Source organism: Corythoichthys intestinalis, chromosome 11 (assembly GCF_030265065.1).
Source record: "Corythoichthys intestinalis isolate RoL2023-P3 chromosome 11, ASM3026506v1, whole genome shotgun sequence".
In the NCBI taxonomy this organism is placed as follows: Eukaryota; Metazoa; Chordata; class Actinopteri; order Syngnathiformes; family Syngnathidae; genus Corythoichthys; species Corythoichthys intestinalis.
This window is the reverse complement of record NC_080405.1, coordinates 7,408,746-7,480,834: the sequence shown is the minus strand read 5'-3', so window position 1 is coordinate 7,480,834 and position 72,089 is coordinate 7,408,746. Positions and strand designations below refer to the sequence as shown.

General features: G+C 41.0%; 1 protein-coding gene across 3 annotated transcripts; it reads left to right on the top strand.

Annotated features, from left to right (window-relative positions):
* Positions 1 to 28,062: 28,062 nt before the first annotated feature.
* On the top strand, positions 28,063 to 55,522 carry pcdh18b (protocadherin 18b). Of its 3 annotated transcripts, none has more exons than XM_057851116.1 (4): positions 28,063 to 30,746; positions 33,729 to 33,784; positions 36,695 to 36,864; positions 50,165 to 55,522. In XM_057851116.1, the coding sequence occupies exons 1-4, from the start codon at positions 28,278 to 28,280 to the stop codon at positions 51,115 to 51,117; spliced, it is 3,648 nt and encodes a 1,215-aa protein (XP_057707099.1). In that variant the 5' UTR covers positions 28,063 to 28,277; the 3' UTR covers positions 51,118 to 55,522. The 3 variants fall into 3 exon arrangements, with proteins under 3 accessions (XP_057707099.1, XP_057707101.1, XP_057707098.1); XM_057851118.1 differs by having other exon boundaries at positions 33,696 to 33,784; positions 36,695 to 36,810; XM_057851115.1 differs by having other exon boundaries at positions 33,696 to 33,784.
* The last annotated feature ends 16,567 nt before the right edge of the window (positions 55,523 to 72,089 follow it).

The following is a 72,089-nucleotide window of genomic DNA, read 5'->3' as shown; positions in this document are numbered from 1 at the left end:
TAACACCACATATGTTCCTGTAGTTAATAATATTAGAATTTAAATATATACAACTATGAACCATAGACTTCATAATGTATTGACGGGACGCAGGGCCGATTCATAGGGGGCCTATCTCCGTCAAAGACGACCGAGTGGAAACACAGATAAAGAGCTTTCTCAGTTGAAAATTCTTGTGAATAAATACTTAAATCCCTGAATTATTTATAGATATGGACGTAAAACAGTCTCGATTTTTGGTTAAAAGCAAAAAACAAACATGCAGGTAGCATTTATTTTACGTAAATATAGCGAACTATGAGGCTAGTCAGTAAGGAAATAAGCGGCCGCCATATGTAAACAAAGAGTTTTTTCCGTTGAAAATTCTTGTGAATAAATGCTTAAATCACTGAATTCTTTATAGATATGGACGTAAAAGAGTCTTGATTCTTGGTTAAAAGCAAAAAGAACAGGCAGTTTGCATTCACTTTACGTAAATATTGTGATTTATAATGCCAATAGGTAGCGGCTAAATTCTCCCATTGATTTTTTTCACATTTCAAAATGCATGCATGGTACGAAAAATATAATAATTACCTTGAATCCTCGAACAATCACTCCGGAGACAATCCTTCCTGTGTGTATGCAGTACAGCTTTTCGTACTTTTTCAACCTAAATCCGCTTAAAGGGTTTATTCAGATTTACGCTGAAATTCAGGTTACCTTGCCAGCGTGGGAACGGAATTCGTTTGTAACCTGGGGATTGCCTGTATTCTTATATTTGCAGTAATTTTTTTAAAGCCCTCCTACGTGTGCACAAGTTTTCTACTTCAAAGCAGGGTTGGAAATCTATGGCATGAAGTAGATTCGATATGTATCTAGACACACGGGCTATGATTCGATTTAAAAAAAAAAGATACAATAATAAGGCCGACCGATTCGATACGATTCGATACAGTTTAAGAACGATACGGTTCGATACAATGTGAAAACTATACGATAGTAAACATTTGTTGCTTTTGTTCTTACAGTATTTTAAACATATAAAAAAAGACCACATGTCTAATAGCAAAATGAAACAACAAAATGTCATACCAATGTGTGTTTTATTATTTTATGGAAAAAAACAAGGCTTACTAAATGACCACTATTTTGCTGGATGGAATTTCTTATAAAATAAAACTCCAGTGACAGACAACAATAATGTGCAGTATTTCAGTTACTGTATTTCCTAGTGTTTTGAACACAAGAGGTAAGTAATTTAAGTGCAAACTTTCAATGGAAACATCTTACAAACTAAATATAATAATTATATGCAGCAGCTCTAGAAAAAAATAATTAAACTTGCTCGTGTTATCATCATAAATAAATAATAAATTATGCTTTATCATTGGTATAATTGGGAATAAAAACATGTCACTTTAGACAGACTGGTCAATAATCATTACTTTAACCTTATACACAGCAAAGTCATTCACTATGCCCGTGCATCCAAATTTTTTATTCCTCATAACTGTCCATATCTTTTTTGAAGGGCAGATTTTTCTTGAGGAAGATCAACTGATCCACATGTTCATGTTTAAGTAGACTGCGTTTCGTGGAAACAATATCTCCAGTTGGTCGTGCTGCGCTTTCCACTTTTGTAGTGGGTTATTTTTCAGGCTTAAAAACGCACTCTGTACCACTTCACACTAGCTCTGTCCCATACAAATCTGGCTGCCTTCGTCACTTCAAAGTCCGACTTTTGTTTTCCTGGTGCGTTGAAAATCAATTGCTGCACGTCGCTGGCGTCGGTGCTCAAACTGTCCATTGTTTTAGCATGATGCTTCCTTGCCACCAGTAGATTAGCTTTGGGCAGTGAAGAAAACGCTACGGAGCGTGCGTTACAGTGGTTTCGTTAGCTCTCGCATTGTTATGACACTCCCTTGACGATCGGGTAATGACGGCGACTACTAGCTGTTCTGCCGAAATGCATGATGGGAAGTTGAGGCAACCACGACCGTGAGTGGTTTTTGTCCATATTATATCATGTGTGCGGTCTAGTGACGGGATCTGTCGTTCACTTGAGTAAACGAATCCATTCCGATTCGTTCAGTAAAACGAATCGTTCGCCCCCCCTCATCTCCCTCCCCGCCCAAATGAATCGTTCGGTTAGTGAGCGGGAAGTGATGTTGCCGAACGAATCACCAAAGACCGCTTCGCAGTGCAACTGAACGGGAAGTGACATTGCTTGGTCCCTCCCTCTCTTGCACACAGGCTCCTCATTGACCGCTCGTCGTAGTTTCAGAAATGAGTGACAGGCGATGTCATTCTGCTTTCACAGACAGCCTCGTCTCCCTCCCTCCCGCTGCTGCAAAAGCGAGGGAGAACTTCCGCGTCGTCTGTCCTAGTTCTATGGGCTCAAAGTCATGGCTCGTGCTTGCATTTCGATTTAGGACACGGTTAAACATTTTCCTTTTGTGGGGGGAGTGGGGGTTTGGGGTCGGGGGCGCACGGACTTTCTTTAGCATATTCTTGATCACATATACAATGCTGCTGCTACCAGCCAACGCAGCATGCTGCTGTCACGAAAATAAATAATAAATCGAAAGTTTAGTTTCTAAATATGGAACGACCAACACATCATATTTACCTCTCGCTCTGTTGTATTTTTGTTTTTATGCTCATCACTATTAGTTTTTAGTCACTGTTGTTAAAACTATAAGTGTAAATAGCTAGTTGTCAAATGTGCTGCTCTGAAATAAAAACAATACTACATTTTGATATTTGCCAGTTTAATTGCAAATCATTATTAAGATGATCGTATTGAATTTTTGCACTGGTATTAATAAATAAAATAATCCGGTCAGCTCCCCTGTCGTCCCCGCATCTCAGATCGTAAAATGCTGACGAGAAATAATTGTTTGCTCTTTACGATGTCGCCTTTTTACCCTCATTAGTCTGTTAAGAAAAATTTAGACATATTGCGACATCTGCCGTGTCCGCGTGCGTTGTTTTTGGCCGCTTGAGTAGCACATGATGGACGGATTGACATAATTTGTCAAACCAACCAACACCCAACACGCTCTGACACGAAAAAATAAAACACTCGGAAAAAATTGACATGTATATACAGTTTCATTGCAAATCAGTATTATGGTGATCGTATTGAATTTTTGCACTGGTATTAATAAATAAAATAATCCGGTCAGCTCCCCTGTCGTCCCCGCATCTCAGATCGTCAAATGCTGACGAGAAATAATTGTTTGCTCTTTACGATGTCGCCTTTCTACTCTCATTAGTCTGTTAAGAAAAATGTAGACATATTGCGACATCTCCCGAGTCCATGTGCGTTGTTTTTGGGCGCTTGTGTAGCACATGATGGACGGATTGACATAATTTGTCAAACCAACCAACACCTGACACGCTCTGACACGAAAAAAAAAAATTAAAACACTTGGAAAAAAATTGACATGTATATACAGTTTCATTGCAAATCAGTATTATGGTGATCATACTAAAAAAAAAATTTTTTCTGTGCACATATGAGGTAAATATCGCTGCCATGAAGCCTCCATATAGTGACAGTTCTCTGCCCCCTTCATTGCCGTCACGCGACCGCAGCTCAGCTTTTGCTTGTCTCGTAGCTACCCGTGTTTTAAATTACTGTAAATTTGATAGTATGTCGTCATAGGTAGTCCCGTGTCTGTTGAGAAAAGTAGTACACTAAACCATGCTCGCTAGATTTGTGTGGTGTTTTTGTCTGTTTGAGCAGCATTTGTTAGGCTCCACGTTAACAAATATGTGACAAAGTCCTTTCCTTTCATTTTTTTGATTCGTTCACCACATAGTCATTACTGGAGAGTCAAGTTAGCAGCAAGCTAGGTCAGGAACCGGAGGACCGAGTCACTGAACGGGAAGTGACAAAACTCAGTCTTGCCCCCCTGCCTGCACGCTGGCTGCTTATTGGCCACACGTGGAAGTGAGTGACAGACGCCCTGATTCTGTTTCCACTCCCTCCCCTGCCCGCGATGAGGCTGGCGTCTGATTGGTCGTGTGCGATGTCAGAAGACGCTGCCGCTTGCTCAACGCCCTCCCACGCAGCGGACAAGCACCAACTTCATAGAACGAATCAGTGCAGATGGTGATTAGTTCGGTCTCGTTCACCCAAACAATTCGTTCAAAAAGAACGAATCGTTCGCGACCGATACAACACTAGTGTGGTCACACTCTCAGTGCGCTGTGCGGAGTGTGACACAAGCGCATCATGTGAAGTAAAACTAAATTATTACCATACTTAGCAATGCATTGTAGAAAGCACTAGTAGCCGATTCTTGTGCTCACGATATCATATCGAATCTTTGAATATTTACTGGCTAATTACTGCCGAATGGTTATGTTGCTATCCGTACAGTCGTATCTCTCACCTGTAAAACCGGATATCCGGTCGTATCGGTTTATCGTTCTCAAGCTTACTTCAAAGTAGATCAACTCAGAGTTCGGAATTAGACTCTGAGTTCATTGAAAGTCCTTTGTGAAATGAACCCCTCGTGTCAATTCTAAACCTTCCCTTGTGAGCCACAATGTTCATGTTTACTACCTACTTGTCATCATCCTGTACTAGATTTATGACCAGCACTTCATCATGTTTTTCTTCCTTCACCGACCTAACTCTCACCAAGCTTATTTATGCCTTGACTCGGACATACTGCTGCCCAGTGGTTTGGTTTGTGGCAGTGAGGGTTTTTTATATTTCCCTACTCTGTTCACCGATCCACTTTCTGAGCCACCCCGCTCATTGTTTACTTTCTAACTCGGTTAGGGGGTTATCAAAGACGAAAGCCGTGCAATTGTGAAATTTATAAAGTGCTTTCCGCAGTGTTCTATCAATATTTGGTTGCCCAAATCCAGTAGGATTGCCCATGGCAGCGTGCCTTGTGTCGTTGACAGACTTCTGACACCATATTAAACACCCATTCAGCATAGTAAATGATGGGAGACAAACGCTTATGTTATTGCTGACTGATGTTATATTTATTCAACACTTCTGGAACATGCTCAATACAGCTAAAGAGAGGAACTTCAAAATTAAAAGCAAACTCACAATTCATGACACAGTAATTTTACATTTCTTGCTAGAAGTTGTCGTTGCCAAACCTTACCCACAGCGCGGCAGTTCGTCGGGTTCATTGCATTGTTCATGATACCGTGGGTGAGAGAAGGTTCATAAATTTACACGTGATGACAGCAATTGGGTGGTTTCTTTTTCTTTCTTGTGGTATGAAAAGATGGTGGAAGCCGGGACATGCTATTGTGTACTGGCTTCAAAAACAAGTGATCAGGTATCAGAGCAGCAGATGCCAGACGTGTGTTCATTGAAGAGGAGGGCGTTATACAGCTATAGCTTAAATGAATTCAAAAGACCTCTTCTGTTATTTTATAGAATGCACGAAAAAGATTAGTTTTGAGGAAAGAAAGAAACAAGTAGAATGAGTAGGGGTTTTCCTGCATATTAACTGTGCACAACTCACTAGACCTTATACAATACTTGGGCACAATGGGAAATGGCGAGCGCGCAATTTTCTTTTTTTTTTTTCTTTTTTTCTTTTTTTTAAAGCTCTTATCTACAACCACTAGCAAAAACTATGGAATCACCAGTCTCGGACAAGCACTCACTCACACATTTTATCATGTAAAACTAACTCAGATTAAAAGCTTGAAAAAAAAATGAATTAGTTCAAAAGTGCAACTCTTTAGCATTTAGAAATACTAAAACAAATGAATAAAAAACTTTGTGGTGGCCAGTAAATGTTACTTTTATAGAGCAAGTGCTGGGAAATATATATGGAATCACTCCATTCTGAGGAAAAATACGGAATCATGAGAAACAAACAAAGAAATAAAAATCAAAGCACATCTGTAGTATTTAGTAGCACCACATGTGGCTTTTAAGACAGCTTGCAGTCTCTGAGGCATGGACTTGATGAGTAGTCTTCATAATTTGGTGCCAACTCACTTTGATTGCAGTTGCCAGATGATTCTTGCAGGTCGGAGCCTTGCTGTGGACCTTTTTTTTTTTTCAATTTCCACCACAGGTTTTCAATAGTGTTGAGATCTGGGCTATTTGCAGGCCATGACATTGACTGGATGAGTCTTTCTCCGGTGAGAGAATTTTATTCATGCTTAAAAGACAACCATTATACGTCATATTTTCTATGATTTTTGTTATGCTTGCATGAGAACATTATAGCATTAATCTGTTGAGTGTGTCTTCTCATGGCCTTGACTGTATCACCATATGAGCAAATATGGACTGTTATGTTCCGTTGTTTTTCAATATGCCCTGAACGAATACAAGGGAGGACTGTTTTCTTTTCTTTTTTTTTTTTTTTTTTTTTAATCTGTCCTGTTCAGCTGTTTGACACGGAGAATGGAAGTCTAAGTGCCCGGGTAGTCTGAACGGTTTTAATGTATCACGTTGAGAGTCTGACATACTCCCTTTTTGATCATTCAACATACCTCATTTATTATGACAAAACAGCGAACAGGAAGGGGTTATAAGGGAACAGAAGAAAAGAAACACAAGAGAAGAAAGAGAAGAAACAGAAAACAACAACAAGAAATACATTGAACGCCTAACTACACTAACTACTAATATGTTGGTGCTATCGTCAGCTTAATGTATTTCTGGTTGACACAATGTGGGGGGCCTGTTGACCAGGGAAAGAGGGGGAAGAAGGTGGGGGAGTCAATAAGCTAAGTGATAGAAAGGGGTAGAGTGTATGGTGTTTGATAAACCTCTTCTTCTGTCAGCTTTACAGGTGGAGTTTGTTGGCGTCCTGCCCTGGGCCGTCCCGTCGCCGGTCTTGGCCCCCGGGGTTTTCGGCCGGGGCTTGTCTGGTTGCATCTGGCTGTGCGGGGGTCCCGCCGGGCGCGCGCTGGTGTCGTGGGCGGGTGGGGATGCCGCGCGGGTGCCGGTCTGGGGCCGCGGCCCTTCCCCGGCCGGCCGGGGTGGGGTGGGGTGGAGTTGGGGTGGAGGCCCGGGGTGAATGCGGCGGCCATGGTTCCCTCCCGGGTCCGCCCGGCCGGAGCCGCGTCTCCCTGTACTGGGTGCCGGGGAGGTGCCCTCTGGTGTCATACCGCGCGGCCCTCCTGGCCCGGGGGTGGGTCGTGGGGGGTACACTTCCGTCCCCTTGGTCTGTCCCCGGCCCCGTCCGCCTCTCTGGGCCGCCGCGGCTGCCGCTGCGCCCCTGCCGGCGGGGCCGTCGACGGGGCCTCTTGGGGCCCGCGGGGCCTTGGGTGGGACTTGTTGTCCCTTGCTGGTGGGGTGGACATCCCCTGGTCGCCGGCGCTCAGCGTGGCGCTTGCTCGGAGTGCGGGGTGAGTGCTCGGTGGGTGGGAGGGCGGTCGCGGAGGCGCCGTGGGTGGTCTGGGGCGGGGATTGATCGGGGCCCTGACGCTTCTCCCGCCCTGCGGCCGGTGGTTCTGGTGGACGGGGCCACGCCCGCGGGAGCCTGCCTCTTAACTCACGCACTTCTCACTGTAAATATCTTTCACTCTGGCACCTACATGCTCATACATTTCTCCGGGGAGAGTTGGGACGGGGCTTTACAGTCCTGGCCCGGCTCCCCCCTGTTTTTAATGCACCACACACCAAGGTTGTGGGATGGTTGGGACCTGTTGGGGGGGGGTACCTCCCGGTTGCCCCCTCACGACAGGCCCCGCCATCCCTGCACCTTTTTTAAATGCACCACACACATCATACTCCACAGGAGAGCGCCGGCAAAGGGCGGTGGGACGGGTGGTTGGGCAGAAATCCATGCTGCGGTCCCACTGCCCCAAGCCAAGCTCTCCTATTTTAATGCATACATTGCACTACCCTCCCCTCACAATCCCATCACGGTGCTGGGTGATGGCTGCCAGCCAGGAACCTGGCAGCCACAGTAATAGGGTGGTAGGTGGGTCCCACACTTTTTCCTCATGGCGTGGCTCCTGGGGTGTGGCCTCCCCTCTGCCTGGGCTGTCGGCCGCGGGAGTGGGGTGGGGGGTCGGGGCTCCGATCTTGCATCGCCCCGTGGCGGTTCCTCGGCGTTCTCCTGCCTCCGCCTTCCCCTCTTCTCTGACTGGGCATCCACCCTGCGCTCCGTCGCGGGTCGCTGGCTGGGCGCCGGTGTATCAGTGGGGTGTTGCCTGCACCGGCGGGGGGCCCTGCCCTGCCTTGGGCTTAGTGGGCCGCTGGGGTTCGCGTGGCGTGCCGTGCCGGTTGGGGGGCTGCGGCTGTGGCTCGTGGCCCGGGTGGGCGGGCGGGGGTGGGGATAGACGTGGGGATGGTGGTGCGTCCCCTCCTGCCATCCCTGAAGGCCGGTTGATGGGTGCGCGGGTGGAGGGGGGGGGGGCGATGGCTCCTTTGCTGGGCTGCGGGAGGAGGGATGGGCTGCGCTTGACCCCCCCGACCCCCCCGGGCTGGCTGGGTGGGGGCCGTGGCCCTGGGTCGGCTCCCGCGCGGCTTTTCCGCCCGTCTGCGTGGCTGTCGCGCGTCCGGTGGGGCTCGCGTGCTGCGGTACTACATGCTCGGGTTGGGGGTCTGGGTGCCGGGATTGGCGATGGGGCGGCGTAGGGTTGATCGCCAACGGGCTTACATTCATAAGAGATTCACATGATTACTGGGCTCTAGATCACAGAACTGATTTGTGTAGACTCTACCTCTTTCAATCACTTAGCTTATAGACACCCCCACCCCATCCCCCTCTTTCACTGGCCAATAGGCCCCCACATGGTGTAAACCGGAAATACATCTCGCTGACGATGGCACCAGCATATAAATAATTAGTCTAGATGTTCTATGTATTTCTTGTTGTTGTTTGTGTATGTGTTTCTTTTCTTTCTTCTCTTGTGTTGCTTTTCTTCTGTCCCCCCATAATCCCTTCCTGTTCGCTGCTTTGTCATAATAAAAAGGTATTTTGAATGATCACAATGGGAATATATCAGATTCTCAATGTGAAACATTAAAACTGTTCAGACAACCCGGGCACTTAGACTTCCATTCTCTGTGTCAAACAGCTGAACAGGACAGGTATAAAAAAAAAAAAGAAAGAAAGGGGTAGAGTGTGCCCAAATCATCTCTGAGATCTAGAACCCAGTAATCGTGTGAATGCCTTGTGAGTGTAAGCCCGTTGGCCCCCATCGCCAATCCCGGCACCGGGACCCCCCGCCCGAGCACACCCAATAACATCCAGCCGCACACCTGTCCCGCCGGGCGTGCAGCAGCCACGCAGATGAGCGGAGACGCCACGCGGGTGCCGACACAGGGCCACGGCCCCCACCCAGCCAGCCCGGGGAGGGAGGGCGGTCCCGGGGGGGGGGGGGGGGGTGCGGGGGGGTCAGCGTAGCTCATCCCTCCTCCCGCAGCCCAGCAAAGGAGCCCCCCCCCACCCACCCCCGGAATCCAGCGTGGTGCCCCGGGCCACCCGCGCGCCCATCTACCAGCCTTCGGGGAGCACTGGGCGGATACCCAGTTAGAGAAGAGAGGGGAAGGCGGAGGCAGGAGAACGCCGAGGAGCCACCGTGGGGCAACACGAGACCGGAGCCCTGACCTCCCCCCAATCCTGCGGCTGGCAGCCCAGGCAGAGACGAGGCCACGCCTCGGGAGCCATGCCATAGAAAAACGTGTGGGACCCACCTACCACCCTATTACTGTGGCTGCCAGGTTCTCGGCTGGCAGCCATAACCCAGCACCGTGATGGGATTGTGAGGGGAAGGTAGTGCAATGTATGCATTAAAATTGGAGATCATGGCTAGGGGCAGTGGGACCGCAGCATGGAAATTCAGCCCAGCTGCCCGTCCCACCGCCCTTTGCCAGAGCTCTCCTGTGGCGTATGGTGTGTGTGGTGCGTTAAAAAAAGGTGCAGGGATGGTAGGGCCTGCTGTGAGGAGGTAACTGTGAGGCACCCCCCCACCAGGTCCCAACCATCCCACAACCTTGGTGTGTGATGCATTAAAAACAGGGGGAGCCATGCCAGGACTGTATGGCCCCGTCCCAACTCTCCCCGGAGAAATGATTGAGTATATAAGTGCCAGGGTGAAATATATTTACAGTGCTGAAGTGAGGAGTACGTGAGTTAATAGGCAGGCTCCCGCGGGCGTGGCCCTGTCCACCGGAGCAACCAGAAGCGCCAGGGCCACGATCAACCCCCGCACCAGACCACCCACGGTGCACCCGCATCCGCCCACCCCTCCCCCCGCCGCCCGAGCACCCACCCCGCACCCCGAGCAGACGCTACGCCAAACGCCAGAGACCAGGGGATGTCCACCTCACCAGCAAGGAACAGCAAGCCCCACCCTGGGTCCCGCAGGCCCCACGAGGCCCCGCCGACGACCCCGCTGGCCTGAGGGCAGTGGCAGCCGCCGCGGCCCAGGGAGGCGGACAGGGCCGGAGACAGACTAAGGGGACGTTCTAATGTTACATATTCAATGATTAGATTTAGCCATTGGTTCATGCTAACGTTTTGTTTGTTTTTCCAATTCAGCAATATTGTTTTTTTGGCTATCGTTAAACTTGCTAGTAGTGGACGGGCTTGATGGTTTGAGATATTAACTGTATTCAGATCGCCAAGCAGACAAAGAACTGGAGACAATGGAATCCTGCAGTTCAATAGGAAAGAAAGTTTCTTGGTTACCTGTGCCCAGAAATCTTGTATTGGTTTACATTGCCAAAGAGCATGAAAGTATGTATCTGAAGTATCTTCGTTGCAGCTTGTACATTTATCGGATTGGGAGAACCCCATTTTGTGCATTTTAGATTGAGTAATATGCCATCTGTGCAGTATTTTGAACTGTATAAGTTGAAGGTTCTTATTATTTGTCATTATAAATGTATTTTTACAGATGTCGGAACAATATTTATTATCTAATGTTACCAGAAGATCGTTACTCCATTTTTCGATTGGTAGACAAGTAGAGTTGCTACATGAGAAAGCTTTATATACTTTTGGAAGTATTTTTGTTGTTGTTGAGGATGGATATTTACTATTCTATTTACGAAAGGACTGTTTTCTTATCGTTGTTCCAGCCAGGACCGGTGCTCAAGGTCTCAGCTCAAAGATGTTTTTGTATGGAAAAATACCCAGGCTAGTGAGATAATGAGTTTCGTTTCTTGGTAAAGTTTCATTTCACGGTGGGCTTCGGCACCGCCCTTTTCAACAGCATAAAAGTCCAGCTTGTACTTCTTGATCACAGCTTCTGGCTGGGTCGTATTATTTTGTACCCAAGAGCTCTTGTTTATAAAGCCTTCGAAGAAAAGCAAACCAATGTTGGGGTCGTATTCATTTCTGTAAATGAGCTATCGAGGTAACACTTGTCTTGGAGTTCAAATTTGAGCTTCTATGACATCTCCAAGAAATGCTTTAACAGTTTTAGCTCTGTGGCATGATGCATTGTCATCTTGGAAAATGACAAACATATTTTCAATTGAAGGGATAAGAAAGCTGTCTAAAATTTCAATGTAAACTTGTGCATTTATTATTGATTTAACAACAGGCATCTCCCCAGTGCCTTTGCCTGACATTCAGCCCCATATCATCAAGGACTGAGGGAATTTTTATGTTTTCTTCAGGCAGTCACCTTTTTAAATCTCACTGGAACAGCACCAAACCAAAGTTCCAGCATCATCACCTTGTCCAATGCAGATTCTTGACTCTCGACACCTTGTTCAATGCAGATTCTTGACTCTTGACAAGGGGAACTGTCAGTTTTGGTCAATTTTAGTGGCGCAGGTCGACAAAAGCGGTAGTGTTTTGCCTTAAGGAAGACTGCATTTCCCATGAGGACCAGCGCACGGTATCATAAAATCCTGATCTCCCGGTCCCCTGCAGTTGGATTGAACAATATTTCTGTTTCCAGCGGCTGTGTGAAGGATGAATATGACGATGTTGAAATCAAGAAACGTTTTATTTTGTGCCCCATTCGCCCACCGCCTCCACCCGAACATGTCAGGTTCGGGTGAGGGGGATGGTCATGCCAGCGAGTGAAAGCCGCGCCAATTTTTATTCTTGGGTGTCCTTTAATCCTGGTAGCCTCCCTTTTTCTTTTTTACCTCCTCAGACAAAAGTTTTCGTCTCTTTTGTTGTTCTGCTTTTGCAGAATTCGTGCAAAAGCATTCACATCGACTTCCGTCTTTAGAACGAATGAAGAAAGGGAGAAGTGACGTATGTTGTAAAGCAGCAGCACATTTGTAGTTTTTTGTGTGGCAGGATTCCTGCCACCCTCCTCAAAGTTAAGTAGTGCCGGTGAAAGCGATTCAGACCTGTCATGTTCAGCTGTTTGATACGGAGAATGGGAGTCTAAGGCTAGGTTCATACTACAGGTCTTAATGCACAAATCCGATTTTTTTGTCATATCCGTTTTTTTGGTGTGCCCGTTCAGACTGCCTTTGTCCATTGAGACCATTCAAGTATTACGCATGCGCTCTAATTCGCAGTCCGATACGCGCTGAGCAAGAAGACCCACAATCCCGCATGCGCAGAAGCATCAAAACAAATGACACACGTCATCTGTCATTCCAGGGATATGATATTTTGCTTTTCAAAAAGAGGACACAAATAACAGACATAAATAATCCCCGTTTAGGCTTATAGTCACTGTCCGTGCATGTCACACACACACATACGGGCAGTTTGCCTCGACTCTCGGCCGTGTAGGCAATGTTGAAATATTGCTCACATAGAGCAGAGAGAACACCGATCATTCTCAGGCTTATCCTCAACCCATTTTTATTTTTTTATGACTGTTGTCAAGCCCGACCCGTCCCCAAAAGCTGTGTTCAAGGCTAGGCGCTAAGAACGCACAGCTGCACCGCTACCGTAGCGTCTCCCTCGCTATTTGATGACGTAATTGCTGCATGAATTCTGAAATGGGAGACTGGACAGTACAGACCGCCACGACAATCTGGTAAAATGTGGCCCAGATCGGATTTGAAACACATACGAAAGTGACCCAGATCGGATTTGAAATGGTCCACTTCTATTCGACTTGTCACGTTCAGACCGTCAAGTTAATGCCTGACTCGAGTCGGAAAAACGCGAAAAAATCGGATTCGTGCACTAGGACCTGTAGTATGAATCTAGCCTAAGTGTCCGGTTGGTCTGAACAGCTTTAATGTTTCACATTGAGAGTATGACTTACTCCACTAGGACCTGTAGTATGAATCTAGCCTAAGTGTCCGGTTGGTCTGAACAGTTTTGATGTTTCACATTGAGAGTATGACTTACTCCCATTGTGATCATTCCAACATATCTAGTTTATTATGACAAAGCAGCAAACAGGAAAAGGTTATTAGGGAACAAAAGAAAACAAGAGAAGAAAGAAAAGAAACACAAACAACAGCAAGAAATACATTGAACGCCTACACTAACTATTAATATGTTGGTGTTATTATCAGCTAGATGTATTTCTGGTTGACACCATGTGGGGTGCCTGTTGACCAGGAAAAGAAGGGGAAGGGGGTGGGGAAGTCTATAAGCTAAGTGATTGGGATGGATAGAGTGTCTAATCAGCTCTGTGATCTAGAACCCAGTAATCGTGTGAATCCCTTGTGAGTGTAAGCCCGTTGGCAACCGACCCTACGCCGCCCCACCGCCAGTCCCGGGACCCCCAACCTGAGCGCACCCTACACATCCAGCTGCACGCAAGCCCCACCAAACACGCAACAGCCCCGCAGATGAGCAGAGACACCGTGTACGCGCCAACCCAGGGCCACGGCCCCCACCCAGCCAGCCAGGGGAGGGCAGCACAGCCCATCCCTCCTCCTGCAGCCAAGCAATGGAGCCATTTTCACCCCCCCCGGGGGGGACCACCCGCACTAAACAAACCGGCCCTCAGGGATGGAAGGAGGGGAAGCACCGTCAACCTAAACACCTTCGCTTGTGAATGCAAGCGGAACAGGGTGCGCTTTTGCTACTTATTGTGCAGTGTCACAGCCTGGAGTTTTGATACTCCAGGCTGTGACACGACACGCAGGGCATCCATGGAAGCAAAAGTACAGTACGCACGCTGTTCAAAATATTGCTAACCATCCATCCATCCATTATCTTCCGCTTAGTCCGGGGTCGGGTCGCGGGGGCAGCAGCTTTAGCAGGGAAGCCCAGACTTCCCTCTCCCCAGCCACTTCAGCCAGCTCCTCCGGCGGGATTCCAAGGCGTTCCCAGGCCAGCCGAGCGACATAGTCTCTCCAGCGTGTCCTGGGTCGACCCCGGGGCCTCCTGCCGGTGGGACATGCCCGGAACACCTCTCCAGGGAGGCGTCCAGGAGGCATCCGAACCAAATGCCCGAGCCACCTCAACTGGCTCCTCGGTGAGTCATCACCTTATCGTGGTGGAGGGGTTTGCGTGTCCCAATGATCCTAGGAGCTATGTTGTCTGGGGCTTTAAGCCCCTGGCAGGGTCACCCATGGCAAACAGGTCCTGGGTGAGGGGCCAGACTAAGCATGGCTCAAACTGACCCCTTATGATGAGAAAAAGAAATGAACTCCAGTTTCCCTTGCCCGGACGCGGGTTACCGGGGCCCCCCTCTGGAGCCAGGCCTGGAGGTGGGGCTCGAAGGCAAGCGTCTGGTGGCCGGGCCTGTCCCCATGGGGCCCGGCCGGGCACAGCCCGAAAAGGCAACATGGGTTCCCCTTCCCATGGGCTCACCACCTGTGGGAGGGGACAAAGGGGTCGGGTGCGTAGAGAGTTGGGCGGCAGCCAAAGGCGGGGGCCTTGGCGGTCCAACCCCCAGCTGCAGAAGCTAACTCTTGGGACAATATTGCTAACATTTCTTTGAAATATATGGGCAACATCAAAGGCATGCGAATTCGGCCAAAGTAGGCTTAGGTATTAGAGGGTTAATTTAGGGTTCCCTTAAAATGTGTCATTATCAAGTAAAGAAGCTATCAACGCTTTTAAATGCAAATGGAGTCATGAATGTGGTAAAGCTTGAGCCCAATTACCTTTCCCACCCTTGTGCTCCACTGGCCCGCATTCACACTTGTAGGACTTCCATTCATTCATTCCCTTCATGATGAAATACTGCCTTATCACAATTTACAGGACAGAGATGATTTTAATTTCATGTATTTATTTCTATACGTGAGTGACGGATATCACAATAACTGTACAATAACACTAACACATTATTCATATGATTTAATGATTACATTCAACTCGAACCAACATATACGGCAATGTTTTGCGTACGTCATGCCACGATTAATCATAGTGTGAAAATATTAATTTTGCAAAATGTCTGACTGTGAAAATATTTCCTAAAGTATTTTACGACAGTTTGACTTCTGCACAGTTATGTGTGAATGAGCACAAAGACAGACTCACACACGCACATGCACAAACACACATTCCAAACAGTGTAGCAAGTATTTTGAATGTCTTCCAAGAAGAGCGAATGCTCTTAATAGCTCCAAGAACGGCCACCGACTCTACATTCTTTTCCATTTCTAGTTTCTAAAGTTGAAATACAATGGTTTAGTTGTAGCATCGAATAACATTTTATTACTGACCTCCTGATGCTGATGAGCAGTTTTCTTTCAGCAAAGAACTGTTTTTGACTTTGGGAATGGCAGCATATCTACAATGTGGAAAATGTGCGAATCATGAGTTGAGTCAACAGAGCAGAAAAAGAAAGAAAGGAAGAAAAGCATTCCCCAATTTCAGCAATACCCATGAAAATTTCAATTTGTGGCTTGTGTTGCTAAGGGGCTGTTAGTTTTTTTGTCGGCTCTTCTTTTTAATAATTGCACCACCGCCACTCACATCTCCAAGGTTTCAATACAAAGTGACCTCTCAAATGCTGAAAAATGTTCTGTACTGGTGCTTTTGACAGACACAAGAAAGGCACTATATTACAGTTTGTGGGAAGGGAATTGTGTTTCTTTGGATATAAATGGATTGAGTAAAGTTTACTTTTCACAACTTGATTTCGCTTATGAAGCAACCAACTACATTCTAAACAGTGGCGGATGAAGTACTCCCTTTTTTTCAAAATGAAAATAACTTTTTTTTTGTAAAAATAACTTATTTACATGTTTTAAATGTTTTCTCATTTTCTTTTGTATATTCCATGATTTATGTTAATTAAGTATGTTCTTTTTTCCTATTCAGATCGACTTTTTTATTTAAAATTTGAAATTTTATTTTTCATAATTTTCCTGAAAATAACATAAAATATTTACCGGCATGTTGGACAACAACAGTATTGACAGAAGGTGGCAGCAGAGGTTGAATGTCTCCCCCAAGGGAGCAGTTATGGCCAAATGAAGCTTCTTGAAGCAGTGAAGTCTTCCACTTGGTTCAAAGTTTCATGTTGGTTAATTTGGTCATATGACAGACACCTATAATACTGGCATTTGTTAACTATGAACAAATGCCGTTTTCGTTTTTTGGTGGATGCCGAAAATTACGATACACACAAAAAAAAAGAAATTGAGGGAACCTGTGGCTACATTAACTGGTTCACCATTCTTTGTCTGCAATTACCCCAACCAAACATTTCCTGTCATTACCGAACAAATACAATGATTAAGTGAGATTTTAGGCCATTTCTCTGAACTAATGAAATTCACAAAATTTGCGTGATATCCGGTGTGAATAGTTTCTAAAGGTCATCTTGAGGCACTAACAACTCAATTGGGTCGAGGTCAGGACTTCATATTCTGGAGGAACTTGTACAGGCAAGTTTCCTGAGTTAAACATGGGCAGTGCCATCTTTGACAACTTCTACTCCGAACTTCCGGTTTAGACAGAACAAATTGAAGTGCGGTTGAAGTAAGCAGTGTGTTGACAAAGTAAAACTGCAAAATCAAAACAGAGGAACCCACAGAATCTCCAAAAATGCACCAGCACGACGCAGATGAGACTCCGAGACTTTCTGTGCTGTGCGTGAACTCCTAGAAGTGCCTATATATACGGTTGGACGTAGAATGTTTTGATCAGCGACCAGCTGGTAGCTACAATGCGGCAATGTGGATCTACCTCGCCATTCACCTTAAATTGAAACCAGCTGCAGACAATAAGTTAAGGATGTGCTTTAAACCTAAGGATCTACCTAAAAGATTGTATGTTTGTCCTTATCACTTCGTTGATCATTTGTGGACAAAATCATAACAACCTTTGGAGCCTGTGTTAACGTGAGGTGTAGGATGATACGCCGGCCACTTGAGTGACCAAAATGAGGTGAAATTACAAATAATATTACCTTGCCGAATGCAGAAGGGCTGACATGGATTTTTTTTTTTTTTTTGTAATAAGGAAATACTACAAGGTATGTACTGTACATCAGGGGTCGCGTTAACCGGAAATTTTCCGTCGTTGACCGGTTTTTTAAAACGGTGACGGAAAAAACTGAAGTCCGTCAGTCATTTTGACAGGTTGCAATTCACACCCCAGACCACAGGGTGGCACATTAATTAGCTATTGTCTCTCTTAATGCATGACGTTGTTGGCTATTCTGTCAATATTGTAGCGTAACCGGGGTCTGGCGGCGGCACCGTGATTGACACATCAACGCGAGGTTCTTATTGGTGCACCCGGTGTGCCAGCGCGTGATCCTTATGTCTTCCTTCCCCTTCCGTTTCCGCCTGTTTACCATTGAAGTCAATGGCGGTGGAATCGAAGTTGGAAGGTCTTTATACAAGATCTCGGGAATGTTATTTTGATGTAGGCGGGTGGAGAACCAAGCCAAGGCCTCCATGCTTCGTACCATGTCGATTTCCAAACCATGGGTGCTCGTACTCGTCATAAGGAGATGGACAAAACTGACAGCTCCTGCAGTCATGCCCCCGCTGTTATGGAAGGTAATGTGCTCTAAAAATACGAAACCTAAAATCTGGCGCATGAAACGACTTGTTGCCTTTGCTATTGATATTACGATGATGATTGTAATTACGAAGTTTAATCATTTTTACAACAACTAGCTTCTGCTACTGCTGCTAGCCGCCTGTTGCTAATCGTGTTTGAATGCACCGCATATATCCAAGTGTTACAAGTTTTTATTCGTTTGTTTACAGCTGGGAAATGCTGTTATAAAAGAGAAGACAACTTGACTTGTACGTTGATGGACATATATCGAACATATATAGTTTGCGTTCCACAATGATGATGACAGCTCGACTCCCGGGAGAGGCCGAGAGAGGCAGGAATTGTGACAGACGGTGGTTCGCCGAGATCGCCGTGATCCAACTACGAACTTGTGAACGGTAGCATTTTTAAATATATGCTATTGGAGCTGGAATTACCGAAGAGGAGAGCGAGATGGACTGCTGTAATTCGACAAGAAATCGGGGCACCAAACGATCACCACAGACTATGTAGTAGTCATTTTATATCTGGTAAGATGCATTTAATATATATTTAGAAGATTTTGGGCTGACAACCACAATTAAGATCATTGTGTGACGTTGGTGATTAGGGTCTATATGGTTGCCTCTTTTTCTTTGGGAGTGGAGTTGTTTTGTTGGTGTTGTTGGCGGTAAGCAGAGTAAAAAGAGGGAGAAAAATACAACTTCAGTGTCTAATTTTTCGCCGCCAAGCAAGCGTTACAAAATTAAAAATGAATGAAAACTAAATACTATTGAATATGTCATCATTATCATTTTAAAAATTTCAGTGACTGGTAAAAATAGATTATGACCGGATTTTTATGACCCTGTCAGTCAAAATGACAGACAACGAAAATGTCTAGCGCAACCTCTGCTGTACATATAAACAAATATAGTATGTCATTCTTTAGTACTGCAGATATTGATCGCAATATTTCTTGTTTGATTGAAAACGATTGCTGCATGTGCAAAACAGATTGTTTATTCTATATTATTATTTATTCATTCATTCATTTTCCATGCCGCTTTTCCTCACGAGGGTCGCGGAGGTGCTGGAGCCTATCCCAGCTAACTCGGGGCAGTAGGCAGGGGACACCCTGAACTGGTTGCCAGCCAATTGCAGGGCACAAGGAGACATACAACCATTCACGCACACACTCATACCTACGGACAATTTAGAGTGTTCAATCAGCCTACCAAGCATGTTTTTGGGATGTGGGAGGAAACCGGAGTTCCCGGAGGAAACCCACGCAGGAACGGGGAGAACATGCAAACCCCACACAGGAAGGCCGAAGCCCGGGATTGAAACCTTGATCTTAGAACTGTGAGGCAGACGTGCTAACCACTCAGCCACCGTGCCGCTATTATTCTAAATTATTAGAATTTATTTATTATAATAAATTATTAGAAAAATATTAACTAAGGTGGAACATAAGTCGAACCTTCCATCATCAAAGTAGAACGCACGTCGCCTGGATACATACAAAATGGGATTTTTGTGTACCGTTACACCCCTAGTACTTACATATACTTGTACTACGAAATGTTCTACTTACATATACTGGTACTCAATTTGTTTTTGTTTATAACTAAAACAAATACGTGTACTTGCGTAGAAGTGGGTGTACTTGTACTTCAAGCACGTACTGTATACTTACGTGAACTTGTACTACATGTATGTGTACTTGTACTACAAGCACATGTACTTGCCTGTACAGTGGTACCTCGACATGCGATTGCGTCGACACACGATCTTTTGGATATCCGACGTAATATTTGACTTGCCATTTGTTTCTACATCCGACGACATGCTCGAAGTACGACGAGTTATGACAGTGCCGCAGTTTCTTTGTTTTCCCGCAAGACGGACACACAGCGGATTTGCTTGTTTTTATTTTATTAACCTGTTCAGCTGCTTGACACAGAGAATGGAGATATGAGTGTCCGATTGGTCTGAACAGTTTTAATGTATCACATTGGAGTGTGACATACTCCCATTGTGATTATTTGACTTACCTCGTTTATTAGGAGAAAGCAGCGAACAGGAAGGGGCTATGGGGGAACAGAAGAAAAGAAGGAGAGATAGACAGACGAAGCACAAACAACAACAAGAAATACATTGAAAGCCTACACTAACTGTGAATATATTGGTGCTATTGTTAGCTAGTTGTATATCCGGTTGACACCAAATGGGGGGCCTAATGCATACCTGTCAAGTTACACGATTTCGACTTTTGAAAGTGAGCACTGATTTTTAAATGTGTACGCCGTACATTTAAAATCTGTTCGTTTTTCGTGCATCACGTTATTTTTTTCTCCGTCAACGTTTTGGCAACTAGACAATGTTACTAATACCATGCGTAACGTTGGTTGAATGACGCGAGACAAGTCAGAGACACGGAGAGAGAAGAGTGTTTTTTGTGACGCTGTAGCAAACGCGATGCTAGGCTAGGTGGCTCGAATATTTCCTGACTGTAGCCGACAGCCTACAATCTACACCTAGATATCACATGCATATAGAACTACATGCGAAATGACAGACTCGGCGGTGTTGGCAAACACCCGCCATTTTAAAGCAGTAGACTTCTCAGAAAGGTTGTAGTGAACCTTCCTAGCTAACCTAAGTAACTTTTTATCTAAAATACTCCTAAATCGGCAAAATCTTGACTTGAATCTATCTTTAAATGATGAAATAGTTTTAAAACTTTCACATGTCAAATGTAGAAAGAAGGGAACTAATGCAAAAACGGGAGCAATTTTAACAACTTTAACGGTTGCAAGCATTTGTAATTGCAATCATTTTCTGGGAGAAATTGAGCATTATCTGACAGAATTGCAGGGGTGCCAATACTTTTGGCCAGCGCTCTAAGAGTATGGAGCATGCGTTTATTTTCTAGTCTTTTCATACTTGCTATCCACTCTGGCATCTGTTTTCCTCTTGTGGATTGAATTTTATGATCAACCATACAGTATGAAGCATCGGCTATGATGTCTAATTAATGAAAGTGATACCGTCAAGCCCAGTGGAATTTGTATTGCAATAGAATAATCCGTTTGCGTTAACCCAAATTTCAAATTGTGGTAGCTACATGTTCACATTGGTGTCAAAAATGGGTTTTGAATAGTTTGGTTTCTATAAATTCATGAAACTAGTTCATCGTATTCAATACATATTGACACATTGATGAGGAAATATAAAATACTCGGTATCCTTGAATGTTTTCCAGTTTATGTTGCTCAAATTTGACTCTGAAGCTTTCAACAAACAATGCTTGAATGTAAATTGGAGTGACATTCAGGATTTATCTCACTGAGCATGCTCCATTGAACCCCTTGCGTTCCCTCCCATCTCAGATAACAGAATGGCAATTTGACGGACAGACGCGTGCCTTTACAATCCACATCAGCCAGTGACAGCGCGTCCACAGTCAGCCCCTGCCGAATGGAGCAATAAATAGGTGATATACAGTGGTAAATGAATACTACTGTAACAGTTGGTCAAATAAACGAACTACTTTTTCCTTAATCGTGCTACATGGTTCACAAATTCCAGCATGAGTCTACTTCTCCATTCTTGTCAGCCTAGTCTGCAGATTCTCCAAGGGGGGTTGGTTATGGGGTCTCTGTGCCGCCTCTCCACCTGCTATGCTTCCTTTGTGATCAGGATCTCCTGCCTAATTTCAATGACAAAGTTGCTGAGCCCTTCATGCAACACCCCCTCACTCCCTGGAGCTCTTCTTTGTAATTTCATGGTCCCTACGGGCAGCTTCACATCACCATCACCCTCTCTGTCGTCTCCACACTTTGTGATATTACTCACACAGAAACATTTTCACTCAACATGCTATTAGATCAAGATCATACCTTATATTTTTGGATTTCGTATTTGTTAGACTATTTTTCATAACACTGGCGCAAAATGAAAAAGTATGGTATCAAACTATTGTTTTAGGTATTTGTGAGGTAATAAACAAATGATTTCGGGGGGAGGGGGGGGGAATGAAAAATGACTTATATTGATCTTTAGATTTCATGAGTCATTCCTGGATATGTGTTCCAGTGAGAAATGCAAGTGTCCATGTGTTTCCTCAGAGGCAGATGACGCTCCCACGAGGCAAACAAAGAAATTTAAAATGCAGGGGGGGGGGAATCCATCACAGAGAACATCAGTTGAGAGATGCTGGCCTCCGATAATTTACTCAGTGGAAAGCAATAGAACAGGTGTTAACAGATGGGACTCACACACCAGAAGAAGCTTACTTGATCATATTAAATTGTAGTCTTCCAAAGTGAATCTGGGGAATATTCCAATGTGCTTCAGTAACATTAGCTGGACACAGGTCTGATTTTAATTAGCAATGAATCCATAAATAAAACACAAATCATAACTATGTGAGAGATGAGACTCCACAGTGCTGACTGACAAAATATTGCTCTCTATTAGTGATGAGAGCCCTCAACAGGATCAGCATTATAAAAAATTAAATGTCAGGATAATGATTTACACAAAGTAATATTTAATCTTTCTAAGTTCTCTCTCGGGTTTTCATTGTTTGCGAAGAGAAGGTTATTGTAAATTGTGGGCTAGCTGTCTCAAGCTCGAACCAGATGGCATGCTCATAAAGATATGTGGCCACTTGCTGTCTGAGCAAGTCTGAGTTTGCAGGATGGTAATTTGGTTCCAAGGTTTAGACCTCCATAAAATATTACATCAAGAGGCGGATTGAGAAAAGAACACACAAGAGGGTCAGCTGTGTGGGTAAAAAAAAAAACAATGATGCAGTGTCGGGTACAATGTATTTAATGACATCACTATTTTGTCAAAGAAACCTTGGAAAAGCAGAAATTCTCACAAACGATACTAACATTCTTTTCCTTCGTTCATACTTACATTCTAAGACCGTCCATTTTAGTGCATGAAACCCATGCCGTATGCGATAAATAGCGATATATACAAAAAAACTCTACGGAACCCCAAAAGGGGCACTGGCAGAAATAAAATAAATGTAAAACATATGGTGCGCAACACATAGGGTTGCCACTTGAAATAAGGAACGATCCGTAATTGGGAATTAAATGTTGCGTTCCATATTGAACCAATACTAATACTAATACTAATACTAATACTAATACTAATACTAATACTAATACTAGTACTAGTACTAGTACTAATACTAATACTAATACTAATAACAATAATATAGAGTGTATCAAAAAAAGTGAGTACACCCCTCGCCTTTCTGCAGATATTTAAGTATATCTTTTCATGGGGCAACACAGACAAAATGACACTTTGACACAATGAAAAGTAGTCTGTGTGCAGCTTATATAATAGAATTAATTTATGTTCCCCTAAAAATAATTCAGAGTATAGCCATTAATATCTAAACCCCTGGCAACAAAAGTGTACACCCCTTTGAAAAAACGTACATCCCTAAATGTCCAAATTGAGTACTGCTTGTCATTTTCCCTCCAAAATTTCATGTGACTCGTTACAGGAGTGCTGTCAGCATTGCTGCAGAGATTGAAGAGGTGGGGGTTCAGCCTGTTAGTGCTCAGACCATACGCCGTACTCTACATCAAATTGGTGTGCATGAGGGGTGTGGAAAATAATCGATATGGATTGTGGTCGAGATAAAAAGGTGCGCGACACGAGTGTATCGATTCACACAGTGTACATCGGTGCAAAAACGGCGTAAAATCAAGATGCATTTGTTTGCTGTGTGTTGTATCCGTAATCTTCAACTTTGTATAGATTTTTTTCCACGTTGTACTGCATTCTGTCCTTTTTTCCAGGGTGTCTTGAATGCACCATCAGCTAGTGCTACAAGTTAACATGGCGGAGGGTAGCAGCAGTGGCGCTGAAGCGGATCAAATTTTCAATGCACCCTCAAAGTTCAAATCCGTCGTTTGGCAGTACTATGGATTTTACAAGAAAGATGGCAGACTTGACAAGTCTCACGTTATTTGTAAAGAATGCCGCGCTTCTAAACCTTACAACGGCAGCACAACAAACATGGGAACTCACTTGAAGAGACAGCATGGTATCGACGTCGCAAAAATGACTGATTGATTATTATGGCAAGAACAGCAAAGTTACTACTTTTCCAGCGAGCTCTACCCGTGCCAAAGTGATAACTGAGGCCATTGCATTTTTCATCTGCAAAGACATCCAGCCTTATAATGTTGTTGAAGGAGAAGGCTTCAAGTATCTCTTGAAGATATTAGAACCCAGATACAAAATACCATATAGGTCGACTTTCACAGAAGCCAAAGTCCCTGCTCTGTATAAAAAAGTAAAAACGGAGATAACTGCGTCACTGCGCAATGCTGACAGAGTTGCACTTATTACAGTTGATGGCTGGACATCATGCGCCACTCAATCATACATGACAGTGACGGCACACTATACTGATAAAGAGTGTTATTTTTATTATTACTATTTATTTTCATATTACTATTTGGCTGACACTGACAGGCATATATGGACATTGTAAATAAAACACTCAGAGGAGAGTTCTCAGTTTACAGCAGATGAAGAAAGATGAGCAGATTTACAGCAGATGTCACTCACTGCCAAGTTGTTTGTATTCTTCTTTTCACAAGTAGTTGTGATTTGTTAAAGATAGACCTAATTGTGAAAGGTCATTATTTGTTATTGTTTTTATATTATTATTTGGGGTATAGATGGACATTGCACTTAAGACACTCAGTGAGAGTGGTCAGTTTACAGCAGATGCCAGTGCCAAGGTTTGGTTTTTCTTTGCACAAGCAGTTGTGTGTATTATATTAGGTTTTGTCTGGCAGACAGGGATGTAGACCTTGCAAAGTGTTACTTAAAGTCACTCATTGAGAGTGATTAATGTTACAGTAACGTTTACACGTACAGCATCTTTAAGCTATCTTTATCTGTTTTGTGTTACTCTTATATTAACAAACCAAAGCCTTTTGTATTTTTGTTTGCTTGCTTAGTAGATATGATACGATATATTATTTTTGCTTCACACTGAATCGCATTTGATTGAACTAATTTATCAAAAAGCATCACAAACAGGTGTATCACACTTTATCGAAGTGCATTACATCGTATCGGGAACAGGTTGTATTGCATCATATCAAATTGGGATGGAGGGTGAATCATATCGCATCGTATCGGAAACAAGGATTAATCGTAAGTATCGTATCGGGCAGGGATTCAGTGTATCGTAAATTATATCGTATCACTGGCAGGGCATTGAGATGCATATCTAATCGCCATAGTAATGGATCCACACCCTTAGTCTGCATGGCTGTCACCCCAGGAGGAAGCCTCTTCTGGGGCGTGCAATATTATTCGGCCCCCTTGCGTTAATACTTTGTAGCGCCACCTTTTGCTCCAATTACAGCTGCAAGTCGCTTGGGGTATGTTTCTATCAGTTTTGCACATCGAGAGACTGACATTCTTGCCTATTCTTCCTTGCAAAACAGCTCGAGCTCAGTGAGGTTGGATGGAGAGTGTTTGTGAACAGCAGTCTTCTGCTCTTTCCACAGATTCTCGAATAGATTCAGGTCTGGACTTTGACTTGGCCATTCTAACACCTGGATACGTTTATTTTTTGAACCATTCCATTGTAGATTTGGCTTTACGTTTTGGATCATTGTCCTGTTGGAAGATAAATCTCCGTCCCAGTCTCAGGTCTTGTGCAGATACCAACAGGTTTTCTTCCAGAATGTTCCTGTATTTGGCTGCATCCATCTTCCCGTCAATTTTAACCATCTTCCCTGTCTCTGCTGAAGAAAAGCAGGCCCAAACCATGATGCTGCCACCACCATGTTTGACAGTGGGGATGGTGTGTTCAGGGTGATGAGCTGTGTTGCTTTTACGCCAAACATATCGTTTTGCATTGTGGCCAAAAAGTTCAATTTTGGTTTCATCTGACCAGAGCACCTTCTTCCACATGTTTGGTGTGTCTCCCAGGTGGCTTGTGGCAAACTTTAAACGAGACTTTTTATGGATATCTTTGAGAAATGCTTTCTTCTTGCCACTCTTCCATAAAGGCCAGATTTGTGCAGTGTACGACTGATTGTTGTCTTATGGACAGACTCTCCCACCTCAGCTGTAGATCTCTGCAGTTCATCCAGAGTGATCATGGGCCTCTTGGCTGCATCTCTGATCAGTTTTCTCCTTGTTTGAGAAGAAAGTTTGGAAGGACGGCCGGGTCTTGGTAGATTTGCAGTGGTCTGATGCTCCTTCCATTTCAATATGATGGCTTGCACAGTGCTCCCTGAGATGTGTAAAGCTTGGGAAATCTTTTTGTATCCAAATCCGGCTTTAAACTTCTCCACAACAGTATCTCGGACCTGCCTGGTGTGTTCCTTGGATTTCATAATGCTCTCTGCACTTTAAACAGAACCCTGAGACTATCACAGAGCAGGTGCATCTATACGGAGACTTGATTACACACAGGTGGATTCTATTTATCATCATCGGTCATTTAGGACAATATTGGATCACTCAGAGATCCTCACTGAACTTCTGGAGTGAGTTTGCTGCACTGAAAGTAAAGGGGCCGAATAATATTGCACGCCCCACTTTTCAGTTTTTTATTTGTTAAAAAAGTTTAAATTATCCAATAAATGTTGTTCCACTTCACGATTGTGTCCCACTTGTTGTTGATTCTTAACAAAAAAATTAAATTTCATATCTTTATGTTTGAAGCCTGAAATGTGGCAAAAGGTTGCAAGATTCAAGGGGGCCGAATACTTTTGCAAGGCACTGTATATATATATTTTTTCTCACTATTTTGCACTGTATATGACCCGTTTTGACCATAGTATGTGTAAAGGCCAAAAATGCCTATGACCATACTTGCTGTTTGTGTTGAATTGTTGAATCCTAACAAGTAGAATAAATATGATCAAGCTTTAAAACGTTTGGTCGAGCATGTTTGGTTGTCAATGGGACATCAACACTACAAATTTTGAAAAAATATTTTGGGATTTTTTTGTCTTTTTGGGTCCAAAATGTCGATTATAATTGGTCAGTGAAGAAAACAACAGTTTGGACATGAAGTTCAAGGTGTCCTGAAAAAAGGGACCCAACTTGGCCATTGTAAACATTTTCTTCTTTGAAATATAAAGGCAACATCATATGCATGCAAGTTCGGCCAAAATAGGCTTAGGTGTTAAAGGGTTAAAGATAGATTTAAGTTAAGTTTTGCCGATTTAGGAGCATTTTAGATAAAAAGTTACTTGGGTTCGCTAGGAAGGTTCTCTACAACAGAGCCTTCCTGAGAAGTCTACTGCTTTAAGATGGTGGCTGTTTACTAACGCATCTAGTTTTTTATTATACATTTTGCTTATGCAGCCGTGTCTGTCAAATGTATCTAGTTCTGTATATATGTGATATCTACTGAAGCATCATGTGGGCGTAGTTTGTAGGCTATCGGCTAGAGTTTTATTGGAGCCACCTTGCATAGTAGCATCGCGTTTGCAATAGCGTCACCCTCCCTTGCCACCTCCCGACTCCTGCTCTGCTCTCTTGTCTCCGTGAGTCCGTCTTTCTCAGTTTTCTCGCGTCAGTCAACCAACATAGTTACTCGCGCCTTTCCAGCCTCAGTAACGGTAACGGCGTTGCCAAGATGAGAAAAGTCATTAATTAGATTACTCACTACTGAAGAAAATAATGCCGTTAGTAACGCTGTTATATTCTAACGCCGTTATTAACAACACTGGTGATTCCATACTTTTTGCAAGGGGTTGTATAAACCGCAGGTTTCCAAATGAGGGGATAAAGTAGCGGCTTATGGGCCGTAAATTACGGTACATATTATGATGATAGTGGTTGTTAACTCTAAACATTGCTAAGGGGTTTAATGCCTTGTTATAGTAAACACTGAGTGACATCCGTGTGCCTTCCAAGTTATTTGGAGGGCACACGCAGCACGGAGCAGGCTGCAAACTAAGAAAGGGGGGAGTTCTAATGGCACACGTCGTGAATAATGCGTTTGTCTGAGACGTGTCTGAGTCCTGAATCATTCTTTTTCTCCTCCATTGTTGTGGCACACTTTTAATGCTGGGTTGTGCGTGCGTATTTTAGGAGGAGGGGATGGTCTTATACGTGATTTGGGGAGGGGGAACGCTTGGGTGGGTAGAAGGATTGCATGCTGTGCAAGGAGCGAAGCTTGCTCGCGCGCGCGCGCGCACATGGACACGCGCCGACTCCCTCGCTTTCACTCTGCTACTCTTTTTGTCTAATTCACTCCCACTCAGCCACCGGCGAAGAGCGCACGGGGGGATATGTGCAACAAGACTATCTCCACCGAGTTCATTTTCTCAAATTTTTAAAAAGCAACACTTTTATCGTAAAGTCGAAGGAATAGGATTTTAAACATGCTACTATTTTAATTAAGAAGGGACTTATTTTCTCCGTGGTTTCCTCAGTGGAGTCACCGCCGCAGTAAGAAGAGAACCAAAAATGCAGCTGCCAGCACAACTCCAACTATTTATTTTGATGGCGGTTTTGAACTGCCTCAACGGAAATACCTTAAAATATCAAGTGTATGAAGAACAACGAGCGGGGACTGTCATCGCGCGCTTAAAGGACGACGTTGCGGAAGTTTTATCCAAACTACCGAGCTCCGTGTCCTTTCGGTTCCGTGCTATGCAACGGGGAAGCACGCCGTTCCTGTCTGTGCGGGAGGAGGACGGGGAGATCAGCATCGGCTCCAAAATCGACCGGGAGAAGCTTTGTGAGAAAAATGTCAACTGTTCCATTGAATTCGACGTGGTTACACTGCCGACGGAGTATCTGCAATTGTTCCATGTGGCGGTGGAGGTGTTGGACATCAACGACAATTCTCCACACTTCTCCCGCGCCATCGTCCCTATTGAGATCTCCGAGAGCGCGGCTGTGGGGACCCGCATACCACTGGACGGCGCAGTGGATGCAGACGTCGGAGAGAACTCGCTCCACACCTATTCCCTCAGTCCCAACAACTTTTTCAAGATAGACATCAGAACCAGGACAGATGGGGCTAAGTACGCAGAGCTGGTGGTGATGCGCGAATTGGACAGAGAGGTACAGTCGAGTTACCAATTACAGCTCACCGCTTCGGATAACGGCGTACCCCCCAAATTTGGCTCCACGTTGTTGAAAATTAGCATCACGGATTCCAATGACAATAGCCCGGCATTTGAAGAGCAGGCATATGTTATTGATTTGCTGGAAAACTCTCCTCTTGGGAGTCTTCTCATTGATTTAAATGCTACAGATCCAGATGAGGGCACTAATGGGAAAATTGTGTATTCTTTCAGCAGTCATATCCCGGCCAAAATTTTAGACATATTTAAGATAAATGCAGAAAATGGTCACATTACACTGATGAAAAAGGTGGACTATGAATCCACTTCATCCTATGAGCTTGATGTGCAGGCTCACGATTTGGGTCCAAATTCCATTCCGGGCCTTTGCAAAATTGTTGTGAAAGTGGTGGATGTCAATGACAACAAGCCAGAGATAAATATTAACCTCATGACCCCAGGCAAAGAGGAGGTCGCCTACATCTCCGAGGGTGCACCCGTAGATACCTTCATTGCATTGGTGCGCATTGATGATAGTGATACAGGGCTTAATGGTGAAGTGGTCTGCAGGCTTCATGGCCACGGTCACTTCAAACTCCAGAAAACATATGAAAATAACTATATGATCCTCACAAATAGTTCACTTGACAGAGAGAAGAGATCAGAGTACAGCCTGACAGTCATAGCTGAGGACCAGGGCTCCCCGAGCCTCTCCACGATCAAACACTTTACTGTTCAGGTGCTGGATGAAAATGACAATCCTCCTCGTTTTCAGAAGAACCGCTACGAGGTGTTCAAATCTGAGAACAACTCCCCGGGAGCATACCTGATGACAGTGGTGGCCTCTGATCCAGATCTGGGCACCAATGGTCAGGTCACGTATGCCATCATGGATGCTCTGGTGAATGGGAGCCCCATCTCTACGTATGTGACCATTGACCCCTCAAATGGAGCCATTTATGCCTTGAGGACTTTTGACCATGAAGATGTTAGTCGTATTACTTTTACAATTCAAGCATTTGATGGGGGAAATCCTTCCCTGTCAGCCAATACAACTGTCCTGCTTACAGTTCTGGATGAAAATGACAATCCGCCTGTCATTCACTCTCCCTCCCTCCAGAATCACACTGCTGAACTTCCTGTATGGAAGTATGCATCTCCTGGTCAGCTGATTACAGCGCTTAGGGTCACCGACCGCGATACAGGTGCCAACGGAGAGGTGATTTGCTTGATTGCGAGCGGAAATGAAGATGGTTTGTTTGTGATGGATGCTCGGCGATGTGAGCTCAGAACTAATGCGAGCTTAGAACAAGTGCCAAGGGAAGTGATGGAGATCAGGTTAGAAGTACAAGACAGAGGCACCAATCGACTTACTACATTTGCTCTCCTAAAGCTGACTCTACAGGAGACTATAGACATCCTCCCCCCTCTCCATCCAACTGGGTCCAGCACCACCTCTCATGATCTCTCCCTCATCATCATCATATCCCTCGTGGCAGTTTGCGCTGGGCTGCTTATTGTAATGGTCATGTTTGCTACAACCCGTTGCACCCAGGAAAAGAAAGACTCTAAGCATAACTACAATTGCCGTGTTGCAGAAAACAGCTATCAGAAACACCCCAAGATGCCAACGAGGCATATACACAAGGCAGATATTACCCTGGTCCCAACAGTAAATGGAATTCTCGCTGTGCAGTCCCACCCACACTCCCCATCAGCCTCTCCAGCACCTGTGAGGGGCACCCTTGGGAGCACGCAGAGCCATCACAGTCGCCAGTCACTCAACAGTCTCGTCACCATTTCCTCCAATCATGCGCCAGAGAGTTTTGCCCTGGAGTTGGCCCATGCCACACCGCCAGTTGAGGTAGGATATGAAAATACTTTTTGATGTAGACTTGGTGTCACATGTTTTTTTAAATATTGAAGTGAAACTTTTCTGCCATCATTTGTCATGTAAATATGCAAAATAATCAGCAGGGTTATGCAGGTCATTTAAAAGCATTAAAAGTCATTACATGAATTCCAAAATTCAGGCTTTAAAAGGCATTAAACTAAATGTTCGAAGCATTAAAAATTATGTAAACATGATGGTTTAAAAAAACTTCTATCACAAAATTTATTTAAGTTGTCTGATATTATCGGGTAGCCAATTATATCGGCCGATAAAATCATTTTAAAACGATATCGGATATTACCGACATCGGTTTTGGACCAATATGCATGTTGCCTTAAAAGGGAATGTAGAAGCCTTCTGCCTTTGTACAAGGGCTGGTCACAGCTTAGCACAACAGGTATGCAAACTAAGATGCTTGGGATTTGTTATGTGAGCCGACAATTTGCATTTGTTGTGTAAAAAAATAAAACAATAAATTAGTGCTGCAACGATCAATGGATTAGCTCGAGTAATTCGATTAGAATAAAAAGCTTCAAATCGAATTTTGCTGCTTCGAGGATTCATTTACTTAGAGGCATGTTGTAATGTATGTTTGAAAGTGTTGCACTTAGTTTTATTGATTTGGGTGGATACACTGCCCTCTAGTGGCAACAGTGAATATGCCATAACCTGTCTAACAAGGCTGCATCCAGCTGCTCCCTGTTAAGAACAACATAAGATGTGTTTTTGTTTGCGCTACTATATTAGTTTATATATTTTTTATTTAGTTTAGAAGTATATTTATCAGTTTTTTTGTGGGTATATGTGTTTCAACGATTTGTTAAGAGCATTGTAAAAAAAATATTCGTATTTTATATCATTTAAAATAGCGGAATTTTGCTATACGTGTTAGCCACTTCGATTCTCATTTATTTATTCTTTTTATATCGTTTGAGGCTTGCGCAGCTATTTTAATTTATTTTTATAACTCGAGTAATTCAATTAGAATAAAAAGCTTCACATCGAATTTTGCTGCTTCCAGGATTTGTTTAATTAGAGGCATGTTGTAATGGTCTGTTTTAAAAGTGTTGTACTTAATTTTATTGATTTGGGTGGATACACTGCCCTCTAGTGGCAACGGTGAATATGCCATAGCTCGTCTAACAAGGCTGTATCCAGCTGCTCCCTGTTAAGAACAACATAAGGTGTGTTATTGTTTGCAATACTATATTTGTTTATGTATTCGTTACTTAGTTTAGATGTACCGTATTGGCCCGAATGTAAGACGGCCCTGATTGTAAGACGACCCCCTCTTTTTCAAGACTCAAGTTTGAAAAAAGACTTTTTGAACACCAAATTATTTTTTATACAGAAAATAATTACGGTACATCTGAAACAAATGATTATAACAATGTATTTGAGAGAAAAAGCATCTTATTTTGCCCTTACTCAAATCTTAATATCTGAACATTTAAATATGTAAACTAAAGTGCAATCACAATTGTAAATGAATGGCTTCTGGTTTTTGAAATGTAAATAAACCCATCTATTGTGATAAAACAGCAAAATTGCAATAACTGCATTAACCATCAAAGTGAAGTATAACTGTAACTGTACTCTTGATACAAATCTGAACAAGGAAAAACATTGCAATAAAATAATGGAAAATGGTTAAACTTGAGAGTAGCTGAGATCTGTCATGACAGAACATTACTCCTCAAGTTCAGCATTCGCGTCAATGATATCTGGCACCATCTAGCGTCGTGAATGGGTATAGTGTTTAGACCCCGAATATAAGACGACCCCCACTTTTTCAGTCTTATTTCAATGCAAAAAACACCGTCTTATATTCGGGCCAATACGGTATATCAGTTTTTTTGTGGGCATACAGAATGATTTGTTAAGAGCATTGTAAAAAATCAACAAAAAAAGTTAGCATTTTATAGCATTTAAGCTAGCTAAATTTTGCAGTGCATGTTAGCCAGTTGTTCTTTTGTTGTACTTTGAGCCTCATTTATTTATTTTTTAATAGTTTGAGGCTAGTTCAGGTATTTTAATTTATCTTAAAAAAATTAAATTCTGCATAGTTTGAAGAAACACTCATTTTTATTTTGTATTTGCATTTAGTGCTCTTTTGAAAGCATAATCTAAGCAAGCCAAAATAAATATTATTGCAAGCAAAAACACTTGTTTGTTTTAACATATCCTAAAATCTATTCTGCAATGCATTAAATGTTCGTAATCTGATTACTTATTCAAACTAACTTACTGATAGATTGATTCATTACTTAAATAATCAAAAACTGCAATAAGTGATAGTAAAATAATGATTTATAAACTCATTACATACCTCATTCACTGTACTGAAGCTGTGTGCCTTTGTTGTTATATGTGATATCGCAGTGCAAACTGATGTTTGCATTACTTTGATTTCAATAATAACATTATTAAAGGATGCAGTGGGGCATCACATTACAATTAGCCATAACATGTTAAGTCCAAGACCGCATATATCGGAGGTTTGATATCTGTATGGGATCTTTGGAGTTGGACAATATCGGTATATCAGTTATCGGATAAAAAGTCATTATCAGACAACTCTACTTACAATTTGTGTGTGTGAAACTATCTGCTATCTTGCTGTTAAATTAGTTTTAAGTGGCATTTAAAAACGCATTAAATGAGATCTGCTGATACCTTTAGAAACCCTGTTTTCCATTTCATTTGTAATGTTCAGTTAAAGTTGAAATGTATTTCTTGACACCCGTCCGACAAACACATTGTCTTACCTCCATTCAGTCAGTCATGAACCTTCCCCTTTGTCCCACACCTTCATGTAACATTGTCTTGTGACCTTGCTTGTGTGACTCCATTCATTTGTCCCTTTTCATTCTTTTTTTTCTGTTTTGTTTGTCCTTGTTTGTTCTCTGGGGATTGTAGCAAGTTTCACAGCTTCTGTCCATGCTCCATCAGGGCCAGTACCAGCCACGGCCAAGTTTCAGAGGCAACAAATACACAAGGAGCTACAGGTAATACAAACGTGCTAAGGAGTTACTTTTGTGATGGAAGTAATGCTGCTAATTTTGCTTTGAAAATTAACCTCAAGAATTTTATAAATTGTATATGGCTATGCCAATGCCAGTGAGTTACAAAATATATTTACACTATTTGAAGGTTTTCTTAATTGATTTAGGAAAATTATAGTGTGTACTTTAAGGCTGCAACTAATGATTATTTTCATAATCAATTAATCGGACGATTAATTAAACGATTAAAAGTTGTTTTAGGCATGTTGTAAGTAACAATGAAGACAAAATGGATGACTATTTGCCTCCCAAATAATATTGTATTACAGCATCCTGACCTAACTAGAAAAGTAGTCTACAACTGTTTTGTTTTAACTACATAAAACTTGTTAAAGATTTTAAGAAAGGTTCTGAGTATAAAACATAAAAAGAATTTCTCAGTACACAAATCAGACAACAGTCCTGTTCTTTGACATTAAAAGTGCTGCTTATTGACTTTTTTTTCTTGTGGGCAAAGCTCTGATATAAATTGTGTGGATGCTATTTTCTTAAAACCAACAATAAAATTGAATAATGAGTTGGCAGTCTAATTAATTCAAGTTCGCTATTAAACAGTTCATAAATACAATCCAAATCCTATTTCAAAGCATTTTGTTGTATGACAATTTACAGTTTGAATGGGAGTTTGTGTTGAAAGGAGACTCAAAGTTGTTATATGAATGGATTTATGCGTGTGCTTTCTTCATAAAAAGATATGAGAAAACTTTGCTATCTAACAATAACTCAAGTGCTAATATGCTTCTCCAAAACACAATACAAACGGACTTAGAATATAACGGCGTTATGAACGGCGTTATTTTCTTCAGTAGTGAGAAATCTAAATAATTACTTTTCTCATCTTGGCAAAAGCGTTACCGTTACTGAGGCGGGAAAGGCATGCGGTACTATGTTGGTTGACTGACGCGAGAAAAGTCTGAGAAAGACGGACTCACGGAGACGAGAGAGCAGAGCAGGAGTGGGGAGAAAGCAAGGGAGGGTGACGCAGTTGCAAACACGATGCTACTATGCTAGGTGGCTCCAATAATACCTGACTGTAGCCGATAGCCTACAAACTACGCCCACATAATGCTTCGGTAGATATCACATATATACAGAACTACATGCAAATGACAGACACGGCTGCATTAGCAACATGTATTATAAAGAACTAAATGCATTAGTAAACAGCCGCCATCTTAAAGCAGCAGACTTCTCAGGGAGGCTCTGTTGTAGAGAGCCTTCCTAACGAACCTAAGTAACTTTTTATCTAAAATGCTCCTAAATCGGCAAAATCTTGACTTAAATCTATCTTTAAACGATGAAATAGTATTAAAACTTACACATGTCGAAAGTAGACAGAAGGGAACTAATGCAATAACAGGAGCAATTTTAACAATTTTAACGGTTGATTCACAACATTAAATGACTTCCACACATAGCAAAGGTTACTATCTAGTTATCGCATTATCCGCAATACCCCTGTGTCTAGTTAAATTTGGGGTAAAGAATTGGGCTAAGCCCAATTGTCCCAAAAAACCCTTTAAAACTTCACATTGTGTGACCAATTTTTTTTTTTTTTTTTTTGAGAAAAAAAAACATCAAAATTATCACCAGTTACTTTGCCAAGTAACTAATTACTCTTACATTAAGGTAACTGAGTTACTAACGCAATTACTTTTTGGGAGAAGTAATTTGTAACTGTAATTAATTACTTTTTTAAAGTAAGATTAACAACACTGCAAACAGACACTTAAGACACTGATTAGCATAATCGCTAACTAGCTTAGTAGTAACGTCGCATCAACAAAGAATACAGACAATACAATCGGCTTCATTTACTCACCTCTGATGGAGGCACACTGGATCTAACAATACAAAACACTTCGTAATATTATTGATTCAGCGACCAAACCTGAATGTAGCAGAGAAATCTCTCTCACTTGCTCGAAACACTGGCGTGCGTACACTGCCTCAAATGACACACAAACAAGGGCCCAAGCGGAACTGCTCATAGCTGCCAGCAAAAACCGATTATCAAATTGGTTGGCAACTAATTTATCAATCAATTTTATTCAATTAGTTGTTGCAGCCTTAGAGTACTTTAATTATATATATAAATGGTGGGACTGGATTAAAAATAATCTAATTAAAGGCTTTGTAATTAACTAATGTTAATTCAAATTTTGATGGGATGTCAATATTTGAAAAAACATAAAAGCTAATTCAATCATACAGTAGTAAAACAATTACCTGAACAAAACCTAAGAAATCTGAAGTCCAAGTGCCATTTTAAGACATTTAAATGGTAAAATAAACAACATGATAAATATTCTATATGTATTTAGTAGGGGTGTCCCGATCTCATATTTTTGCACCCGAGTTCATTTTTTTTTTTTTTTTTTTTTAAACATAAGTTCCAAACATGTTACAGTACTGTACCATATACAGTACTTCCTCTTTAGCTTTTGCAGGGAGTGTTGCGGCGTATAGAACGTATACATTTTTGTTTCTTTTGGCAATGCCATTGAATTTCTGGATTGTTTTTGATACTTTTTAGCCCTTAAAATAATAATAATAATAACTTGAAAACCCGATCCATTTCACCTAATCCTCTGAAAAACGGTCTGATTTCCGATCACATAATCGGATTGAGGACATCCCTCGCATGTATACAGTATATAGTATTTGCACAAGGTACATTTTTTGAAGAAATTTGCTCATTTAATGCTCCCGTCATTTTAATTCATGTAGGGTAAAAGTGTCCATGTCATTTATAGGTTCTGTAATTGGGACCCCACCTGTGATTGAAATGCTTTAATTGTGATAAATTAAACATAATTAATGTCACCAAATGTGGATTTCCTTCGTACACAGATATGCGCTAAACGAGATGGATAAATTCAGTCTCAAAGACAGTGGTCGTGGCGACAGTGATGCCGGTGACAGTGACTACGAGCCTGGCAGAGACTCACCTCTGGATAGACTTCTTGGTGAGGGGCTTGCTGAGATTTATATTCCTGACGTCCATCACAGAGTGCATGCAGGTACACTTCTTGACCCTTCACCCGCTTGCTTTCAAATGTAATTTTATTCTGTCTCGTCATGTGTTCTGATTCTTATTTGTGTAATGCAACTGAGAAAATGATCGACCTCTCCTAAGACTAGCCTTTCTGTAGACATCAATGTTTCTGTACTGGATTTTCAATGTAGGCGTAGTCAACAGGAGCTTCCATTTTAAAATGTCAGGGTAACAACACCAGCAAAGAAAGTATATTTAGCACTAGGGCTGCAGATATTGATTATTATTGTAGTCGATTAATCGATGAAGTAGTTACTTCGAATAATCGAGTAATCGGATAAGGAACATAAAAAAATAAAATACCTGGGCTGAGCCTCAAACGGTATAAAAAAATAAATAAATGAGGATCTAAGTACAACAAAACAACAATTAGCTAACTTACATAGCAAAGCCCGCGAGCTTAAATGCTATAAAATGCTTACTTTTTTTTTTACAATGCTCTTAACAAATGGTTCAAACACATATTCGCAAAAAAACGTTAATGCTCTTAACAAATGGTTCAAACGCATATTCGCAAAAAAAAAAAAAAAACGTTAAATATACGTATAAACTAAATAATGAATGCTTTAAACATGAACTCAAACAAAAACTTGCTTGTGTTGGTCTTAACAGGAAGCAGCTGGATTTGGCCATGTGAAATGAGTTATATCATACTCACTGTTGCCACTAGAGGGCAGTGTATCAACCCAAATCAATAAAATTAAATGCAAACACTTTCAAATCAAACCATTACAACAACACTTTAATTAAACAAATATTCGAAGCAGCAAAATTTAATTTAATAATTTTTTTTTTTTTTTTTTTTTATTTACTTCCAGCTGTATATCAAAGATGTCAGAGTGCCATGACCAAACACTGGTACGATGCATGCTAACTACACATACAAAAAGAAAATGTCACACATTGTGAACTTTTGACGGAAACTACAGTTAATTTTCGTCTCGTTTTTGTCTTGTCAGACAATGTTTTAGTCTCCCAAGACATGTTTTTATCTCGTCACCAATTCGTTTGTTCCCTCTAAGTTGCGCGAGGGCACAATCGCGTACTGCTTGAACATCCGCTGCGCACAAGAAAATCTATGCAGCACATAAAATAAAATTCGACATATACGTATTGTATGTGTGAGCGCGACACTCCTATTGGTGTGTTCGAAACAGTAACGCGACGCTTCCATTGGTGGTGAAATGAGAGCTAGACTCCTGTGCTAATTTACTGAAGCAACATTTCGCTGCCAATCTTTGCAAGCGCTACAGTATTAATTAATATTTAATTTTAGAACTGATATAATCTAGTTAATTAAACCAACCGATCACCTTGGGAAATAAAAGTATCACCAGGATCACCGTAAGCGCTTTGCCTCTTCCAGAGGGACCGCTAGTCGCTAGACTAGATCAAAACGCGCCGTCACTCATTTTGGCCCGCTTTCAAGTTACAAACATTACAAAACACGAAGAACAGGAAATGCACCAAAATAAAAAGCGTTACAGAAAGCTTTGGTCAATTACAAAATAAAATACGTTAGTGAGACAGACATTAGGCTTTCGTTATTAACATCCATCCATCCATCATCTTCCGCTTTTTCTGGGGTCGGGTTGCGGGGGCAGCAGCTTTAACAGGGAAGCCCAGACTTCTCTCTCCCCAGCCACTTCAACCAGCTCCTCCGACGGGATCCCAAGGCATTCCCAGGCCAGCCAAGAGACATAGTCTCTCCAGTGTGTCCTGGGTCGTCCCCAGGGCCTCCCGCTGGTGGGATATACCCGAAACACGCCCAGGAGGCATCAGAACCAGATGCCCGAGCCACCTCAGCTGGCTCCTCTCTATGCGGAGGAGTAGCAGCTGAACGCCGAGTCCCTGCCGGATGACCGAGCTTCTCACCCTATCTCTAAGGGAGAGCCCGGACACCCTGCGGAGGAAACTCATTTCGGCCGCTTGTATCTCCCGCTCCCTCCTACCGTCACTCGTGAACAAGACCCCAAGATACTTGAACTCCTCCACTTGGGGCAGGATCTCATCCCAAACCCGGAGAGGGCTCTCCGCCCTTTTCCGACTGAGGACCATGGTCTCGGATTTGGAGGTTCTGATCTTCATCCCAACCGCTTCACACTAAGCTGCGACCCGCTCCAGTGAGAGTTGGAGGTCACAGCTTGATGAAGCCAACAGCACTACATCATCTGCAAAAAGCAGAGATTGAATGCTGAGGTCACCAAACCGGAACCCCTCAACGCTTCGGCCGCACCTAGAAATTCTGTCCATAAAAATTATGAACAGAATCGGTGACAAAGGGCAGCCTTGGCGAAGTCCAACCCTCACTGGGAACGAATTCGACTTACTGCCGGCAATGCGGACCAAACTCTGACACCGGTCGTACAGGGACCGAACAGCCCTTACCAAGGGGCTCGGTACCCCGTACTCCCGGAGCACCCCCCACAGGACTCCCCGAGGCACACGGTCGAACGCCTTCTCTAGATCCACAAAACACATGTAGACTGGTTGGGCGAACTCCCATGCACCTTCGAGGACCCTGCCGAGGGTGTAGAGCTGGTCCACTGTTCCACGGCCGGGGCGAAAACCACACTGCTCCTCCTGAATCTGAGATTCGACTTCTCGACGGACTCTCCTCTCCAGAACCCCTGAATAGACTTTACCAGGGAGGCTGAGGAGTGTGATCCCTCTATAATTGGAACGTCCCCTCCGGTCCCCCTTCTTAAAAAGGGGGACCACCACCCCGATCTGCCAATCCAGAGGCACTGTCCCCGATGTCCACGCGATGTTGTAGAGACGTGTCAGCCACGACAGCCCTACAACATCCAGAGCCTTTAGGAACTCTGGGCGGATCTCATCTTCCCCCGGGGCCTTGCCACCGAGGAGCTTTCCAACCACCTCAGTGACTTCAACCCCAGAGATCGAAGAGCCCACCTCGGAGTCCCCACTCTGCTTCCTCAAAGGAAGACGTGTCGGTAGAATTGAGGAGGGCCTCGAAGTATTCTCCCCACCGACTCACGACATCCCGAGTCAAGGCCAGTAGTACACCATCTTCACTATGCACAGTGTTAATGGGGCACTGCTTTCCTCTCCTCAGACACCAGATGGTGGACCAGAATTTTCTCAAAGCCGTTTGGAAGTCGTTTCCCATGGCCTCGCCAAACTCCTCCCATGTCCGAGTTTTTGCCTCGTTATTTACACTCCCACCAAAATTATGCATACTAGTAACGAGTAATGAATAATTTTCAACAATGAAATAACCTCAATTCAGTAAGCTTTCAAACATTCCAGCACAAAAATTAGCTTTTGTACTCGACGCTCTACAACAGAAGGTAATTCAGTCTTTTATCACCAAAGGATAGTTTTCCTTTCCAAGATGTCCATCCTTGTTCCAAGTTTGAAATAATGTTTTGAACTAGAGCTGTCTCGACTAGTCGACATAGTCGACGTCATCGATGACGTAAATCCGTCGACGAGCACAACATCCCGTCGACGGTTAATGAAGGGTTAAAAAAATATATGTGTGAAAAGTTCAGAATGTCGGATGCTCTGTATGCAAGCGGGAAAGCGGCACAAAGCCAAAAAAAGCGCACCAGAGTGTCCAAAACATTGACTTATTTCCAAGAAACAAAGGAGGCTACACTCTTCAGTCCTGTCTCTTCAATGCCAAGCTTGGCTGCACGTCGGCCGTGAATAAACACCTCAATCGCCGTCAACCAGTTTGTAATTTTTTTTTGTTTTTTCATTTTTTTGTACACCAGAGGGTGCTGTCGCCTTACTAAATAATAATGTTTCATTGACAATGGGCCTATAAGTGCTATTAGTATTGTTCTTAATGCTAATTGAAAGGTTTATTTCATGTTATGGTTTATTTTATGGTATAGAAAATTATATAAGGTTAAAAGGTCATAAATATATACTGTATATACAGTGATTGCACTCAAGGGAGAGATTGTCAATGATAAGGTAATAAATTAAGGTAAAGGCATTTCATATAGGCAATTCATTGATATATAAATAAGGTTTAAAAGGAAAAAGGTGAAAAGTTTTTGTTAATTTCTAATTGTGTTGTTTTATCTGTGTGCACCGTAACTCTTATGGTGTGTTTACATCAAGGATGGAATAAAAGTTGTAAACCATCAGTTTAAGAGACCATCTTTTCAATCGGGATCCTACACTAGTTAATTCTATCAGCATTTGAAGTCATTGTTTATTTGTGATTTATTATTGTTATTTACGTGTTTATTTGTACTTTAATAAATAATTTAAGTGTTCCAATATGGTTTTTGTGAATTGATAAGCGTCAACAAAAATTTCATTGCTAGATTAGTAAAAAAAAAAAAAAAATTTATTAATTATTAGATTAGTCGACTAATCGTAAAAATAGTCGGCTGACTAATCGGGAGAAAATTAGTCGTTTGGGACAGCCCTATTTTGAACAATATCTATGCTTGAATTTCTGACAAACAAGCTTATTTTAAGATTATGTACATACTAACTTTTTGCTCAAAAAAAAGTCTGTTAAGAAAAATAACTAGCTGAAAATAAGCCTATTTCAGGATATCTAAGTGAGTAAAATTTGGCTGATAATTTCATGCATTTCTAGTAGATTTACACTGAAAACAAGGGAATTTAGCTAGTTTTAAGGAGGTGTGTTTTTGCAGTGTAGCTGCAATAGGAATCTCGATTGTCCTTATTGTCTGAACAGTTTTAATGTGTGAATTTGTTATACTGTACTCCCATTGTGGTTGTTCATTATTTTGTATTTATTTAGTCATTTATTTAGGCGGCCGTGGTGCAGTTGGTAGCTTGAGTTGTCCTGGGACCGAAGTGTCAGCGGTTCGATTCCCGGCTATGACTGCCCACTGTCAAAGTGCCCTTGGGCAAGGCACTGAACAACTGAACCCCAATGGGTTGGCAGGGCCTTGCATGACAGCAGCACCATTGGTGTGTGAATGTGTGCGTGAACGGGTAAATGTGTGCTAATGTAAAGCGGTTTGAGCATTGTAACAAAGTAGATAAAGCGCTATGTAAGTACTCTCTATTTAGTCATCTATGCCACAACTGGACTTTACCCAGGTCAAAGCAGGATTTCACCTATGGGTAAAGCAGGACTCTCACATATAACATATTACACATCTCATGAACAATGATATTTTTGTCTTTTCTTTTTATGTGGGCCAAATCAATTATATTAAAAGTAAACAAATGAAAATTGCTGCTGTAGTTTACTCTTTTAATACGCCATGTAACTATGATCCAGGGTTTTGAACAGGCGTTTGTACCCAAGAGTACACATCTGATGTTGCTCACCGTAGTCTGCAGTGTGCTCTGGGAGCTTGTGTGTCTGCTCAGACACATGAAAAATTAGAGGGAACATTGCTCGTCACATCACGTTTTCGCCATGAAAGAATTATTCGTTGACGAAAACAACACTGCATATGAATGACAACACACACCGAATGGCCCAAAAACTACTAATGAAAAAAAAAATGCATATCAAAATGACAACAAAAATCAGTTAAAAAAAATCAAATAGAGCAGAAATCTTGTTGAATGCTCCAACCTTAACACCAAATTTAACAATCTTCTGGCAGCCTTTAATTGGAGTACAAATCTAATTGCTAGTGGAACGAAACAGTCTGACATTTGCAGGCAACTTCTGCTGTCGTTACACTCAATGCATAAAGATAAATATAATTCTAGTCTACTGCTATTTAAATTGGACACATTCAACCACACACTGAAACATACTCCTGTCTATAGTCAGTACTGGCACTCACAGGTTGGAAGCAATTTTTTGTCTGTCATGACATTTCCTTTACCAATAGTCACATTTATGACCTGCCAGCTTCCCACACAGCATTCTCCTGACAGTATTTGAGCTACATCCCATTTGACGTTGAGTCATAAAGTCTAATGACTAACACCTCCTTACTGCTTCCTTATAAAAAAAAGAAAATATATATGCTGCTCATTATTCATTTGCCTCTTAGCTATCTTCAAGATTTTACTTTGATGAACAGGAGATGTTTCATTGTGATGAATAGTTGCCATGCAGCCAGTTCTGAAATCCTCTCGTAATTATACCATGCATTGCATAATTAAAGCTCACCTATCTCCCACTGCGGCTGTCAAGTGCAGAAACGATTTTGATCAGTGCTCATTAAATTCATTGCAATTATGGAAATGCTTTGAAGACATTAATGAGGCATAACATACTCAATAGGTAAACCAGCACAGTGTATGTATGTAATATGTTTGATTGGTTTTGTTGGTGATTGACCTCTTAATCAAACACTGCCATAACAATTCTTTCTCATTTACTGATATTTTAGATGTATTTTATTTTTGGTTACACTATCGATGTAATATCTTTATTTTATTATGTATTCAAACAATAGAAGAAGGCATGTCAATGATTATTGATTAGCATGTTAGCAAAAATACCATTTCCCTTCAGTTTGTTTTTTAACTCTTAGATAGTCAGGAATTTATACATTCTGTTAGTCTTCATTGTGTAGTTTCACACTATGATTGCTTATTTGAATAATTATATCCGATTTTTTTTTTTAAATCCCTGGATAAAATATTAAGAAAATTATGGCATATGAAGGAAATTATATGATGAAATAAATATGTACATATGTCATACCAGGAACTCGCCAAATGCTCAAGTAAGCGACTGTCATAGAGCAAATGAGTTTTTAATCGAATTGAAACAATACTGGGTCTAAATTAGGCAAGACAAATTTAAAGGTAAGTCCCTGGGTTATGACGGACCCGTCTGACATTTCGTCTTGTCTTTTTTTTTTTTTTCTTTTTTTTTTTTTTGTATTTATTTATTTTTTTAACGTTGACTTTCTTGAGATGGATGCTTTTATTTTGACGCAGGAAGCTTAGAGCCGTAGTACTTTCGCATGCGAGTAAGAGCGCATGTACGCACAAACAAGAACATATTTGCGCCCACGAAGAAGAGCGCATTTGCTTCCACGAAGAAGTCGCGCAGCCGATTGAGAGAGAGAGGGGAAAGATTACAGCTGCAAGCCTGTGCGCACGTTTGTTGCATGTGAAGCATCCACAGAGGCAACACCTGCATTAACACCTTTTGTACTGTTTATTGTGCGTTTTCAGTTGTGGTTGAATACTTGGGGCGAGCTTATGTCATTGTTTTCGATAATGTGTGGACGCTAACTGATACATGCTAACCGTTTGTGTGGATTGTTATTGCTGTATTAGCAGCAACTTTGAATTGCTGTTATTGAAAATGAAACTGATTTAATTTCATTTTTATTTTAGTTTCATTCTGCAATTGTTAATGTCACGAGCAGCTGAATAAAGTCAGCAAACCACATGGACGTCTGACATCGTCATTTCTGAGTTAAGCTCGTTGTCTAGCTCGGACTTAGCTCCAACGTCTTGGCAAAGACAGTACAATGGCGTATAATACATGTTTTTGCATAGTTATTTTGAGATTTAGAGAGTATTTAGGGGTACTTAAGGGGTTAATTGCGACCAACACGGAAATTCGGGTGACATCGAAAGTAAAAATAAAACCAAATAATGAATGAACAGCAATAGTCCTTTAACTTGAAATTTGAACTATATGGGCAGTTATGAATATGCTTTGGTAAACAATTGAATTTTTAGTCATGATTTAAAGGACCTAACGGTTTTAGCACACGTCAGAGCTTCAAGTAACATGTTCCAGAGGTGAGGAGCATAGTAACTATATGCTGCCTCACCCTGCTTGCTTCTTGTTCACAGAACACACAGATGGCCTGTCCCAGATGACCTTAGGGGTCGAGATACTATGTTGACCAGCAGTAAAATTTTCTAGTCTATCCTTTGACTCACAGAAAGCCAGTGTAACAAATTCATAACTGGTAATATTGTCCAATTTCCTTGTATTTTTAAGGACTCTGGCAGCAGTATTCTGTATTAGCTGCAGCTTCCTGACTGATTTTTTTGTTAACACCTGCACATATACCATTTGCATAGTCCAATCTACTAAAAATGAATGCCTGTCTTTATATATTATTTTTTATTTGGTGATAGGCAGATTCAGTGAGGATTTCATCAAGATTTCTGGCTTTGATTTGTAACTACGGGACATTGTGAGGCGAGTCCTTGACCTTGACTTTCCGATATTAAATGAATACAGGTAGTCCCTGGGTTAAGAACAAGTTCCGTTCCTACGCTGGCAACGTAACCTGAATTTCCGCTTTCGTTGGAATTAACCTTTTAAGTACCCCTAATCACCCCCTAAATCTCAAAATAACTACCCAAACCATGTATTATACCATTGTACTGGCCTCACCATGACATTGGAGCTAGTCCTAGCTAGACAGCGAGCTAAACTGTGATCTTTCCCCTCTCTTTCTCACTCGGCTGCGCAAATTCTTTGTGGGAGGCAAATGTGTGCACACGTGCGTTCTTCTTCGTGTGCGTAAATACTTTCTTCTTTGTGCATGCATGCGCTCCCACACGCGTGCGGAAATATCTGTTGTTTGCTTCCTGCACCAAAATAAAAGCATGTATAACAAAACCAAACTAAATTATAATCAAATACACATTCCGCCAAAGGGCAGAACAGTCATGTTAATAAAGTAATGTAAAAATAAGATACTCTGTGGTACAATAGAGTACTGTTTACACGACTTTAAAAAAAATAAATAAAGGACTGGAGACCAAATAGTGGACGAGACACTGGCGTAGTAAAATCAAAATCAAATTAAGTCGAGTACGTCATAACTAGAGTTCGACCGACATGGGTTTTTCAGGACCGATTATTGATAGTCAGAGGGGCCAATACCGATTTTTTGAGCCAATATTCATTTGCAGTTGAAGTGTAAAAATTGGTATATATGAATGAATTAATGAAAAAAGTGAACTTCATTGTAATGCCTAAAGTATGTTTATTGAATGCCTCTGGTGCTTCGGGGGTGGCGTAGTTCAGTGGTAGAGTAGTTGTTCTCCATCCCAGAGGTTCTGGGTTTGATTCTCCTGATGACCTTACCAAAGTATTCTTGAACAAGATACTAAACCCCACGTTGCTGCTGGTGCTGCGTCAGTAGTAGGTAGATGAGGATATAGAGTGAAGTGTTTCGAGGGCCTTAAAAAGGTGGAAAGTGGCAATACAAATCTAACTACTCGTGCCTTGTGCCGGTTTCATGGTATGCCGTGGTATGAAAACGTCACGGTTTGAAAACCACAAAAAATTTCCAACATACCCAAGGTATCAACTATTTTTTATGTCCCAAAAATGCAGGGAGAAATCCCTCGCTTGCAGCTACAAGGCTCAACCCTCCCCCACTGGTTGTTGTTCAGTATCAGTGAGTCAGCTGTGCTACACGATGGCTGAAGGAGGTGAAACTAATTCCCCCATCGAAAAAACAAAGTCACTGGTATGGGAATACTTCGGCGTCAGACAGGCGGCCGCAGCTTAGAGGAGGGCGGCCAACCTACATGTAAAACATGTTTGCAACATGTTGGCTGCCGAGGAGGCAATACCTCCAATATGAATTCACATTTATACAAAATTCAAGGTTAGTAAACACTGTCATGAACGTTACCCACCAGCTACGAGAGCTAGGGCTAGGGGTGTGTCTAGTGGTGGTAAAACGTGTTGTTTTTTTTTCTCTCTCTCTGGCAAATGTGTTGAGAAACTGTGTGTATAATGTAAACATGATACGAAGTCATACAGTACACACGTGCTTTTGATGAAAATAAATAAATTATTTTTGTTCAGATGGTAATAATGAGCTGTGGCTGTGGGCTTAGGCTAAAGGACTGCATTTATTTTAGTTTTAGAACATGTCAGTTATTTTTTGTTAATTTTTTTATAATAACTTAAAATTATATTTATGGCCCAATTTGCTAATATGTTTTGAAAAATAAAAATCCTGTTAAATGAGGAAAAAAAGTTTTTTTTAACCAAAATATCACAAAGTAACACATTTTTTTCCCTTCATTTTAAGGCTGTAATTGCAATACCGTGATACCGTAAAACCGTGATATTTTGGTTTAAGGTTATCATACCGTCATATTCTCATACCGGCACATGCCTACTCCATGTAACATTATCATTTAACCAATCAGAGGACTGGGGTATACTAATGCAGAAGACAGCCGGCAGGAGGGAGAGGCGCGGCTGCATTTGAGCCGAAATAACCCAGTTGTAAATTGATTTTTTTTCATATCGGCCAGTCAAATTAAAAAAAAAATCTGATACCGATATACGTTAAATTTCCAAATACTGGCGCTGATAATCTAGTCCTAACCCGGGCACTACCTGCACTCTATTTAGTAGGCTGAAATGTGTTGCCTTATGATTTAATTTGTTGCAATCCTAAAAATGATCTGTACCACATATAATTCTAAGTGTTAAGGGGGGAAGGTGAGCCTTTAACCGGTAACTATTACCAGGAGCTGATTACATCCTGAACTAGTAGCCTGCCAATCACAGTGCACATCGAAACAATTAACCTTTTACATTCTCAATCACACTTTGCAGTTTGCATGTTTCGGGCACAAGGAGACCATGCAGATTTCACATAACAAGGCCAGAGCTTGGGATTGAACCCCCAATTTCCAAACTTCGAGGTGGATGTACTAGAAAGTCAGCCACCATGCCGCAAACCGAAATCATTAAATTTGAAGATTTCATTTGACTTGCCTTCGCCATGTAGCCATATGCACTTTTCTGCTCTAAGATGTATAATAGATGTGTATTTCATGTTAATAAGGGAATAATGAAGTCCCTCTAAGGCAGAAGTGAGAAGAGCACACCCTTTAATGAGAGCTTTAACTCTGCATATTTGATTTGTCTAATATATTCTTTTGAGATTTTCCGTTAAATTTATTATTTAAAAACACAACATGAAAGGGAAATGCTATTTTGAATGGCTAATAAGCATTGAACATCCTTGTTAATTGTCTCTAAACAGGATGTGGGATTAGTCTAATTAGATAGGATTTTTACAGATAGACAGAAAAATACCTGACAAAAGCAAAGTATTAAGCCAATTAAGGGGGTTTCGAAGATACACAATTGACATTAACCCTTAAGGTCCTGAGCATTTTTTGGCCGTTGTTATAATTGTTTTTTAAAGAGTACTGCAATTAGGGTCAAATAATTATTGAAGCGAATAACATCGCCTTGCTTCCTCTTTGGCTTGCCAGATAAGCGCTTCGCAATGGAGTACATGCTGCGTTATCATACCAATGTTGGATTTCACAGGCACAGTGTTAATCACATTTTGAATTTCTGTTGTCGCTGTTATTGAAACCTGTGCCATTGACCCGAAGTGACGCATCCTGAAGAAGACTTGTTTACATCCAGCGCAATCTCTGGTTTCACTATGGTGGTGATCAGCTTTTTGTTCTTCTAAGCATTTTACAGGTAGCTCCCGGGTTATGAAGTACTCGAGTTACTTGATTTCAACGTTACGACGCCGGAGTCTCGTCCGCCATTTTGTTTACAGTCGTTTTTTGTTTTTTTTGTCCGATAAACAGTACCTTATTGTACCTCACAGTATCTAATTTATTAAGTTGCTTTATTAATATGACGTGTTCTGTCCTCACTAAATGTGAAGTTATTCAATTTGACAGACAACAAACAAGACAATGGTGGATTTTGAAGCGTTTTGCTTGCTTCACTTTTGATAATTTTTAAAGCTGTATCACACATACTGTATGCACACTTATGTTCAAAACGACACATATTTTAACAATAAAACCCTTGACACAAAAAAATGGGATTCAAACATCCATCTAGTCTGATCAATATGTAAATTCAGTAGATTAAATTTGCCTAATTTGCATGACAAAAGTCTGCTAGCTTAAATGCTACAAATGTTAATGTATTTACAATTGTCATAACGAATCACTCACACGCAACTCCACAAACTGTAGCTGTAAACTTAATTACAAATGCATACACAAACATATTAGCCAAAACAACTTACAACCTTATCTGGGCCAAAGTGCAGCTGTCCTTTATCTATGTCAGACATGTCTGCTGCTCAGTCATATATGGCGACAGTCCAGCCAGACCTAATGCTGCCACCAGAGGGCAGTGTATCCTCTATCATTAAACAAAATACAATAATTTTGGACTTTGTGGATAGTTATTTTGGGGTACTTAATTACTTACGCAGAAATTCGGTTTACGTACCCAGCGTAGAAACGGAACTCGTTCGTGACCCGGGGACTACCTGTAGTCCTTTTTGTTGCCTGACCCTCCTCCTCTGTCACGTCATGGTGGGGTGTGTTGTGCCATTTCCGGTTTTATTTTGAAGGCTTTGTGCCCTGACATCCTCAGGAACTTTTTTTCTCAAAATACTTAAAATACTCATCTGAAATTATAAGCAATGATGTCAGCAACGGACAAATGCTATGCTAGGACGCGACGATTCGGGTCAAAGACCAACTATTAAAACGTTACGTCAATGTGCATATTAAGATAGTTTTCACAGGCCTAAACCAGAAATACATCAAATTCAAGTACCTTTCTGTGGATTTTTCTCCCGATTTCCAACTCTGCGCCGCTGTACTCCGGCGCAGGCTTACAACAGAAATGATGTGATTTTCAAAATAAAGTGTGTAATGGAACAATTTGTATTTAACATGCTATTTCAGATGTTTAATGGCAAATAATGAGCTATATGTATTCATTTAGACGTTGTGTTAAGTTATACAAATTATGAATTATTGACAAGGATTCACTAAGGACCCAAATGCTCGAATGTTCCGTTGAAACAAAAAGCTTTATTAATCAGTCCATAAGAGTTCAAAAAGAGACAACAAAATTCACAGCCCTTGCTGGATACTAAAAAACTGAGCAAAGTCAACAAAGTAACAAAAAGGCATTTGATCCAAACATAAATAGTAGTCAAGAGAAGGCTTACATGAGCTGGTAACATGGAACGCGGAAGGATACAAGACGAGCTGACACAGGGCAAGGTTAGATGCAGACTATATATACAATAGATCACAGGTGGATACGATCAGCTTGATTGGGTAGAGCAGGAAGTAAAATTAGAACCAGACGCACTGCCATTACCAAAATAAAAGCAGGAAATTCTGCACAAACAAACAAAACACTAACATGACTTCCTAGACATGACAATTATATATTAGAATGTATGTTTAAATCTTAAAAATTTGCAAGTCGTTGCAGATTTTATTTGGTGTGGCAGTGCGCCACAATCTGGTACAGATATGCTGTTTTCAGGCTACATTTCCGGATTTCTTACAAGTATTTCCCACTGTATTTTCAGGTATGAGGCTCTGCACTGAGGAGTGTCGCGTACTGGGTCATTCAGATCAATGCTGGATGCCCCCAAGTGCTTCCCCGGCATCCTCCTCCGCTGACTACCGGAGCAATCTCTACATTCCAGAGGAGCAAGCTTCCCAACGCACTGACCAGCCACCCGACAAAATCCCACAGCCATGCACTGAAAATGGATCAGGCCGGAACAAAAGCTTTTCTACCTTTGGAAAAGATCCGGGCAACGCGGATCGTGGAGAAGAGGAAGCTGAAGATGATGGGGGCGATGAGGCCAGAGATGAAGACCTCTGTGGAACGACGTCATTGCTCTCAGAGATGAGCAGTGTTTTTCAGCGTCTGCTTCCCCAGGGTTTAGATTCATACATCCAAGTTCATGACAACCAGAAGGGGACTTCCCTCAGTGGTATCAGCGTACCAATGACTGGATCTTTAGATCGAAGGAGGGGCCATCTTCCTGGCAAGGCCAACCTGTCTGCCCACCAGCAAGGTGTTGCCGCTTGGGCCGCCAATACTCACTTCCAGAATCCAGGAAGTGGCATCATTCAACCTGGTCACCATCAGGGAGGCAGCTACCACACGCTGAAGGCCAGCACCAAGCTCAGCTGTCAGAGCAGCAGTCACAATAACTCACAGCCATTGAAAAACAGCCTGCAGAATAACAACCCCAAATCACACAGCAGCTTGATGCTCACAACAAGCGCCAGCCCCACTGTAATACAGCCTTCTCAGGGTCCCGTGCCAATACCAGTGCCCCTTCCTGGCCCTTCATCCAAGTGGCTTCCTGCTATGGAGGAAATCCCAGAAAACTATGAAGAGGATGATTTTGACTCTGTGCTTAGCCATCTGCAGGGAAAACGAAGTGAGAGCCGCCACGAGCTGGTGGATGCCAGTGAGTTGGTGGCCGAGATCAATAAACTTCTCCAGGATGTTCGGCAGAGCTAAACTCCTGTTTCATATGTATATCTAGTTACAACCAGTTGCTATCTTTTACCTTAGATGAAAGAATTGCGGTAAGTGGGTTTTCACCCCAAAAAAAGAGTAAAAAAGAAATACAGTGGACCCTCAGGATACTAGCTAGCTCATAACGTGAATGTGCTGGTATCATGAATGTATTTTCTTTAGAGGTCGACCGATATGGGATTTTCAAATGCTGATGCCAATATTTGAGGCCGATATACCTTTTTTTTGTAAAGCGCGTAGATGAAACAGGGTTCCCGCGGGTCCTTAAAGGGATCCACGAATAGAAAGACTTGTTGTTCTTAAAAGATAAATGTTAGTACAAGTTATTATAATTTGATATTGAAACCCCTCTTGATGTTTTCGTTTTTATACAATTTGTAAAATTATTTTAACTAGAAGGTCGCCATTATTGTTGACGTCGCAGGGCGGTGACGTCACAGGGCCACGCTGCCAGAATTCCACCTATCACTCTTAAAAAAAAAAAAAAAAAAAAAAGTGTCACTCTTTAATTATGTAAGGTAGTTATTTAAATGAGTCACAAGGTGTCAATGGCGAGTTTTACATTAATTAGGGATCAAGCCAATGAGTGTGTTTTTTTCCCTTAACTGATGCTGTAGTTTCTTTAATCCACAGTGGGAGAGAGAAAGGAGAGTGTACACAGGCATTCAGATTCATAGCTCGGACCGCGCCGTTTAATGGCATAAACTTCGGCAACTCTTTCACAACAATCATAAGTATCATATAGTGAAAATACTACAAAACTAATAATCATATCTCTCAAAAAATGTCACCAAGAAGAAAAGTGCTTCAATCTGTATTACTTAGGCCTTATTCTCACACAGTTAACACAACAATGCGAAGAGAACTGGCATTCACAATCAAAATAGATGCCCAAAATACACATAAAACTTACACAGACTTTGGTCAAAGTATATTTAAACATTTTAGCAACTCCTTTAGCTCAACAAATACACTGGATGGCAATAGGAGGAGCAGGAGTCTTGTGAAGACAAAAAAACACAAAACAGGGAGCTACGGCATCAGTCGAGGGACAAAACGCACTCATTGGCTTGATGTCTTATTAATGTAAAACTCGCCATTGAGACCTTTTGGTGTATTTAAATCACTACCTTACATAGTTAGAGTAACTGTGAAGTACGCTAGCGAGGCCCTGTGACGTCACTGCCCTGCGACATCAACAACAATTGCGAGCTACTAGTTTATTTTTTTATTTAACATTTTAGAAAATTTATTAAAATGAAAACATTAAGAGGGGTTTTAATATAAAATTATTATGACTCGTACAAACATTTATCTTTTAAGAACTACATATCTTTTTATCCGTGGTTCCCTTTAAAAAGTCTTAAAATGTCTTAAATTTAAAATGGAAAATTGCAATTGGTATTAACTTTCCACAACATGAATTTAATGCCAGGGTTGCAACCAAAATCTTCCAATTAGACGAGTGTTAGCTCACTGGCTGCTCGACATCCAAATCATTTTGACTGGATTGGATGCCTAGCGCTGTCAATGGCACTTAAACTACAGCATTCACAGCCAGTCTTTTGTGGCCATTTAGTTCTGTTTAGTTTAAGGCATTTACAGGTCACTTCCTGTTGATTTTAAGTGACTTCCTATTCATTCTGAGTTACTTCCTTTTCAGTAACCCAAAATTAACAAAAAGTTACCTGTAAATGCCCCAAAATCAACAAGAAATGAACCGTAAATGCCTCAACAGGAAAAAGAATTGACCGAAAATCAATACGAAATGACGTCAAAAGCCAAGAATTAACTCGTTGTCTGATATTGGCTGCCACTGAAGGTGATAGATGTCCAATCCGCTTAAATTGGGAGCAATTGCCATATCGTGAGATCATCATCATTGTGAGGTTTGTATCGCAATGTATCCAGAGGTTCCCAACACTAGTGCAAATACTTTTCGTTAGGGAAAATGGTGGTCAAAGCCATCGAGTAGAACATGAGAGGAGAAAAACCCAAGTTATAGTGAAGTTTTTTTTTTTAATTATTCATCAGAAGTTGTTGCGGCGTTTTGGTCTTAAATCAGTTTTTTAAGGTCTTTAAAAGTATTAAATTTGACTTTTAAAATGGTGCACGAACCCTGGATTATAAAAGGCATTTAAAAAAAAAAAAAAAAGCTTAAACAGTAGTGTTGTTTTTGGCAGTGCTTTTAATTTCGGTCTTAATCGTAGTCGTTTAAACGGTAATAATGATTAGTCTTAGTCATATTTTAATTATTTCAAAACGTGTTTGTCTTCGTCTGGTTTTTGTTGACGAAAACGCAGGCCAATTTCGTCTAGTTTTAGTCGACTTTTACTCAATATTTTCTTCTGTAAAATTCGAAAGTGTCACTTCAGAAATAAATAAAAAAAGGTTTCTAACTATTTCGAATGAACATTGACAGACGAGCTCATATTGTAGCATATACAAGTATCTACAAATCTATCACGTGATAATACTCTGCAGGAAAACAGTACATTATTTTAATGAATTATACCCATTCGGACGCCACAAACTGTGTAAAAAAAAAGTTGTCCAAGAGTTTAAGAGGATGCTCACCATAAGCAATAGCCTAATGCTAACGCAAACGTGAATGCTATGCTAATGCTTAGAGTAACATTTAGTGTGGGATGGTCTGTCAGCACAGACCTTTAAAGGCTAAAGCAACATTGCATAATCTCTCTTGCCAAGATAGGAAGATAAAACTTAAGGTGTGTGTCGCAAAACAAGCAATGGGGAGACTGGAGAGGACAGTAGTGGATGAGTCAGGAGGAGCACAGCACGTCACATGAGTGACACAACCAGTCACTGCTAAGATGTAAGCTAACTACACATAAAATGTTACACATTGTGAACATGTGACGTAAACTAGCGAATTTTCATCACGTTCTCGTCTCGTCAGAAAAAAACTTTCATTCATGTTGTTATGTTTAAGTCTCCCAAGACACGTTTTTAGTTCGTTATCGTCTTGTCATAGTCATGAAAAATGTTCGTCAACGAAATATTTTCGTTATGGTCATCGTTGACGAAAACACTCTTTAACAACTTCTGATTTACAATGATGACCTGAAACTTAAAGGATTAATTCAGTCTAGTGCTACCAAACCAATAAGCACAGCACTTGTTTATGTGATTATACAGAGTTAGCATGAACAGTTTGTTCTTTTTAAATAATTAAACCCACCAGGATGTCACAACAAAATGTAAACAAGTGAGAGTCTAAGAGGAACCTCGCCATGCTAAAGCTAACGCGAATGATACGCTAACGCTACAAGTTACATTTACAGTATAAGGATCACTCAGTAAACGCCTTTAAAGGCTAAAGCAACATTGCATATTGTCTCATGCAAGAAAACAAAATCTTACAGGATTTACAAAACAGGCAAGCCTGAAGCCCCCTATGGCAGTCTGCCTTCAAACTGCTGCGGGGTCCTTCCAGGGTCCTAGTTAGTGGTGGCCACTGTTGCCTACACAGATGCCAGATCAAAATCATTTTTTATTGGCTTATTTTCTTTGTTAATTGGCCAATGTCGGAAAAAAGTCCATATATCGATAACCAATATGTTGGCCGATATATCGGTTGACCTCTAATTTTCTCCATAAGAAATAATTTAATTCCAGTTAATGCGTACAACACTTAACGTTACCCCACATTTGCCTTTTTCCGGGGGAAAGTAGTTTATTTTCACTTGTAAGCACAAATAAATTAGATGCACTTCGATACAAAACTAGGCAATGAGGATCTGCGGCAGGTGAGCAGATGGGGAATTCTCTTGATGCTCATATGCCCCCTAGTGGGACGCCAGAGGCACATGAGGAGACTAAGAAGGAGATAGCTTGCTGGTGGGTGCAGATGCACTCGGACATGTTAATTGAGAGAGGATTTTCTGTCGCTTGTATGGTAAAAAATTTGCTCAAATTATGCGACTTTTTTTTCTCGTGAAAATACTCGTTTTGTGAAAAAGCCCTAAGATGAGGTGCTTGTATCACGAGGGTCCGCTGTAATTAAAAGATTGTTGTATTTGAATTTCCGATGTTGAATGCTAAATATCCCAAAAATGTTTGTAAATATTGGATGGTACACAATGTACATCATTCCACCGTATTTATCTTTGTATTTTAAAAATACATTTGTAACTTATTTATACAAAAAAATGTAAATACATTTAATCAAATCTATTTTTATATATTGAATGCATGTTCAGTCGAAAGCATTGAATCAAGACTAACTTGTGATCGACATTCTGCCTATTTAAACTGTTTTTGTATTGTGAATTTCTCTTTATTCTTTAATATATTATTATATTATCTATACAAGAATATATTACTTTTGTCATTGTGCAGCCTGTGGAAAAAAGAGACAAATAAAATGCCATAACTAAATATCCTGCCTGATGATTGTTTTACTAAATTTGTATTTAATTGTATATACTGATTTATTACATCTGTTGTGTTTTACAATGTGTCTGGGTTAATCATTAACTCATGTCTTATTTAACTTAAAAAAAAAAAAAAAAAAAACACAGCAGAGGCATGGTCCTATTGGAGAATCATTAAGGGTGCTTTTACAATACCACTGTTTGGTGCATCATAAGCGGAACACAGTTCTTTTTCTCAGTGTGAATGCGCATCCGAACTCTAGTTTGGACCAAACACCTGAACTCTTGTCCGCTAAAAAATTGTGGGTCTCGGTTTGCTTTAAGCGCACCCTGCTTCACTTTTGAATGCAACCGAAGCAGAGTGCGCTTTGCTACTTTATGTGCAGATCTGTGACGCTCTAGGCCCGGGGTCCTCAATTAGCGGACCGCGGTCCACGAGAGTACCACGTCACAACTCTCTGGACCCAGAGCAAATGGCACTTTTCAGAAAAAAAAAGTTTTTAAAAAAATATATTATTTGTATGAGTCGCCGATCTATTGCTATGCGCTACTATTCTATCGCGAAATTCTGTTTCGTTTTTAGTCAAATATGTTGTTCCATGTTCCCACTTCTGTCGTTATCTCTATGACAACGATGCGCTGATTGGCTAAAAGGGCGTGCATTGATGCACTGATTGGCTGAAAGGGTGTGCATTGATGCGCTGATTGGCTGAGAGAGCCTGCATGCTGCTACAGTGGACGGACCGCAGTACTGTGACACACGTGTTGTACCCGGCACTTTGCAATGTTTGTTTACATGCCACCAGTAGAAGACTGAATCTAACAAAATGTCATGCTCAAATTTGACCAAGATAAGAAAAGTGGACAACAAAAATTTCCGTTTCAATGAGGAATGGACTGACAAATATGCATTCATTTTACCAACTGCAAGTATCAAACCTATGTAGGCTACTCAATATTCTAAAAGACAGTTGCGCTGATAAAAAGTTAAAATGTGAAACGACATTATGTTACAGAGCACAGCTCTTTTGAAAAGAAGTTTCCTCCTAAATCAAAATTGAGAAGAAATCAACAGGTTGAAGCAGTCATATCAAGAGTCAAGCAAGGTTATTGTTAAATCTATGACACAACAACAAATTGCAACGGAGTGCTCATGCATTTTTTTTTTTTTACCCGTCTAACCCCCCCACCCCCCCTCAGCCGTGCGTAAGGTTACGTGACGGCACCAACATCGACAAGTGCGACCGAATTCATTCAGTTCAAGGAAGTAAACAATGCAGAGCATTATGGAAGCCTCCTTTCCGTTTGTGTCCTCTGTTTTCATGCTCTTTACTGCCCTCAAAATGGTCGAAATGCGGCAAAGGATCAACACTCTGCTTGTGCTGAGGCAACGTAGGCGAACACCAACACCAACGTGAATTCTTCTTCTACTAGCTTTGTTGTTAGCATCGACGTAACTACGGTTGTGGGGCGTGTTATATGGGAGGCGACTGGCATGTTGTTATGACGCATCACGTAAGAGCCTACGTCACCACGTAGATTAGGGTGTTGACTGTTGACCCGGGGTTTTGCTTTCACACTGCATGACGATCAGAGCCGAGGTGATTTTAACGCGGGTCGCTTGGCGGGTTGATTGACACGGGTCAAGGCGGGTCGCTGCACCTTTCCCACTGCCACCCAAAGCCGATTGTTAGTGGGTTGACACGGGTTTTTTGGCCAGTGGGAAAGGGGTATCAGAGTGTTGTGGGTGTTGGCCAAACATAAGAAGCCGTTCTCTGATGGAGAAAAAATAAGAGAGTGTATGATTGAAGTGATGGCAGCAATGTTCGAAGGAAAAGCAAAGGAGGAAATGACAACAAAAATCAAACAAATCTCACTCTCAGACTCATCAACCACAAGACGCACTGAAGTACTGGCTGATGATGTGAGTAAACAGCCAAATGCCATTTCTCTAATTGAGCTGTGTTTTACAGTTAAAGTTACTGTCAATAATTCTTATGTTTGCACTTTATAGACAGATCTTGTCAATTATTTAGAGTACATGTGTAATCTATGTACTTGCATGTTTTTTTGTGCATGGTCTTTTCATTTTAAATCAAGAAAATGTTTTGTTAATTTATTCTTATTTAATCAGAATGTGCATGGAATTTTTGTTTGGTCAAAAGAAAACCACCTTTACCACCTTCGACTGGCCTTGTACTTGACGGACATTAATAAATGGACCCATGCTTGTATGAAAAAAAAAACAGTTGTGGACCTTCAAGATTTGTATTTGAGGATCACCGCTCTAGGCTGAGATGGTACACACAGGGCATCCTTGGAAGCAGAACAACAGCGTGTACGGTATTCAAAAGCAACAATGGCAAGATGACAATTATCCATGGCCTATTTGTTGTTGTGCTTGCCAGGGCCCTGATTTGCCCCAGTATTGTATCAAGTCTAGTGACGCCCCTGCACTCCTCAAGAAGGAAGACTAACCAATCGCCTCTAAAGACCCACAGCACATGTGAGGGAAATCTCTTGCCGTACGTACACGTCTCTTGAATGACAAGATATATTTATTTTGATTATTGTTAGATGTAAAATCCTTATTAATCGTATTAAAAATCTTCTTCACAGTACTTGTTGTGTATATGTATTGTGAACCTGCATTGCCACCTTGTGGCGTTTTGCACATTTTTGTTGAATAAAGAGTATGTATTTCTTGATTTGTGTTAAGAGTGGCACATTTTATGACATAAATGTTGGTCCTTTTTCATTTTACTGTAATGTAATAATTTTGCTATTATCATAAGGAAAAGCGGCATGGAAAATGAATGAATGAATGAATCTAACTTTATTTGTAGAGCACTACACAAGGAAAGGACTCATTCTTGCAAGTGCTTTACATAAATGATTAAATAGAATAGATGAATGTCATTATTCAATATTTTTGATATATTTTGAAATTTATGACTGATTAAATTTTTAGATAATCACTTCTGCATTCCCTGGAAATCACTGGTGTGCATTTATAGTATTTTTGGGCATATCAGAACTCATTAAATTTTTTTTTAAAAATAATAAAAATACATCGCTTCATTGTTATGCAGAAAAATTGTAATATGTTATCTATCCATCTTAATGCCTTCATGTGTGAAATATTCTTTTACAAATAAACTATATATTACTTTGTATGTCATGCTGTACATATCAGTACAGCCATGTATATTGTTCAGACTTAAAAAAAATCGATTGTATTCGGAGGTGGGGGGGGGGGGTGTTACTGTTTTACCTTACCTTGCATAATAAATGTCAAACATTTTTCTTTACTTGCTTATTTTCAAAATTGAGAGGTACAAAAGTGGGTGCGTGTGTTTGTGCATCATTGGCCCAGAAGGTGGTAGTAGAGGACCATGAGTTGGCCGGGCTCCAGAACCACAAATGTGAAACGCAGAGTATTGACCACAAATAAACCTAATTTCTTTAATGACTGTCACATTATCCTTTCTTATGCCCACATCAGTCTTCCACTGACCAAAATACTTTATGCAAAAACGAATACTTGTTTTTTTCCCCTTTTACTATAGTTTTCAGAAACAATATTCAGTCTGGGCATTTGCACTTGCCCGTCATTAGTCTCCATGGTAAGAATCACAGTGTGTGAGCTTCTAGTTGTTGACAATAAACCTAAATCTCCCTGGGAGGTTGACAATTTCAGGCTAATGAACTATACGTGCTGCCTGACCAGACCCATTCTCATTTTAAAACATCAATATGAAGACTGTGCATATCCACCGGAAGGTTTGGAACAAATACTCTCCAAATAGTTTTATGCACAACAATTAAACTAACTGACCATATACATGACAATATCTATTGGGGGAAAAAATGCTACAAAAAAAACCCAGAAACTTTCCCAAAAGTCCCTATCACGGGAGGTGAAGAGAGATGGTGAAATGTGGAAAGCCAACGCACGGGGCGTGATGTGACTGCACGCATTACCCTCTGCCTGTGCGTCATCACTCGTCTCTTGATTGGCTATGAATTCTGAGGACATTTTAAAGCCAACAACTTCCCATTCTCTTGCTTTTTTATTTATGTCGCGGAAATCATGCCGAGAGATATCATAAAGTTTGCACACTGCTAAAATGATACGCTCCTCTCAGTTGACTGAGTGTTTTTTTCCCTGTACAGAAAAGATGTAAAAACTCAGGCTCATTCAGTCATGGATTTCACATTTGAAAAAACAGCAAATGCATAAAATAATGCCATCCAAACAATAAGTCATGACATCAATGAGAACAAAAACAACACTTGGACTCATTTTTGTATTGTTTTTGGTCTTGTGCATATAAATCAAAATAGCTGCAATTGACCGCACTGCCTGGACAGGACATCCATTGCCATCATAGGCTGCCAGTCAGTTAAAAGCAGTATGCCGGTAATCTAAATCCTGATCATGCCAACTGTCACCGTTGTGGAGCTTAAATAAAACCTGAAAAATTGTGCGGGTTGAGGCGAAAAGAAGTGTTACCACAATAATAATTATCACCTTAACTTATAAAGACTGGTGAACGGTGGTCGAAGGAGGACCGTCGAGATCGTAGACCAGGGGTGGGCAACCTATGACACGCGTGTCAGCACTGGCATGCGAAGGGTTAACCAGTGACACGCGAGCGCATGGCAAAATAAAATAAAAAAAACGCCTTTTTACCTGAAATTAAGACATTTTCAGTTTTGCGCCCTGTTACTTAGGGGCTTTACGGGCGAGCCCCTCCCATTCCTCTGCCTATGGTGTTATATGCGAGACATAATGGATTTTGAGCACACCTCCAGCTCTTCCTCAATTTTTCGCTCATCTTTATTTTTCTCTGCGCGCTCAATTCAGCACAGGCTACTAACGTGTCACGTAGCCAACCAATCAGAGAGCTGGCGGAAGTACACTGTGTTACCAGTTTGCCCTACTTGGTAATAGGCTTTGCTTTCAACTCCTCACCACGGTGAGGAGTGGACCGGCGATTCATGTGGCTCGTTGTCGTCGGTTTGTCTGATTCCTCCCTCAGGAAGGCGGCGTGCATAAAAACATCGAGCGGCGTCGGATGGCTTTTTAGTGGGTACTTTTATTAACAAAAACAAAACATGTGGAGGAAGCAGCTACTTTGCGTTTCCCGCGCACTTACTCGCAACTCTCACCTGTCAGTCTGCGCTTTTGGTAATGGCGGTGCTTTAATCCTCGCAGCGTAGTGTGGCGTGGACCGGCGATTAAAGTGGCTCATTGTCGTTGATTCGTCCGGTGTACTTAGAGGTGGCGATGTATATAAGAACTCAATTGGATGGCTTTTTGCTTAAATGAACAGAGCAAAAACCATCGGGGGACACAGCCACTTTTCACTGCGCTCTCCGCGCAACTGTCTCTCACCACCTTGCTTCGCTTTTTCTCTTTTTCTCGCCCAGACGCCCACTTATTCTTCTATGCTTAACAAGTAAACCAGTCATATTGTAAAGGACAGCGGCCCCTTGGAGATGCCGTTAACAACTGGTTGGCTAGTTACTTCCGCTACCTCTGTTGTAGAGCCTAGATCGGGCCTAAAAAAATTAAAGCCAGACCCGGCCTGAACACGAGCAATTAACTTAACTTGCAGGCCCAAGCCCGAAAAAACACGAAATTGTATATTTTATTTGTATCCCCGAGCCCAAAGAAATGCCAAAATTTTCTGTTTTATTTGTAGGCCTGAGCCCCCAAAAAATCCTGAAATGTTATGTTTTATTTGTGAGGACCCAGAAGGAGGAAATGCGGGGATGCGATGCGTCAGTCAGACCTGGACAGAGCACTGCTTGGGAAATGGATGCGTTTTGTGTGATCACATTTGTGACGATGCCTATGTGCACTATGATAACAAATTAAAGCCTGTCTTTTGTAACAAATTCTCCCAGTTAAACAAGACTGTGAAATGCATATTCAATAAACATTTATATCTATTATATGTGTGTGTTTGTTCTAGCAGGTGAATAGTTCATGCGTCGTTTATTGGCAAAATGCAGCAACATTTATTTTAATTTCTTCGAGTTGGCAGAAAAAAACAAGTTTTCTTAATGTTAAATAGTGTAAATATTTTTATGATCGTTATAAATGCATGTACACAACGAAATAACTCTGGAAAGGTTTGTTAAATATATTTCTGTGTGGTATATTGTGCTCACATGGACGGGCCTCTCTGACAGGGAGAGGAACAGCAGCATATTCAAAAATAAACTACCGTAATTTCCTGAAAATAAGACACACCCGTGTATAACGCGCACCCCAAATTTACTTGTAAAATCTAGGGGAAATTATTGTACCCGTGTATAACGCGCACCCTAATTTTAGCACCACTAAATAGAAGAATACAAGAAAATAGAGCTCTTGTACAGATACAGAAATGTCATTTTATTGACTGGTGAAACACAGCACAAGCATACCACATTGGTAGTTCAAAACATTACCGTAAACTGACCATATGTATGGTAATAATATGATCTGATAACTTCTTGAACTTACCAGAATCCAGGAGAAAACAAAACAGATGTGACTTTTCTTTTAAAGGCTGCTGTATAACTTGCTCGTTTCATCATGATGAATAAATGTTTCCCCCATGGATTGATACGGTAAAATGAAAGTGAGAACGTAAGTTGGAAATCCGAGAGGGCTCATCGCTGTCGACACGACAGTAACAATAGGAACTATTGTTATTTGGGTTTGAGTTTCCCGAGGGACAGATATAGCTGACGGACATAGGAAGTCTGTGTTGTTACGTTTGTTATGGTCCGAGTTGCGGAGCTGCAATAAACGTTGACTCGAATGAGTTCAAGAAACTAAATTCTGTGCTTTATGAAGAGTGAAAAAAGCTGAATTTAACACAGCCGAAATCATTCGGCCAATCAGAGTGAAGTATTACCGAAACAAAATGGTCTGCAACGGATCGGCGCATACGTTTCTTCAACACAACATGGCCGTGTCAAAAAAAAAAAATCGGTTTTATATATATATACAGGGGTGCACATAAGTGGTCCACATGCGCGCATGCGTACTGGACGTAGACAAACGCACTGGCCCTCAACGGCTTCCATACGCTTTTGCGTACCGATGGCTGACCACTGTATTTGCGGCGGACACGAGAAAATAACTTCTCAAAATGTCGAAGAGGCAAACCACACTGAGTGACTCCGTGTTCCCCCACCCCCGTCAAAAGACAGACAGACGACAGAGACGTCACCGGAGCTACCGAAAAAAAGGACTTTTGCTGAAAAGTGGCTACAGGAGGTACCATGGTTAGAAGCAAATGATGCTCGCACGGAAATGCGGTACAAAATGTGCCGTGAGAATCCCAATGTCGCCAATAAGAGCAGCGCATTTTATGTAGAGTCAAAGAATTTCAGCCATCCAAACTTTGAAAAGCACAAAAAAAACAGAGAGCATGTGGCAATTAAGCAAACTATCGATGTCAAACAGGACCCCACTTGCCCTATGGACAAGTGGCGGAATAGGGCGGAAGAAAGGTAATGAACAGCGACATGCACTGACAAACGTGTTTTTGCTCGCATTTTACAAAGCTAAACATGAACGTTCAATGAGGTCTTACGAGGAGGACATCCCACTTTTAAAAAGGCTTGGAGTTAATGTGGGAGCCGCATAATGCCCTTTATTTTGAATTGGTGCTTTTTATTTCTTTACATTTCACTTCAAAGTAATGGCAATTGTGTTGTGCCAGTTGATGTTAATCAAGCATTAATTGTTAATATAATTAATTAAAGTTAATTGGCTCTAAGTAAAGCTTGTCATAAATTTATCGCATCAGGCGGGTCGGCTCTCAAGCTCAATGAGGACCAAGTCACATCTCTAGATCCTCCTCTGAGAACCTGGGCAAAAAAAATATGTGCACCCCTGTGTGTATATATATATATATATATATATATATATATATATATATATATATATATATATATATATATATATATATATATATATATATATATATATATATATATATTTCTGTCTCCATCCATGTATCCATTTATAATGCGCACCATGATTTTACAAGTTGATTTTGGGGAAAAAAGTGCGCGTTATATTTGGGAAAATACTTTTAAATAACATTCTTTATTTTAATGACTCGCATCAGAACACACAAAAGAACAACCTGCCTTAAGATGCACTGAAACAAAACAAATAAGAACATTGTTAAGGAACACCACGAACTTCACGATGTCCTGCTTAGCTCGAAGAGGTGCAGCCCTCGAAACAAGCGATAATAAAGATGTTTGACTAATGTCATATCCATATCAAAATTCGAAAAGGAAATATCAGGATGCAGAGTTGCAGACTCTGCGAGCGAGGGGATGATTGAAAAGAGGGCGGGGCCACAGTGTTGATGTGCGCAAACAATGCACTGACTCTGCTGTGGCTCATGTTTGGGATTACCACAGCGCCCTTTCTCTGTTTTATCCAATTTATATATTTTATAGCAAGTATTCCTTAGTTTATCATCCGTATACAACGAACGAATGTAAATGATTGACATTTTGGGCCCGACTTGACCCGAATTCGGGCTCAAGATCTAGGCTCTACTCTTTTGGTGCGTTGTGTGTCGCACAACAACTGTCAAACGCCACTATGAGACAAAACATTTGTTTTGCAATGTGTAATTGCTATTTGTAATTGTAGCTGCAGTATTTATTAAGGATTTGGCGTAGGTCTTTATGGTGTGGGATGAATTAATCGAATTATAATGTATTCTTAGTGGAAAATCCCGCACGACCATTTCGACTTACAAACCAGGTCCTGAAACGAATTAAATTCGTATGTAGAGGTACTACTGTATATATTACGTGATTTGTGTAAGAGTGGCATATTTTATGATATAAATGTTAATAATGTGCTGTAATCTATTACATGCCTGTCAAGTCGTACGGTTTCGGCGTAATTTGTACAAGTGAGCACTGATTTTTAAATGTGTACGCCGTACGTTCAAATTCTGTACGTTTTTCGTGCGTAATGTTTTTATTCTCCGTTCGAATTTTGTCACCGTTTCGGCAACGAGACAATGCACATAAAATGTGTGTGTTACTACGTTGGTTGAAAGACGCGGAAAAAAATCAGAGACGCAGAGAGAGAAGAGCGGGAGTAGGAAGGAGGGAAGAGTGTTCCCTCCCTCCCTGACTGTGGACGACAGCTTACAATCTACGCCCACTTGATAGTACGCTAGATATCACATGCATATAGAACTACATGCAAAATGACAGACTCGGCGGCGTTGGTAAGCAGCCACCATCTTAAAGCAGTAGACTTCTCAGAAAGACTCTGTTGTAGTGAACCTTCCTAGCGAACCTAAGTAACTTTTTATCTAAAATACTCCTAGATCGGCAAAATCTTGACTTGAATGAATCTTTAAAATATGAAACAGTTTTAAAACTTTCACATGTCGAAAGTAGACAGAAGGGAACTAATGCAAAAACGGGAGCAATTTTAACAACTTGAACGATTGATTCACAACATTAAATGACTTCCAAACATAGCAAAGGTTACTATGTTTTTTAATTTTCAATGGAAAAAAAAAAACATGAAAGAGTTACTTTGCCAAGTAACTAATTACTCTTACATTCCGGTAACTGAGTTACTAACTCAATTACTTTTTGGGAGAAGTAATTTGTAACTGTAATTAATTACTTTTTTAAAGTAAGATTAACAACAGTCTGCAGAATGAAAAGCTGTGCTGTGACAAAAGCTCAGATTTTATTCTGCCAGAACACAATTTGCCTGCAACTATTGCTGATCACTTCTCAGAATTAGCAAAAGAAATGTTCCCTGACTCAAATATTGCATCGGTAAGTTAATTCTATGAATTTGCCTTTTTAATTTATAATTGAACAAACTAATGAACTACCTTCAAGTCAAACTGAATTGCGAGCTGAAGTGCCATGAAGCGCAGCCATCAAGACATGATAGAAATTGCCAAAAGTGCTACATACAATTATAACAAAAGTCACTGTTAAATTTTAGTAATCACGATGTAGCTGAAGATATTGATTGTTCTATGATTGCATCAGGTTATATGTGACAATATTACCAATAGATTAATATTATTTAAAATATTGAGTTTTATTTTTGTTTCATATTGCACGCTATATAAAAAGTTGTAAGATTAGTCACCAATTTTTAAGGGCATACGTCACTATTTGTAAGATTTCCAATGGCCTCGGGTTGACAGGTATGCACTTGTACCTTCGAGGCCCTTTATTTGTAGAGCACTACGCAAGGACAGGACTCATTCTTGCAAGGGCTTTTACATAAATGATAAAATAGAATAGAAGAATATCATTATTCAATATTTTTTTACATTTATGAGTGTTTGAATTTTTAGATGATGACTGCTGCATTCCCTGTAAATCATTCGTGCGCATTTTTTGGTATTTTTGGGCATAACCAAATTCCTTTTTAATTTTAAATCACTTCATTATTATACTTCCCTCCCAGAGGTTGCGCTACACATTTTCGTTGTCTGTCATTTTGACTGACAGGGTCATAAAAATCCAGTCATAATCTATTTTTACCCGTCACTTAAATCTTTAAAATGATAATGATGACATATTCAATAGTATTTAGTTTTCATTCATTTTTAATTAATATTGTAACGCTTGCTTGGCGGCGAAAAATTAGACACGGAAGTCGTGGTATTTTTCTCCCTCTTTTTACTCTGCTTACCGCCAACACCAACAAAACAACAACTCCGCCCCCAAAGAAAAAGAGGCAACTATATAGACCCCAATCACCAACGTCACAATGATCTTAATTGTGGTTGTCAGCCCAAAATCTTCTAAATATATATTAAATGCATCTTACCAGATATAAAATGACTACTACATAGTCTGTGGTGATCGTTTGGTGCCCAGATTTCTTGTCGAATTACAGCAGTCCATCTCGCTCTCCTCTTCGGGTCCCTCAGAATACGGTAGAACTTCAAGTCTCTCCGTCTATCTTCTCTGTTACTGCAACCAACCGCCACACACGCCTTCACCATTTTGATTATTAATGTTAACGAGCAGAAAAACACGCTGTAATAGGAGGCATGTACGTAGCGGTAATGTGTAAACACAGCCGACACACAATATGGCAGCTCCAGTCAGGGGGGCGGAGTTGTGACGTCATGTGATTGGGGTCTATACACAGGCGGCAATCTAGTCCACCAATTGGATGACGCGCTGGCACACCGGGTGCACCAATAAGAACCTTGCGTTGATGTGTCAATCACGGTGCCGCCGCCAGACCCCGGTGGCGCTACAATATTCTGACAGAATAGCCAACGACGTCATGCATTAAGAGAGACAATAGCTAATTAATATGCTCACTCCCCACCCTGTGGTCTGGGGTGTGAATTGCAACCTGTCAAAATGACGGACGGACTTCAGTTTTTTCCGTCAACGTTTTAATAAACCAGTCAACGATGGAAAATAGTCGGTTAACGCGACCCCTGGATTCCCTCCTAAACTAATCATTTAATGCTTCTGCAAAAGAAGTGGAATATATTATCTATCCATCTTATAGCCTTTATGTGTAAAATGTTCTGTTAAAACAAATGTACTATATACTGTATTACTTTGTTTGTCATGCTGTACATATCAGTACAGCCATGCATATTTTTCAGACTGAAAAATGATTGTATGGGGGGGTTGATTACCGTTTAACCTTACATTACATAATAAATGTCAAATATTTTTCTTTACTTGCTCATTTTCAAATTTGAAAGGTACAAAAGTGTGTGTGTGGGTGCGTGTCTGTCCATCATTTGCCCAGAGGGTGGTAGTAGAGGATCATGAGTTGGACTTTGAACCACTCATGTAAAACACAGCAGTATTGACCCAAAATAAACCTCATTTTTTAAAGGACTCTGTCACCTTATTTTCCGTTCCTATGCCCACATTGGTCTCCCACTGACCGAAATGCTTTATGCAAAAACAGAATGATTGTTTATTTTCCTTTTACTATATTTTTCATAAACGATATTCACTGTAGGTATTTTCACTTGCCCATCAATAGTCTCCATGGCAAAAATTACAGTATGTGAGCTTGTAGTTGTTGACAATAAACCTCTCTCTGGGAGGTTGACAATTTCAGCCTAATGAACTGGATGTGCTCGCTGTCCAGGCTCCATCCCATTCTCATTTTGAAATAGCATTATATCGACCGTGCATATTCACTGGAAGGTTTGGACCAAATACTCTCCAAACATAGTTTTATGCACACCAATTCAACTAATCAGCCATATACACGACAATGGCTGCTAGGGAAAAAATGCAAAAAATCTAGACAGAGACAGCTTTTTGGGGGGCTGAAATGTATATATGTCTATTGTCCGTGGTCGTATTTTTTTTTTTTTTTTAAACTAAACCTAGCACTTTCAAAACAAACCATTACAACACCACTGTTCTTAAATGAATCATCGAAGCAGCAACATTGAGTTTGAAGTTTTTTTCTAATTGAATTACTCAATTTAATCAATTAGTCGTTGCAACAGTAGTAATTATTATTTACTGTATTTATGTTCCATCTTAGTGGCATGATGAATGGCAAGCTGGCATTTTCACCTCACAGTTCTAAACTCAGGACTTCAAACCCGGGATCCTCTGTGCTGGTTGTATATTCTCCCCATCTTGGTTTTCTCCGTGTACTCAGGTTTCCTGGCATACCCTCAAAATATGTGCCGTAGTTTCTTTTAACACTATAAATCAGTACTTCTCTATTATTTTCTTCTCCCCACCCCCCCAAACTCTCTGCTGCCACTGTAAATGGGATCATTTGCCGAGGTGGGTAGTAAAGCGTTACATGTACGTTACATTTACTTGAGTAACTTTTTGAGAAAAATGTATCTTTAAGAGTAGTTTTACTAAGCAATACTTTGTACTTTTACTTGAGTAGATTTGTGAAGAAAAAACGCTACTCTTACTCTGCTACTTTGGGCTACACAAGAGTCGTTACATTTTTCCTCTTTGTTCTGCATATTAGATTTTTTGTTTTTTTAGCTAACGATGCTAAGAGTAGCTCTACTGACTTCACCAACGAGACTTCTCAACAATTATCACATGAATCCATTATATCAATCAGATGCGAGCTTGTCGTTCTATCTTCATGCCAGCCTGTTCAATCATGTGGTGTCTTTAAAGCACCGTAAAAAATGAAATATTTGATATAGAGTGCTGCCCTCAACATTACTCGAAAGCGCTGATTTTAACCTGTCTCCCAGTTTTTATTTGACACCGATTGACCACGGAAAACCAGATATATATTGCTTTTAATTTCATAATAGTAACTATGAAGTAAGTATTAACTATTCAAACTAAGAACTACTTTCTCCACCAGAGGGCACTCATGCTCTTTGGACGAATAATGGTTCATTTGTGTAATTTTTTTTCTCTCGTCAGAATTCAGTGATTTATTTTTTATTTCTTTGGCTTAATGTGGTTAAGTAATGGGTTATTGCAGAATATGATTATAACAACAGTTCATATAGATTACTTTGTGCTCAGATAAAAAATACCATTGTTTAAAAAAAAAAAAAAAATCCAACAAAAATATAAGCAGTTGTTCACAATGTTACTCATTAGTTGAGTATTCTTTTCACCAAATACCTTTTTACTTTTACTTGAGTACATTTTTTGGATGACTACTTTTACTTTTACTTGAGTAATATTATTTTGAAGTAACTCTTATTATTCCACTCTTATTTGAGTAACATTTTTGGCTACTGTACCCACCTCTGATTATTTGTCTAATAATAATAATAATAATAAATAATAATTATATGCACACCTCTGCATAACATTGTTTTTGTTAACATTAAATTTTAAAAAAAGTTATAAAGATCAACTTACAATAAATCAAAACTATTAACATTGTTTTGTTTGTAACAGAAAAGACTTAAAGTGCATCAACTCGCCTGAATTATTTCCAAAAAAAAAAAAAAACACATCCAAACTGTGAACAAACACTCAAGTTATATTTTCATCCATTTGATACTGAAAAATAAAAATGAATAAAATCAACAAATAATAACAAATTTAAATTGATTAGCAACCGTACAAAATGCTAAACAATTTGACCGAAAAAACAAAAATTAATATAACAAAAACGACATCGTCATTGGACAGAGGGACAGTTTTTGTTGCTGCAGGCAGTATCAGCTCCTTTGCTATTGAGTGGGGTTATTTTGCACTGAGCAACCTGGTATCCCACCTTATACGATGCTAACAGTGCTCGCTGGTTTACTAATGTAATACTCACAAAGCGGGACGGTTATTGTCAATATTCGGCATGTTTTCGGTGAAAAAATCAAGCGACTTATCAATGTGATGGGGTTCTAATGTCTTTAAGTGATGTCTTAATTGATTTGGCTTCATGCTGTCCGCTGCCAACATTTTTAGACACATTATACTACTGGTCTTTCCTCATCTCCCACTATATTAAAAGTGAAGCCAAACGCTACTTACGTCTCGTCATATTTCCTCATCTTAGCTCTTCATATCTGCTGTTCTTTGCTGCGTGCTCTTGTTCGGTTAAAAAATACTGCGCACACTTTTGAAAATGAGAGCGTCACAGCCCCCCATTGAGTGGATGTGCAAGTACACTTTGTTCTAGCATGGCAAAAAAGTATGATCGGAAAAGTACCGTCATCGTCCCACTATTTGAGAAGGACTGCTCTAAATTATCAATATGTGTAAATGGTTATATATTTATTAGTGAAATGCAATTGAATGGCAACAAATTTAGGATAAGCAGTACAGATAATGGGTGGATGTTGCAGCTTGATGTACGACCTTTGTTACAGCTGTGCTCTTGGATTTGATTTGCAAGGATTTCTCACATTCTTTTGTTGGTGGATGGCTGGGATTGAAACAGCCCTCCTACAGTGGCAGGCTTCATCTTTACCCACTCGGTCACGGCTACCTCAATATGTGGTATGCAATTGTGTAGGACCGTATACCCTTTTAGTAATGACAGATTTATTTCTTTTTTTCCCAGCAAACAAGATTATTTCTTTCTGAACCAAACAAGGATTGAGATGCTTTTTCTTCCGCGCGTTCACTCAAGCAGGACCCCTGCCATACTGAATATTCTCACATAATTTGAGTGACAGACCCAATTTCCTGTTAATTCTAAGAAATCCTCTCAGATGACATTAAAATCGCTCAATACTTTGGAGGGAGGGATACAAGGATATACAGCATTAGCGAGAAGAGAAGGGCAAATTTGACTGGCATGAAACGCAAAGCATCATACAAACACTATTTTAAATATCTTTTTGTGAAGGGAGCTGTGAGACAAAGGGACCACATGACAAATTTCATAACTGGATTACAGTCATTTACCAAAGCGTTTGTTTTTACCCTTCCAAAAAAGAAAGCAAAACTCACATCAATAATGAGATACTGAAATTGCAATTTGTCAAAATACATATTGACGAAATACCATCTTTGGACAGATAGTACAAAAAAATCTAGATTATTATTAGTACAGTTTGTCAATTTAGCCCTGCTTGTAGAAGTGAAAGTGTAGAAAAAGGAAAATACCACTGGTTCTGCACCAACTTGCATTAGTTGCCACAAAGCTATGCAATGGAATTTAAAGTGCCTACGACAGGATAAGAAAAGTCTTAAATAGCATTATTATGTGAAATAGAATCATATTTTGAGATGATTCGACAATTAAAAAAAACAATTTGGCAAAGCGCAGATGACGAGAAATTAGTCTTTTAATCTGCCATTTAGCCACGACTACCATGATAGAGCTCTAGTGCCCCCAACAGGAGGATGACGTCGGCAGGGTCATGGTTTCATCTGATTTAGAATTCAGGCCATTGAGGGGTAATTATTCAGATCGAGGAAAATGCGACGAAGAGAGCCACAAAATGTCATTGTTTCAGTCTTTCTACTCCAATATTTTTACATGATATTGTATTCATCGAAGTATTTTCCCCCAATTGCTAAATAAAAGGTATGGTCATGACAAATAACAGTCATGTGCTAAATGGAATATGGAATATTAAAAATGCATTTATTCAGTATGACAAAATTACACCATAATGATCAAAACTGCTGACTTTTTCTTCTCCCGAACGATATTATATGCCACCGGAATTAGTCCGGCTTTTGTCATTTCTCTGCCCCAGCTTCGGAGAGGGTAAACAAAGAAAGAGGCGTGACAGCTAGCCGACATGCTAATCCGAACCGAGTGATGTTTCAAAGTCTATTCTCGGCTTTCGAAGCGAAAAATCACTCAAAACTACCTGGGATCATGTCACACGGCGGTAGGGTTGTCGATTGTCTTCACCGATCGGCAACCCGCCCGGCGGCGAGCAAGTTACAGCTCATCCCCTGCGCATGTTTGCCGGGGAAGCAGCTGGAGAATTACCGCAGGACAAACTGGCTGACGTCGGAGGAGTGTGTAGCTGCCACATGGTCAACATGAATATGGCATAAATTTATGCTTAACTACACGGCGAAGACGTAAACAGTGAGAGAGTGGCGTACAATTGTTGCGCAGCTAAC

What these genes read in the sequence shown, in the direction of transcription:
- pcdh18b (XM_057851115.1), top strand. Translation starts at nt 28,278, where the DNA reads ATGCAGCTGCCAGCACAACTCCAACTATTTATTTTGATGGCGGTTTTG. An exon ending in ATGCCACACCGCCAGTTGAG is followed by an intron (nt 30,747 to 33,695) that starts GTAGGATATGAA and finishes TGGGGATTGTAG; the next exon opens with CAAGTTTCACAGCTTCTGTC. An exon ending in CCATCACAGAGTGCATGCAG is followed by an intron (nt 36,865 to 50,164) that starts GTACACTTCTTG and finishes CTGTATTTTCAG; the next exon opens with GTATGAGGCTCTGCACTGAG.